This window comes from Plecotus auritus (assembly GCF_963455305.1).
Source record: "Plecotus auritus genome assembly, chromosome: 6".
NCBI classification, from domain to species: Eukaryota; Metazoa; Chordata; class Mammalia; order Chiroptera; family Vespertilionidae; genus Plecotus; species Plecotus auritus.
The window spans coordinates 86,774,309-86,835,256 of NC_137773.1; the positions used below are offsets into that span (position 1 = coordinate 86,774,309).

A 60,948-nucleotide genomic window follows, 5' to 3' on the forward strand; every position below is an offset into this window, starting at 1 on the left:
CAAATATATATATATATATATATATATATATATATATATATATATATGATTTAAAGATTATAATACTTTTTATAATTATCTTAAGATATCAATTAGATTTTAAACTGGTTATTATATTAAAAATTTTCAGTTGGGAATCACAGAATTAATCCTCTTTTTAATCAGACCAATAAGCAACTTATTTTGAATTCCTTATTATTTTCAGAGACAACACAACATTTTTTCAACTATTTTTATACTTTAGGCATTTAATTACTACAACTATATAATTTCTCCCAATTTAATTTGAATCTTGAACTTTTAGAGCTGGCAAGTCAAATATATTTAGCATTTCCTAGATTAATAACACTTTACATTTCTTTTTTAAAAAATATATTTTATTGATTTTTTTATTTCTTTATTGATTAAGGTATTACATATATGTCCTTATTCCCCCATTACCCCCCAACACTTTACATTTCTAAGAAAAATACAAGACATAATCAATTAATAGCTTCAATTCTGTCCTCTAGGTTTTTCTCATGAGACAAATTTGAACTTCAATTTCCATTTGCCAGTGGCTCTGGAAAATCAGGTTTGGTCCATTCGAATGTAAATTACCACATTTTTCAAAGATGGCTCCTGGTGGGAAACTGGTCTACCTGTCTGCTTGTTCTGCTGGGGGAAGCAAACCTGTAGCCATTCAAATGCAAATTAACACATTTTTTAAAAGATGGCTGCTGGCAGGAACTGGATTACCTGTTCCTCTGGGGGAAGGGTGTCTACCCCTTCCTCCATTAACAAAGGGCATACCCAGTTACATGGGCTACTTAGATTTTTTTTATAATTAACACATTATTTCAACAATTTATTTGAGATTCTAGAGTCAATTCTAATTATTTTAAAGCATTTACTTTGGATAAATTTCTATGACAGAGGCAATTTTACTCATTTTCTTGAAGGTCTTAAAAGTCAACTTTGACCGAGGTTCATTAGCATTTTAAAAACTACTCTTTATTATGGAAATGAGAATCCTGTTGCTGGAACTAGCTTGAATTTTTTTTCGAGAAGACTCTTTCGCCATTTTTCTTAGGAAAAAGAACCAGTTCTGGGTTTCTCATTTTCTATAGCTTTTTGCAGAGAGATTCCAGCTTAAAACCCTATCTAATATGTCCAAAAAGTGGACAGTTGCACGCATTTGTTTTTAAGCTGGGCTTCTCTCCCCACGAGCACAGAAATTCCAGACACATTTCTAAATTTTTAAGACTTTTTCATGGCGAGAAAGGAAACTTTAAATTAGCATACTGGGAGTGGGCTTCCATATTGGATCGCCACGTGTCTCTCCCTTTCCCCACATCCTGCTTACTTTGGGGGAAGTTTCAATAACAGATCTGGCCAAATTTCTTTTCATGCTTAAAAGATAAAGATAGATTTCACATTTTTTCTTTCTTTTTTGATTTCCGAAGTAATAACTAGCGCCCAATTTGGCCAATATTTGCATTTCCCTGTGAGTTCTTTTATAATTTTTAAACAAGGCCTTAAGTAATCTCATTGCGGGAGAGCGGATAGCCCTACCCTCTCCTGCCACCTTTGACTTTCTCTGCACCAGAGGCGGTTTCAGCAGTGGAGTTCACTTCTCATTACGGATTTTAGATTCCAAATACAAACTAAGATTTTAATTTGAACAAGAAACCACATTATTTTATAAACTAATTCTTCCCCATTAGCCTGGTTGAAAAAGACGTTCCCACCCTACTTACAGATCCGGTTTCTGTAGCTGGCTGTGGGCTTTGGGTGCGGTGCATTTCCCTTACCTTTTTCTCGGTGAATTTTTTTCCACACCTTTTCTCGGTGTATTTTTTCTCCTCCCTTCACTCTAGGTGAAAAATATCATCTCCTCCAGATGCCCCACATTGGGCACCAGTTGCAGGAACCCCTTTCACTTCCCGTGTGGTTCAGTGTTCAGGTTCAGGGTTTGGGTTGTGGAGGAGGTCGCTCACAAATGAAAGAGACTAGAAAAGTATTAATTTGGGAATATTGGGGGCCAGACGGGAGCCCACCTCTAGGGGGAGGACTACACACCGCTCTGGCCTTGCTACCCCTTTTATTAAGGTTTGGGATCCACCCATAGAGGCAGGCAATTCCAGTAATAGCCAATCAGCAAGGATTTACATAAGATTGGCAGGTGGAAGTTTCTTCAGCTATCATTGTCTCAATTAGACAGTGAGTGGTTAGCCCAGGGGAGGGCAAACTTTTTGACTCGAGGGCCACAATGGGTTCTGAAACTGGACCGGAGGGCCGGAACAAAAGCATGGATGGAGTGTTTGTGTGAACTAATATAAATTCAAAGTAAACATCATTACATAAAAGGGTACGGTCTTTTTTTTTTTTAATTTCAATAGTTTTATTCATTTCAAACATTTTAACAAGAAGAATGTAAACACTAATTATTATAATTTGAAACTTCAAAAAATGGAGGAATCATAGCACAATAACATACCTTATATTGAAGATGCAAAGGCAAAATAAAATTGCCTAACAAAGGAAAGGTACAAAAGCCTTTCAAATTAAACTTAAATATAATAAAATAATTTAAAACTAAAACAAATAGAAAAGAGCAAAATGTGTAAACAGTAAATGCGGTTAGTGGCCATGGTAGCGTTACTGATACCGCATCCGTATCAGCAAAAAAATGCAGCCGCAGCATGGCTAGTGTGACATGTCCTCTGTGTGTCTTTTTCCCTGCTGCGCGCATCCGCAGTGGGAAAAACAACTGCAGTGGATACAAGCCCTAAAAGCTGAAAGTCTTTGTTGTTTTATTAACAAGTCATTGTGATGTACAGAATGTGGGAACAGGAAAAAATTGTGTTTGAGTAGAGCTCTTAATCTTACCTCAGAAAGGCTCTGATACTGTGCTCTCCAGGGGCGTGTCTCCCTACATCACCACGATAACGCGTCTACGCATTCCCAGGGTGATGTTGGGGGACACGTCCGCTGGCATTACAAGGAGCCTCTGGAAGATTGAGAGGTTGTTCCTTCTACTGAATGGGCGGATATAAATCCGCCCACTCAGAAGAAGGAGCTGCGGCCGTGTTTCCCGACGTTGCCATGTTAACACTGTTGCTGGTGAAGGTGCGGAGGGGAGAGCAAGAGAACCCTCCGCTCTTTTGGTTCCGCGGGCCGGATAGAACAGCCGAATGGGCTGGATCCGGCCCGTGGGCTGTAGTTTGCCCACGGCTGGGTTAGCCTTTCAGAGCTTCCAAGGTTAACCAGCCTTCCTGGTTCCTTGTCCACACCTCTCTGCTAGTAAAGGCAATGGGCGGTTTCCGACAGGCATTTATCAAGGTGATTACTTAGAAAGAAACGCGGGAGCCGGCTGGGTTAGGTTTCCTTTCTGTTCTGGTGCATATTCTAAGCTGATCCAATGGTTTAATTTGCCCTGAGGCTAAGTCAGTGGATATAAAATATCAAGTTGCTAGCATTCCTTTCCTGAGTCAAATTATAGCAAATAGAATGGGCAGGAGAGCTGGAATTTTCAAACATAAAGATGAGGAGGCAACTAAGAGTCACCAGGCAAGTGACCAAAATCTACACTAGGAAAGAGACAGCACGAACTCCACAACAGCAGAAAAGAACCAACCCCTGAAGAAACGGAGTTAACAGAACAAAAGACTCCCAAGCAAGTTTAAGTCCTCTTCCTAGAAAGATTTTATTTTAGAATAAATGATATTTAAATACGCCAATAATAAAACCTATGAAGACACTCAGGTTGAGTGAAACTCTTTGTTATCAAACTTTCAGAGAGATAATGAAAGTTTAAAGATGAAATACCATTGCTCATTAATATTCCAAGACACGAAGGTGCAAAGGAATTGACTTACCGGGGTGAGATTAGAGAATACTTTTAAAAATTCACTTATTTATTTATTCAACAAATGTTTGTTGAAGGATTTTCTTAAAATAAAATGTTATTGATTTCAGAGAGGAAGAGAGAGGGAGAGGGAGAGAGAAACATCAATGATGAGAGAGAATCATGGATCAGCTGCCTCCTGCATGCCCTACACTGGGAATTGAGCCTGAAACCCAGGCATGTGTCCTGACCAGGAATTGAACCCTGACCTCCAGGTTCATAGGTCAATACTCAACCACTGAGCCATGCCAGCCGGGCTGTTGAAAGTTTTTAATGTATCAGTACTTCCTCTCTTCCCCCCACCAAAAAAAAATACTTCCTCCCCCCAGGTCCCTAGCCCACACATCAGAAGGAGGAATTGCTTGCTGGTGATCAGAGAAAATTTGTTCTGGTCAGCATTGTCTATCTAGGTAAGTATTTTTATTCCTAATATAATGAATGCTTTCTTCTTTTTTGCTTTATTATCACTTTTTATTTTCCAATTACAGTTGAATTTCAATATTATTTTATATTAGTTTTAGCATAGTGATTATACTTTTATATAACTTATGAAGTGATCACCCCAATAATTCTAGTAACCACCTGGCACCAAACATAATTATTACAATACTAGAGGCCTGATGCACGAAATCCATACAAGGGCCTTGGCCCCAGCCCCTGCCGCTGTCTCTGCTGTGTCCCCTGCCCACTGCAGCTTTGTCCGGTCTAAGTATTTTAGTTTATTATTATAGATTATTGACTATATTCCCTATGCTGTACTTTACATCTCTATGACTATTTTCCAACTACCAATTTGTATTTCTTAATTCCTTCACCTTTTTCACCAAGCTTCCCAACTTTCCCTCCCACAGCAACTATCAGTCTGTTCTCTGTATCTATGAATCTCTTTCTATTTTGTTTGTTTTGTTCTTTAGATTTCACATATAAGTGAAATCGTATGGTATTTGTCTTTCTCTGTCTGATTTATTTCACTTAGCATAGTACCCTCTAGGTCCATCCATGCTGTCACAAAGATTTTATTTTTTAAGGCTGAGTAATATTCCATTGTGCTTCCTCTTCTTTTTTTAAAAAAATTCTTTATTGTTTAAAGTATTACATATGTCTCCATTTCTCCCCATTGACCTCTCCCTGGCTGTTCCCACCCCCTCCCAGCACATGCCCTCACCCCCCCCCCCCACTGTCTGTGTTCATTGATTATGCTTATATGCATGTATACAAACCCTTTGGTTGTTCTCTTACCCGCCCCTCCCCTGCCTTCCCTCTGAGGTTGGACAGTCTGTTCGATGCTTTTATGTCTCTGGATCTATTTTTGTTCATCAGTTTATGTTGTTCATTATATTCCACAAATGAGTGAGATCATGTGATATTTATCTTTCTCCGACTGGCTTATTTCGCTAAGCATAATGCTCTCCATGCTGTTGCAAATGGTAAGAGTTCCTTCTTTTTTACAGTAGCATAGTATTCCGTTGTGTAGATGTAACACAGCTTTTTAATCCTATAATCTGCTGATGGGCACTTAGGCTGTTTCCAAATCTTAGCTATTGTAAATTGTGCTGCTATGAACATAGGGGTGCATATATCCTTTCTGATTGGTGTTTCTGATTTCTTGGGATATATTCCTAGAAGTGGGATTATTGGGTCAAATGGGAGTTCCATTTTTAATTTTTTGAGAAAACTCCATACTGTTTTCCACAGTGGCTGCACCAGTCTGCATTCCCACCAGCAGTGTACAAGGGTTCTTTTTTCTCCACATCCCGCCAGCATTTGTCATTTGTTGATTTGTTGATAATAGCCATTCTGACAGGTGTGAGATGGTACCTCATTGTTGTTTTGATTTGCATCTCTCAGATGATTAGTGATTTTGAGCATCCTATCTAATAAAAGAGTAATATGCAAATTGACCATACCTCTGCTACACCCACAAGCCAAGCCCACCAGCCAATCAGGAGTGAGTATGCATATTAACCCAACCAAGATGGCTGCGGCCATGGAGTGAGCAGGAGGCTTGGGTTTCCCCGGCAATGGAGGAAGCCAAGCTCCCACAGCCCTGAACTCTGCTCAAGGTTATGAAGTTTCAATTATACAAGATAAATAAATCCCAACAAAAATGGCAGCAGCCACAGAGCTGGAGAGAGCAGGAGGCTTGGGTTTCCCCCAGTGATGGAGGAAGCCAAGCTCCAGCAGCTCTGGCCTCTGCTCAAGGCTACAAAGTTTCAATTACAGAAGATAAATAAATCCCAGATACCAGGGCCTCCACTTGGGTCACCGGGGGGCGTGGTCGGCCTGCAAACCACCACAGGCCCCTCACCCAGGCCGCCCCACGCCCCAAGGGAACCCCCACCCTGATCCGGGACACCCTTCAGTACAGACCAGCCGGCCTGCACCCGTGCACCAGGCCTCTATCCTATCTTCTAAAAGAGTAATATGCAAATTGACCATCACTCCAACACACAAGATGGCTCCCCCATGTAGTCAAAGATGGCTGCCCCCATGTGGACACAAGATGGCCACCACAAGATGGCCAGCAGGGAAGGGCAGTTGGGAGGGACCAGGCCTGCAAGGGAGGGCAGTTGTGGGTGATCAGGCCTGCAGGGGAGGGCAGTTAGGGGTGACCAGGCCGGCGGAGGAGGGAAGTTGGGGGTGACCGGGTCTGCAGGGGAGAGCAGTTGGGGGGTACCAGACCTGCAGGGGAGGGCAGTTAGGCATCAATCAGGCTGGCAGGGGTGGGCAAACTTTTTGACTCGAGGGCCACAATGGTTCTTAAACTGGACCGGAGGGCCGGAACAAAAGCATGGATGGAGTGTTTGTGTGAACTAATATAAATTCAAAGTAAAGGAGTGGAGGGAAGAGCAAGAGAACCCTCTGCTCTTTTGGCTCCACGGGCCGGATAGAACAGCTGAATGGGCCAAATCCAGCCCGCGGGCCGTAGTTTGCCCACGGCTGGGTTAGGGGGTGATCAGACTGGCAGGCAGAAGTGGTTAGGGGCAATCAGGAAGGCAGGCAGGCGAGCAGTTGGGAGCCAGCAGTCCTGGATTGTGAGAGGGATGTCTGGGCAGTCAGACATCCCTTGAGGGGTCCCAGATTGGAGAGGGTACAGGCTGGGCTGAGGGACACCCCCCACCCCCATGCACGAATTTCGTGCACTGGGCTTCTAGTGTTTTCATATGTCTCTTGGCCTTCTGTATGTCTACTTTTAAAAAGTGTCTATTTAGGTCCTTTGCCCGTTTTTTGATTGGATTGTTTATCTTCCTTTTGTTAAGTTGTATGAGTTTCCTATAAATTTTGGAGATTAAACCCTTATTGGATGTAACATTGGCAAATATGATCTCCCATGCAGTGGGCTGTCTTGTTGTTTTGTTGATGGCTTCTTTTGCTGTGCAGAAGCTTTTTATTTTGATTTGGTCCCATTTGCTTATTTTCTTCTTAGTTTCCATTGTCCTAAGATGTGCTACCTTTGATTGATTGATTGATTGATTGATTGATTGATTTTAAAGAGAGGGAGGGGGGACAGAGAGACCTCGGTTTGTTTTCCACTTATTTAATTTATGCATTCATTGGTTGCTTCTTAATGTTCCCTTCCCTTCGACCAAAAATTGAACCCACAACCTTGACATATCCAGACAATGCTGTAACCAACTAAGCTACCTGGCCATGGCTTGTATTACTTCTTATTTATTTTATTATTATTTTATTATTATTATGTTTATTGATTTTAGAGAGAGAAGAAGGGAAGAGGGAGTGAGAGACAGAAACATCTATCAGAGAGAAACATTGATGAGAAACACTGATGGGCTGCCTTCTACACACCCCCTATTGGTAACTGAGCCTGTAGCCATTTTACCTCCAATCTTATTGATGGGCACGTAGGTTGCTTCCATATCTTGGCTACTGTAAATAATGCTGCAATGAACATAGAAATTCATATATCTTTTCAAATTAGTGTTTTGGGTATTTTTGGGTATATACTGAGAAGTGGAATTCATGGGTCATAATCTAGTTCTACTTTCAATATTTTGAGGAAATTCCATACAGTAAAACCTCAATATAATGAACTAATTCAGGCAAGGGGGTGTCTGTTAAAGCTGAAAATCCATTATATAACAAAGTAGGTTTTCTGAATGTATATATTAAAAAGTTGACAAGTTAGTTAGTTTACCTGTTTTTACTTATGTAGACACATTTGTGTAATTAAAATTAAGTATGTCCGAAAATAAATTAACAGAAATTATTATTATACTAGAGGCCCGATGCATGAAATTCATGCAAGGGGCTCGGCCCTTGCAGCCCCAGCTTTGTCTGGAAGGTCGTTTGGCTGTCTGGTCTAATTAGCATGGTATGCTTTTATTATTATAGATGTATTACTGTAATTTTAAATTTATACTGATAGATCTAGTAAATATGTGCATTTACCAGTCACTGAGAGTAAACAAACGCACCGGGCTAGGGCATGGCTTAGCGCGAGGGAGAACATCCAAGGGCTCTCCTTAAAACTGCTGCAGAAGCCCTAACTGTGTTGCTCAGTGGTTTGAACATTGGCTGAAGGGTCTCAGCTTTGATTCCAGGTGAAGGCACATACCTGGGTTGCAGGTTCAATCCCCAACCTGGGTCAGTGCGAATGTGGGAGGCACCCAGTTGATGTGTCTGTCTCACATTGATGTTTCTCTCTCTCTCTCTCTTCCCTCTCTCTCTCTCTGTTTCTCTCTCTGTCTCTCCCCTTCCCTCCCTCCCTTCCACTCTTTCTAAAAAAAGAATTAATGAAAATAATATCCTTGGGGAAGGACTAACAACAACAACAACAACAACAAAACTGCTGCAGAAAGTCACTCTAAGCAACTACAGAACCAATTACCACCAGTGATGTGATGCAGTGTGATAACATGCAAATCATTCCCTGAACATTGTTTATGAGCGATTTAAATATGTAGACTGTCTATATATATAAAAGCCTAATATGCAAAGTGTCCCCTGGGGAGTTCAATCGCTTGCTATGATGTGCACTGACCACCAGGAGGTGGCACGGAATGAACAAAGGCCCCCGCTGGCAGCCAGCAGCCGCTAGGAACCCTACCCATGCACAAATTTTGTGCACTGGGCCTCTAGTAGTTATATATCTGTAATATTTATTTATGCTGGTAAAATTACTACAGTGTTTTTTTCCAACTATGGCCTATTTGCTAAATTTTGTTAAAAATAGCAGTGAATTAATAACAAAAAACCTGTTAATTTAATTATAATAAAATCTTGGTTAAAAGCTTTTTAAAATTAACAGGGTGTTAATTTTCACATATTGACATATGGAGCAGAAATTTTGTCCGTTAAATCAAGGTCTGCAAAATCTCGGTTTACTGTACTGTATTCCACAGTGGCTGCACTAATTTGCAATCCCACAACAGTACACGAGGGTTCAATTTTCTCCACATCCTCGCCAACACTTGTCATTGGTTGATTTATTGATGATAGCCATTCTGACAGGTGTGAGGTTAGAGCTCATTGTGGTTTTAATTTGCATTTTTCTGATGATTAGTGACATTGAGCATCTTTTCATATGTCTATTGGCCATCTATAGGGCCTTTTTGGGGAAATGTCTATTTAGGTCCTCAGCCCATTTTAAAATTGGATTGTGTGTTTTTTGTGTATGTTAAGTTGTCTGAATTCTTTATAAATGTTGGATATTAACCCACTATTGGATGCATCATTGGCTAATACCTTCTACCATTTTGGTTTTGTTGATGATTTCCTTTGCTGTGCAAAAACTTTTATTTTAAAATGTATTTATTTTTAAATTATTTAAAAAACTAATTCTTTAATGTTGAAAGTATTACATATGTCCTCCTCTTCCCCACATTGATTGCCTCCAGCCTGCCCCCCGCCCACTGCCCCAGGCCTTCAGCACCCTATTATCTGTGTCCATGGTTTATGCATATATGCATACAAGGTCTTTGGTTGATTTATTTTATTTTTTCTTTTCCTTGCCCAAGGAGATATATCAGAAAAAAATATTACTAAGAGCAATGTAAGATAATTTACTGTCTATATTTTCTTCTAGGAGTTCTATGGTTTTGGGTCTTACATTTTAAGTTTTCAATCCATTTTGAGTTTATTCTTGTATATGGTATAAGAAAGATGTCTAGTTTCATTTTTTACACGTATCTGTTTAATTTTTCAAAACCATTTATTGAATATACTGTCTTTACTGTATTGCATATTCTTGCCTCCATTGTCATAGATTAATTGACCAAATAGGCATAGGTTTATTTGTGGGCTCTCTATTCTGTCCCATTGATCTATGTGTCTCTTTTTATGCCAGTACCATGCTGTTTTTGTTTTTTTTTAAAAATATATTTTATTGATTTTTTACAGAGAGGAAGGAAGAGGGATAGATAGTCAGAAACATCGATGAGAGAGAAACATCGATCAGCTGCCTCTTGCACACCTCCTACTGGGGATGTGCCCGCAACCAAGTTACATGCCCTTGACCGGAATCGAACCTGGGACCTTTCAGTCCGCAGGCTGACGCTCTATCCACTGAGCCAAACCGGTTTTGACCATGCTGTTTTGATTACTATAGCCTTGTAATATGGTTTGATATCAGGTAGTGTCATACCTCCAACTTGGTTCTTTGTCAAGATTGCTGTGGCTATTTGGAGTCTTTTGTGGTTCCATATAAATTTTAGGATTATTTGTTCTAGTTCTGTGAAAAATGCCCTTGGTATTTTGATAGAGAATACATTGAATCTATAAGTTGCTTTGGGCAGTATGAACATTTTAGAAATATTTTCTTCTTAAGATGAAATAATTTGTCCTTTCAAGATAAACTTTACCCTTTATGATACTAATATATAATATGTTATACTAGTGGCCCAATGCACGAATGAAGATTCGTGCAAGAATGGGCCTTCGTTCCCCTGGCTGCCAGCACCACCTTCGCTCTGGCAGGAGCAGCCTTTCTGATCCGGCCCGGAGCTGCCTTTCTGCCTTCCCATGCTGCCCACAGGCCCGGAGCAGCTGGGGTGGTGCAGAACGCCTGTGTCGTCACCATGGCGATGACCAGCTGCCCCGCCCCGTCCCCGCTGCTCAGTGCCTGTGTATACAAATTAGCCAGCCATCTTTGTTGGGTTAATTTGCATACTCACTCCTGATTGGCTGGTGGGTGTCATGAAGGTATGGTCAATTAGCATGTTACTCTTTTATTATACACACACACACACACACACTGAATGGCCAGATTATTATGATCTCTGAACGCATAATAATCTGGCCACTCAGTGTTTATCCTATATAATAAAAGGCTAATATGCAAATTGTCCCCTCGACCAGGAGTTCGACCAGCAGGCAGGCCGGCCAACCGCTCATGTCTCCTCCCCCTGGCCAGGCTGGCCGGGCCTCACCCATGCACGAATTCATGCACCGGGCCTCTAATATATATATTTATATATACTGAGTGGCCAGATTATTATGCGTTCAGAGATCATAATAATCTGGCCACTCAGCATATCAGTATATATATACAGGCTTGCTTTGATGGGACAGACCTGGAGAATGTGCCCTGACCCAGGACTAAGAGCTGAGGTTGCTGCCATTCACCATATTTGTTTAGATGGTGTTTTGAGAACCAACTCAAACCATATCTTTCCCTTCAGAAGGGCAGACAAAGCTATAAAAGTGGGGCTCAGCAGAAGCTAAATTGGCCTTTTCTTTCTGGTTCCCAGCTATTGCTTGCTGCTGATCCAGGAACTCATCCTTGATTTCCTGAACCTTTTCCCCTCCTCCTAGCCAATTGCAACTCCTCTTCATTTTTAGTGTTTGCCTTAAATGTCACTTCCTCAGGGACTCCTTTCATGACCCCTGCTGCCAATTAAGCAAGGTCTCCCTGTTATATAATCTTATAGTTCTCTGAGCTGATGCCTTTATAAATCTTTTCACAGCTACCTTTAAATTGATATATTTGGTAATAATTTGTTTGCTTCCCTCCCAGGGACTAGCTAGCTGTTCCCCAAAACTTGTCCCTTTTTATCTTGGGTACACACAGCTATTAGACTGTGTCTTCCTGGCCACATTTGCTGTAGGTTGGCTGAGTTCTAGTGAATGAGCTCTGAGAAGAAGTAATGTGCTCCACTTCCATAGCTGGCCCATAAAAACTCCTAAAAATGGTCCTATATTATCTTTCCTCTTCTGTGGGTGAGCCTGTTGATGAATGGTTGAACCACAGCATGGAATAAGCTTGGATCCTTGAGTCATTGCCTGGAGAAGGGCTTATTGACAAGCAGGAAACACCCAGTTTATATTTTACTAGTGGCCTGGTGCACGAAATTCGTGCATGGAGCGGGGAGTTCCCTCAGCCCAGCCTGCACCCTCTCCAATTGGGGATCCCTTGGGGGATGTCCGACTGCCAGTTTAGGCCTGATCTCGCAATCTGGGACCCCTGGTTCCTAACCGCTCACCTGCCTGCCTGCCTGATCGTCCCTAACTGCCCTCCCCTGACGGCCTGATCTTGCCCCTAACTGCCCTGCCCTGCTGGCCTGATCTCACCCCCAACTGCCCTCCCCTGCCGGCCAGATTGGTCAGTTTCTATGCCAGTCAGCGTCAAAAGCTCCGCCTCCTAGGCAGCCATTGGCTCCCCTCATTTCACCCAGATTTGGTTCTGATTGGTCAGTTTCTATGCCAGTCAGAGTCTCTGGGCCTATCTCTGGGCCTGATTAGAGAGGTGGGGCTGATCAGCATCCCCTGTGGAGGCCCCTAGAGAAACAGAGGCGTGGCTGCTGGTGAAGCCCAGAGAGAAAGAGAGAGGCAACAGCTGATCAACAGCTGCCACAGAGGCTGCGGATCAGACCCTGCCTCTCTCTCTGGGCCTCTCTCTGGGCCTGATCCACAGCCCCCTCGGCAGTCAGTGCTGGGTCACCACGGCAACCCAGCACTGACTGCAGGACTGACTTCTGGTGTTCTGTCAAGCCTTCAGTTGGCGGTTACGGACCCTGAGTTTTTATATATTAGGATGTGGGCAAGAAGTAAACTTCTATTGTGTTAAGTCACTGGGACTTTGGGGTCTATCTATTATAATGGTTAGAGTTATCTTAATACACTCTGTCCCTTAGGCTGGTGTTTGGTTCATTGAGTGTTCAGATATTCTCTTTAGATGAACTGTCCACCCTTCTCCTTCTCCTGGGAGGAAGACCTTCACTGATGGCCTGAAGATCCCTTCCTATCCCTGGCTCCCAGTTGGGTTTAGCTTGTGGCACTGAAAGGGGATGTACTAGTAGAGCAGGTGATGATTGAGGGCTGGGTTTTTATTTCCTTAGCTCCCTCTCTGCCGGTCACCTGATGTTAAGAAAAAATTATCTCCAACTTGGGAAGCAGCAGGAAGATGGCCTCATGACCTTTCAGCATTGCTTAATATGTGTGTCACTTGGGTTGTCTAGGAAGTGGATGCTAAGAAGTGTAAGAGAATTATTGAGAGAGAATGACTCACAAATGGAAATGGGAAGGAAGCAGGACTGGCAGAAAGAACCCCAGACTACAATGTAGCCAAGCCAATGTGGGACTCAATAGTGAAGCTGACTCACAAAGGAATCCCACATTGGTCAGAAGCCCTCGTGCCCTTGCTGTGGTCATTATGGCTGGGCTGCTGGGGAAGAGCCAGATGTGGGGCGGAGCCTGAAGGCGGTGACAGCTGGAAGTGCTCAGGGAGCTGCCTTGCGGCAGAATAGCAGGTTCTTTCTTAGAGAGATCTGAGTGGTGCATCTCGCCAGGCTTATTCAAAGTTTATTTAATCATCTTGAAGAATGTATCTTTTTAAAAAGTCACGAATTGAACTTTAATTTTCATGCAATACAATTCAGGGGTATTAGGTGTACAGTTTTTAAAAAAAGACTCTTTTTGCCCTGGCTGGTGGGATTCAGTGGTTAGAGCGTCAACCCACACATTGAAGGGTCGCAGGCTCCATTCTCAGTCAAGGGCATGTACCTGGGTTGCAGGTTTGATCCCCATCCCTGGTTGGGCACTTTTGGGAGGCAATCAATTGATGTGTCTCTCTCACATTGATCCTTATCTCTCTCTCTGCCCCTCTCTCTCCTCTCCTCCCTCCTACCCTCTCTGAAAATCAATGGAAAAAGTATCCTCAGGTGAGCATAAGCAAAAAAACATAAAAGTGGACTATTTTTTAGAGAATTTTAGGTTCATGGTAAAATTGAGCAGAAAGCATAGAGTTCCCAGGTACTCTCTGTCCCTCACACACACAGCCTCCCCACTATCCACATCCCTCATAATTGATGCACGTGCACTGACCCATCATTATCACCCAGAGTCCATTTGACATTAGGCTTCCCTTTTGGTGTTGGCCAAAAATATAATGCCACATGGTCATTGGTATGGAATCATACAGAATAGTTTCACACTCCCAAATCGTCCATGCTCCGCCTAAGCATTCTTCCCTTGCCCAGTGTCTTTTTTTTTTTTTAACAAAAAACTTTTTATTTAGTACTTGCACCTAAGCTTGCTATATATATTGAAAATGTACAAAGAATAACATTGCACTTTTTTTTGTTAAATCCAAGTCAAAGACATTCATTAATAAGGAATCATTTAATGAGAATATTACAGGAATTTTTCTAAGCCATCTGATCAGAACTGTCTCTGAATAGTACCGTACTTTGGAAGGTATTGGCATATATTTGAAAGAAACTCAGAAATTTTCAAAATAAGCCCCAATTAAAAAACAACAACTACCTATATTCAAGCTAAAACTACATAGAACTTTCCTTTCCAGAAACAATAATCCACGAAGCCTGGCAGTTTGAAAAGTAAGGTCCCGAACAAGCGACAGTAAAAAATAAGTGTATACAGCCCTAGCTGGTTTGGCTCAGTGGATAGAGTGTCGGCCTGTGGACTGAAGGGTCCCAGGTTTGATTCTGGTCAAGGGCACATGCTCGGGTGTGGGCTTGATACCCAATGAAGGGCATGCATGAGGCAGGCAATGAATGATTCTCTCTCATCATTGATGTTTCTCTCTCTCTCTCCCTCTCCCTCTCCCTTTCCCTTCCTCTCTGGAAAGAAAAAAATATATATAAACAAAAACCTACAAAAAAAAAAGTGTATACTTAACTTCTACCCCCTCAAAGCAGAGTCTACTCTCAATTCCTCAGCCTTGAAAAGAAGGTGAAGAATAGTCTGGGAGCAACTTTGGGCAGGGGGTTGATAAACAAAGCTCAAGCAGTTGAACATGGAGATCTCGCAAAAGAATTTCAGGTAACCTGACCAAGTGATCAAAATCTGTCTTTAATACAAAGATGAAGAGGCTCCTGGACCAGCCCCAAGCTCTCCTGCCCTATGTTCCCAAGCAAACCCTAGGGATCCTGCTCCATGGGAGACTTTCAGTGTCTGGGAGCTCTTTGTGTGAATGAGGTGAGCATAGACTCCATGTGGGCATTTTATTTATTTTATTATTTATTTTAAAACTAGAGGCCTGGTGCACAAAATTCATGCATGGGGGGGGGGTTCCCCTCAGCCCAGCCTGCACCCTCTCCAATCTAGGACCTCCCTCTCACAATCCTGGACTGTTGGCTCCTAATTGCTCACTTGCCTGCCTGCCTGGGCGCCCCTAACTGCCTCTGCCCTGATGGCCTGATCACCCCTAACTGCCCCCCACTGCTGGCCAGGTTGCCCCCAACTGCTCCCCCTGCCAGCCTGGTCTCCCCTAACTGTCCCCCTCTGCTGGCCTAGTCGCCCCTAACTGCCCCCCCCCGCCAGCCTAGTCGCCCCTCGCTGCCCCACCTGCCAGCCTAATTGCCCCCAACTGCCCCCCCTGCCAGTCTGGCCGCCCCCAACTGCACCCTCCCCTGCCAGCCTGGTTGCCTCTTACTGCCCCCCCTGCTGGCCCGGTTGCCCCTAACTGCCCCCTGCCAGCCTGGTTGCCCCAACTTCCCCCCCTGCAGCCTGGTCGCCCCTCATGGCCCCCCCCACTGGCCTGGTCGCCCCACACAGCCTGCTGTTCAGTCGTTTGGTCATCCCTCACTAACCCCCCTGCCAGCCTGGTTGTAGGCAGCCATCTTGTGAGGGTGTGAGGGTTAATTTGCATATTACCTCTTTATTATATAGGATTGTTTTATGATATATCTATGTAATAAAAGCCTAAGTGACCATTAGGTGGAACAAGCAGAATTACCGGTTGCTATGATGTGCACTAACCACCAGGGGGCAGACGCTCAACACAGGAGCTGCCCCCTGGTGGTCAGTGTGCTCCCACAGGGGGAGCACCGCTCAGCCAGAAGCCACGCTCACAGCTGGCGAGTGCAGCGGCAGTGGTGGGAGCCTCTCCTGCCTCTGCCACAGTGCTAAGGAGCAGCAAGCCGAGTGGTAAGGAGCACTGAGCAGGCGGGTGGTAAGGAGCAAGGGATTTCGGACAGTGAGAGGGATGTCTGACTGCTCAGCAGTCAGCCATCCCCTGAGGGGTACTTAGCACTGCTGGAGAGGCAGGAGAAGGGGGCTTCTGTCTGAGTGATTCTCCCCCTGTGGGAGCGCAGTGACCACCAGGGGGAAGCTCCTGCATTGAGCGTCTGTCCCCTCGTGGTCAGTGTGCATCATAGTGACCGTCGATTTACATATTAGGGTTTTATTATATAGGACTAGAGGCCCAGTGCATGAAATTCATGCACTGGTAGGGTCCCTAGTAGCTGCTGGCTGTCAGCTGGGGCCTCATTCCCTTCCCCTGGCTGGCCCCGCCCCCTTGTTGAACTCCTGGAAGAACTCCCAGCGGAGGGGACAATTTGCATACTATGCTTTTATTATATAGCAGACGTCCTCAAACTACGGCCCGCAGGCCACATGCGGCCTGCCGAGGACATTTATCCAGCCCGCCGGGTGCCGCTGCCTGTCCTGCTTAGCAGCCGACTCGTCCCGGGCCCGCAGTGCGCATAGGAATTTGTTTATAGTTTTTTTTTAAACTATAGTCCAGCCTTCCAGCGGTCTGAGGGATAGTGAACTGGCCCCCTGTTTTAAAAGTTTGAGGACCCCTGTTATATAGGATTGTTGTAAGTGATACATATGTACCCCTTTTCTACCATTGACCTCTTCTAAACCTCGCTACCCCCACTCCCTGCCCCAGGCCTTCACCACCATATTGTCTGTGTCCATGGGCTAGGCATATATGCATACAAGTTCTTTGGTTGATCTCTTCCCACTCATCTACCCTTCCATCCTCCCCTCTGAGATTCTGTAGTCTGTTCCATGCTTCTATGTCCCTGGATCCATTTTGTTCATCAGTGTATTTTGTTCTTTAGATTCCACATATGAGTGAGATCATGTGATACTTGTCTTTCTCTGACTGGTTTATTTCGCTTAGCATAATACTCTCCAGGTCCCTCCATGCTGTCTCAAAGGGTAAGAGATCTTTCTATTTTACTGCTGCATAGTATTCCATGGTGTAAATGTACCACAGTTTTTTTTATCCACTCCTCTACTGATGGGCACTTGGGCTGTTTCCAGATCTTAGCTATTGTAAATTGTGCTGCTATGAATACAGGGATACATACATTCTTTCTGATTGGTTGGTGTTTTGGATTTCTTAAGATATATTCCTAGAAGTGGGATCACTGGGTCAAATGGCAGTTCCATATTTAATTGTTTTCCATAGTGGCTGCACCAGTCTGAATTCCCACCAGCAGTGTACTAAGTTTCCCTTTCTCCACATCCTCACCAGCACTTGTCATTGGTTGATTTGTTGATGGTAGCCATTGTGATAGGTGTGAGGTGATGCCTCATTGTTGTTTAATTTGCATCTCTCTGATGATTGGTGCCTTTGAGCATTTTTTTCATGTGTCTCTTGGCCAGCTGTATGTCCCCTTTGGAGAAGTCTCTATTTAGATCCTTTGTCCATTTTTTACTTGGATTGTTTGTCTTCCTTTTGTTAAGTTGTATGGATTCATTATGTATTTTGTATATGAACCCTTTATCAGATGTATCATTGCCAAATATGTTCTTCCATACTGTGGGCTTTCTTTTCATTTTCTTTTTTTAAATATATATATTTTTATTGATATCAGAGAGGAAGGGAGAGGGAGAGAGAGATAGAAACATCAATGATGAGAGAGAATCATTGATTGGCTGCCTCCTGCATGCCCCTGACTGGGGATTGAGCCTGCAACCTGGGCATGTGCCGTGACCAAGAATTGAACTGTGACCAAGAATTGAACCATGACCTTCTGGTTCATAGGTTGACACTCAACCATTGAGCCATGTCAGCTGGACCTTCCAGAAACTTTTCATTTTGATGTAGTCCCATTTGTTTATTTTCTCCTTAGTTTCCTTTGCCTTAGGACCCTGGTCGGCAAACTGCGGCTTGCGAGCCACTTGCGGCTCTTTGGCCCCTTGAGTTTTTAGCAAAGGCCAGCTTAGGAGTACCCTAATTAAGTTAATAACAATATACCTACCTATATAGTTTAAGTTTAAAAAATTTGGCTCCCAAAAGAAATATCAGTCGTTGTACTGTTGATATTTGGCTCTGTTGACTAATGAGTTTGCCGACCACTGCTAGGAGATGTATTGGTAAACATATTGCTATGAGAGGTCTCTAAGATTTTGCCACAGCAACTTTGAAAAAAAGGTTTCTTCTAGGATTTTTATGGTTTCCTGACTTACATTTAAGTCTTTGATCCATTTTTTTTGTTTATTCTTGTGTATGGTGTAAGTTGGCAGTCTAGTTTCATTTTTTTGCATATATCTGTCCAATTTTCCCAGCACCATTTTTTGAAGAGACTGTCTTGACTCCATTGTATGCTCTTGCCTCATTTGTCAAATATTAATTGAGCATAATATCTTGGGTTGATTTCTGGGATATCTGTTCTGTTCCATTTATCTATATGCCTGTTTTTGTGCCAGTACCAGGCTGTTTTGATTATAATGGATTTGTAGCATAACTTGATATTTGATATTGTGATCGCTCCAACTTTGTTCCTCTTTTTCAAGGTTGCTGTGGCTATTTGGGGCCTTTTTGGGTTCCATAAAATTTTTGGAGTACTTTTTCTGTATCTGTGAAGTATGCCATTGGTAATTTAATAGGGATTGCATTGAATTTATAGATTGATTTGGATATTATGGACATTTTTGTGATGTTAATTCTCCCAATCCATGAATATGGTATATTTTCCCACTTGTTTATATCTTCTACTGTTTCTTTTTTCAATGTTCTGTAGTTTTCTGAGTACAAGTCCTTTACTTCCTTGGGTAAGTTTATTCCTAATTATCTTAATTTTTTTGTTATTGCAATGGTAAATGGATTGTTTGTTTAGTTTCTCTTCCTGAGAATTCATTATTTGTGTATAAAAATACCATCAATTTTTGGGTGTTAATTTTGATCCTTCTACATTGCCAAATTCCTTTAGTAAATCTAGTAGTTTTTTTGGTGAAGTCCTTAGGATTTTCTATGTGCAATATCATGTCATCTATGAATAATGAGAGTTTTACTTCCCCCTTTCCAATTTGGATTCCTTTTATTTCTTCTTGTCTGATCGATGTGGCTAGGACTTCCAGTACTATGTTGAATAAGAGTGGTGAAAGTGGACATCCCTATTTTGTTCCTTTTCTTAGGGGAAATGGTTTTAGTTTTTGCCCATTGAGTATAATGTTTGCTGTATGTTTGTCATATATGACCTTTTTTATGTTGAGATATGCTCTCTCTATCCCCAGTTTGCTGAGAGTTTTTATCAAAAATGGGTGTTGGATTTTGTTGAATGCTTTTTTTTCATCTATTGATATAATCATGTGATTTTTATCTTTCAATTTGTTTACGTGATGTAGCATGTTTATTGATTTGAGAAAATTGTACCAACTTTGCATTCTTGGAATAAATCCCACTTCGTCATGGTGTATGGTCTTTTTAATATATTGCTGGATCCGATTTGCTAATATTTTATTGAGGATTTTAGCATCTATGTTCATTAGGAATATTGGCCTCTAATTCTCTTTCTTTGTAGTGTCTTTATCTGATTTTGGAATTAGGATAATGCTGGCCTCATAAAAAGAGCTTGGAAGTGCTCCTTCCTCTTGGATTTTTTGGAATAGTTTGAGGAGTATAGGTGTTAGTTCTTCGAATGTTTGGTAAAACTTCCCTGTGAAGACATCCAGACCCAGGCTTTTGTTTGCTGGAAGTTTTTTAATTACTGCTTCTATTTCTTCAGTTGTTATTGGCCTATTCAGGTTTTCTGATTCTTCCTGATTTAGTTTTGGGAGATTGTATTTTTCTAGGAATTTGTCCATTTCATGCACCTTGTCCAGCTTGTTGGCAGTATTTTCTTACAATTCTTTTTGTTTCTGTGGTGTCAGTTGTTACTTCTCCATTTTTGTTTCTGATTTTATTTATTTGAGTCCTTTCTCTTTGTGTCTTGATGAGTCTGACTAATGGTTCATCAATCTTGTTTATCTTTTCAAAGAACCAGCTCTTGGTTTCATTGATTATTTAAAAAAATAATTCTTTATTGTTGAAAGACTTTTTTAAAGTCTTTATGTCACTTATTTTGCTCTAATCTTTATTATTTCCTTACTTCTACTTACTCTGGCCTTTTCTTGTTGTTCTCTTTCTAATTCTTTAAGTTATAGGGTTAAATTGTTTATTTTTCTTTCTTTCTTATTTTTTGAGATGGGCCTGTAGTGCTATGGACTTCCCTCTCAAGACTACTTTTGCTGTGTTCCAGAGATTTTTGGTTGTTGTGTGTTCATTTTCATTTGTTTCCAGGAATTTTTTTTTTTATTTCTTTCTTGATCTAATTGGTAACCCATTCATTGTTTGATAACATGCTATTTAGCCTCCAGGTGTTTGAATGTTTTTGAGTGTTTTTACTGTAGTTAATTTCTAATTTCATTCCACTGTGATCTGAGAAGATGCTTGATATGATTTCAATCTTCTTGAACTTGTAGAGACTTGTTTTGTGTCATAACATGTGGTCTAACTTTGTTAATGACTCATGTGCAATGGAAAAGAATGTATATTTTGCAGCTTTGAGGTGAAATACTCTATAAATGTCCATTAAATCCATCTGAGCCAGTGTGTCATTTAGAGTCAATTTTCTTGTTAAATTTTTTATCTTGAATATTTACCTAGTGAAGTCAGTGGGTTGTTAAAGTCCCTTACTATGACTGTATTGTTGTTGATCTTTCCCTTAAAGTCCTGTAGAAGATTTAAAAATATATATTTAGGTACTTCTATATTGGGTGCATACGTGTTTACCAAGGTTATATCCTCTTGTTGGATCCACCCCTTCATTATTATGCAGTGACCTTTGTTGTCTCTTGTGATGGCCTTCATGTTGAAGTCTATTTTGTCATATATGAGTATTGCTACTCCAGCTTTTTTTTTTTCATTTCCATTTACATAGAAAAAATTTTTTTATTCTTTCACTCTCATCCTGTATGAGTCTTTTGTTCTAAGGTGGGTCTCTGGTAGACAGTAAATTTGAGCCATGTTTTTGTATCCATTCAGCTACCCTACATCTTTTTATTAGAGCATTTAATCCATTTACATTTAAGGTTGTTATTAATAGGTACTTATTTACTTCCATTTTAATTCTGTATCTTATGGTTCTCTCTATTTCTGCTTCTCATTATAGCAGTACCTTTAGCATTTCTTCCAGTGCTGGTTTGGTAGTGATAAACTCCTTCAGCCTTTTTTGATCTGGAAAGCTCTTTATTTCACCATCTATTTTGAATGCAAGCCTTGCTGGATATAGTAATCTTGGTTTCAGATTTCTGCTTTTCATTACTTAAATGCTTCATGCTATTTTCTTCTGGCCTGTAGATATTCTGATGAAAAATCAGCTGACAGCCTTATGGGAGCTTTTTTGTAGATAACAGTTTGCTTTCCTGTTACTGCTTTTAAGATTCTCTTGTTGTCTTTAATTTTTGGCATTTTAATTATGATGTGTCTGGGAATGGGCCTATTTAGGTTCTTCATGCTTAGGATTCTCTATGCCTTCTGCACTTGTGTTTTTTCTTTCACCAGAAGTTAAGGTTAGGGTTAGTGTTAGGTACTTCACCAGGTAAGGGAAGTTTTCTTCCTTATTTCTTCAGACACATTTTCTATCCCTTCTCACTGTCTTCTCCTTCTGATCGCCCACAACTGCCCTCCCTTGCAGGCCTGGTCCCTCCCAACTGTCCTCCCCTGCAGGTCTGATTGCCCCCAACTGCCCTCCCTTGCAGGCCTGGTCCCTCCCAACTGCCCTCCCTTCTGGCCTGATTGCCCACAACTGCCCTCCCCTGCTGGCCATCTTGTGGTGGCCATCTTGTGTGCACATAGGGGCACCAATCTTTGACCACATGGGGGCGGCCATCTTGTATGTTTGAGTGATGGTCAACTTGCATATTACCTCTTTATTATGTAGGATTGTTACACTTCATGTTGTCCCATAGCTCTCTTAAGCTGTCCTGTTTTTTTCTTTTTGGTTCTCTGAGTGATTTTTTTCTACCCTGTCTTTTGATTCACTGATTTGATCCTCAGCTTTCCCTAATCTGTTGTGTATTCCTTCCAATGTGTTCATTATTAGTGATATGTCATTTTTTATTTCTGACTGGTCTTTTTCATAGTCACTATATCTTTTCTTATGCTGTTGAACATCTTTGCCATCATTATTCTGAACTCTATATCAGATAAATTTTTAATCTCCATTTCTTGTAGCTCTTCTGCTGGAGAATTCTCTTGTTCTTTCATTTGAGGGTTATTTTTTTGCCTCCCCATTTTGGTTTCTTGTTTGGGTTTGTGTCTATGTATTTGGTAGATCTGCTAGGACTCCCAATCTTTAGGGGAGAAAAATGTAAGATGTTGTTTCTGACTGGCCTTGAGCCCCAATTTTGGAGCTACCTACAATCCACAGCTTGTGGCTCTCTCTGCTAGGGCTGGGTGCCTTTGGAAATGACCAAGTTGTGCACCAGGCTCTGCTTTTCCTAGCCTTGGGCCCAGAAGGAGATCAGGCATAGACTCAAAGCCTCCAGAGATCTACCTCTGCCTGTAGTCTGATTGTTATTCTCAGTCTTAATTTGCTTAAGGCTATACACCATAGGGTGGGGAGAGAGGTGTTGACACAGGATGGAGTAACTATCTTTCATCTAGGCAAAAACTGCCTGGATAGCAAAGATCCATGGAGAAAGATGTCCTCCACAGTGTGAAGGAATGACTCAGTGCAGGAAACCGGGGTGGCTCCAACTCCAGAGCCCCCAACCCTGGACTCTCCTCCCACAGCTCCAGTTCACTCTGCCCTCCCTCTGCCAGAGCCCAAGGTGTGTGACTGCACAGGAAATTTTGTTTGTTGGCCCTTTAAGAGTGTGCCTGCATTTCCAGCCCTCTCTCTGACAAACAGCAACCCTGCTGCTTTTCACAGGCAGATATTCTGTGAGCTCCTTTATCAGTTTTGGTTCTCTGGGCTGAGGAGCTCAGCTTGGGGCTTAGACCCCAGAGTTCTCAGTGGGAACCCCCCCACAGCTGAGTTATCTCTCCAAACCTGTCTGTGGGAACCTGGCCAGTTATTTCTACACTTCCTACCAGCCTCTTTGTGGTCTCTATTTTCTGTCCTTGGTTATAACGGTTTTCTCCATCTAGTCTTTAGTTGATTTTCAGGGTGTTTTAGTTGTATTTCCAGTTTATTCCTGGGAAAGTGTCAGTGTATCTTCCACTTATTTCGCTGCTATTTTTAATCCCCCTGGAGGTACATTTTGAAGAAAAAAGAAAGTGGGCTCTAAAGCTAGTTATTCCTAAAAGTTGTAAAAAGTTTTGTAAGAGTTATAGAAAGTTCTGTGAAGGGAAACTAAGACAGGGAAGTTAAAACAAGGCCAAATAATGTAGGCAATTCACAGCCATTATCTTTCCCAATCAAGGACATCAGAGCAAATAGTTTAAAAATCTTCCTAACAAAAAAACACTGAAAAGGAGGGCGAAGGGAGAAATGAAATGAAATGAAAAGAAAAGAAATGAAAAAAATTTCACTCCCTAGTAGAGAAGTCAGCAGTCTCAAGACTTGGCAAGGTAAAGTTGCCAGGTGCTCTTCATGATTTGTGGAAAAGCCATGTTAACGTAAAAAAACCATTGAAACCTGTAAAGAATTTTTGTGAGTTTATTTGAGACAAACTGTCAACATATGCCGGGAAGCAGAACCTCAACGAATGGAGATAATGCTCCGGAGAATGGCGGGTTACATTTGTATTTATACATTGCCATCAAAAGAGGGACATAGGTGAAATTCATTGGTGATAGATTAAGGAAGTGGGATAAAGCAAAGCTGGGAAAACCCCTGGGATTGGATAAAAAGTGAAATGATGGACACATACTTAGGTGGGTGAAGGAACAATTAACATGATAATGAAGGAATTTGTGGTATCTGTCCTGGTGCCCACCACATTTGGTTGTGCCCCAGGGGCTCCAGAAAAAGGGAAGTTACAAGTTATCCAGACATTTCAAGGTTATGTTATCATTGATGCAAAAAGACAGATAGGCTCAGTTAAGGTAAAGGTTGACCTTGTTAGTGAAGATACTGGCCTAGGATGTAACTGCCCACCATAACTGCATTTAGTTAAAGTTTAATTTCAGACCATCCTTTGTGGTTACTTTAGGTCTCTGAGTTTGCAAGACTGCCATGCAGGCCTCCCCCGAGCTTGTCAGGTCAGCATGTGGCCCCTTTCATCCACAGCCACAATAAAACAAAAGGGGACCTTAAGAATTAATCTTGCCTGGCCAGCATGGCTCAGTGGTTGAGTGTTGACCTATGAACTGGGAGGTCATGGTTCGATTCCCGGTCGTGGCACATGCCTAGATTGCAGGCTTGATCACCAGCTAATCAATGATTCTCTCTCATCACTGATGTTCCTCTCTCTCTCAAATCAATAAAAATATATATTAAAAAGAAGAATTAATCTGTACCAAAATAGCCAGCAGAGGAATTTTAGGACCTATGGACAGGAGGGTGTATGACATCACAGAGCCCACTCAGCCTACTCTTCATATTAGCTGAGAGCCTGTCTGTACTTTGTAAGCTGGATGTATAGGTTCATTTGCTTTACTTTTTAAAGAAAGGTACATACTTTAATAAATTGGCTTTTCAAAATACAGTCAAGGTCTCTCATATAAATTCATTTATATGAGAAGACAAGGATCGAGATTGGGAACAGCCCTCTCCCACTGACTCAGGGGGCTGTCTGATAACACCTCTCTGGTATCGGTGAGAAGTGCCTATAACAGCGGTCGCCAACCTTTCAGACCTCATGGACCACCAGTGGTCCAAGGATCACCAGTTGGCGACCGCTGGCCTATAACATTTAGCAGTCTGCAGCCATCTAGAAAATCCTATCTTTCCTAAACCAAGGACATTTAAGAGTAAATGATTTGCATTATTCCTCTCCAACCAGAGGGTAAATAGCTAAAATCATCCTACTCAGGGAGATAGATAGCAGAAATCCAACTAGTGTCATTTACTGACCACACCCAAGGACAATTGAAGGTAAACCCCTGAATAATACATTTAATTAGATAAATGAATCTAAAGTAAGCTAATACGGAATTTGTTTAATCCTTTTCCAGTGTATTAAAAAGGAAAAAGTCAAGAGCAGCTAGGCTGGGGACAGGGTGGGGGTGGGGAAGCGCTCAGTTGGAGGCCCTGGTGTGTGCCCCTGCAGGTTTCGGGCCAGAGATGGGAAAGATGAATCTTACTAAAAGGAAACAGGAAGAATGGGCAGGAGAAAGGAAAGAGTTCCTTCAAGAGCCTGGTAGCAGAGCTGGGTTTGGAACTCAGCCCTGAGGGCATTCTATAGCAGGGAGTCAGCGACATCCGACATCGGCTATGGGAAGCCAGACGATACGCCTGGGATGGTGGAGACCAAGGACCTGGCGCAGCTGCAGCAGCTCAACCTGGAGCTTCTGAGGCAGCTGTGGGATGCGCAGGATGCCATGCCGTGGTTGGTGGCCAAGGCAGCCTCAGACTCCTTCAATGGCCCAGCGAACCTCCTCCCCACGGGATGCCAACCAAGGTGACTCCTGCGACATGTCCTCTCCTGGCGGGGCCAGCTCGAGGGGTGATCTCTCTCCCACCTGTCAAGGAGCCCCTGTGCCCACTGAGGCCCTGGATGGCACCGTTGCTGGCCACCTCAGACTCGAATGACTCAGAGCAATCAGCAGAGCTGGAGGCACAGGCCCCGAGGTCCATCCAGGATCAACAAAGAAAGCTGCCCAAGCTAAGAGTGACCTCCAACAAGGAGTCTCCAGTGCCTGAGAGGAGCTGGCGCCTCAGACCCTACCTGGGCTCTGACTGGATTGCAGGGTCTCTGGACAACAGCTTGCCCATCAGCAGCAAGCCCGAGGCCTTCTTCTGGAAGCTGCAGGAGTTCCGGAAACCTACAAGGAGGAGTGTATTCACAGTGAGCCCGAACCCCAGTTCCCATGCCAGCGGGAGAGCAACAGTGCCTGGGAAGACCACGAATGTGTGTACTGTTACCGCGTCAACCGGCGTCTGTTCCTGGTTACTTCGGACCCTGGCACCCCGTGCCACCTGTGCAGGACACCCTGGGACCAGCGGGACCCCAAGACACTGGCAGACCCAGCACAGGTCCGGGCGAGCATCCCACAGTCCATCCTGAACCCACCCCACCGCTACCGCATCCACAGGCAGAAGAGCTTCAAGGCCTCTGACACACTGGCCCTGCCCTGGCACTGTCTGCTGGGCTGGGACATTCTCCCTCCAAAATCCAAGGAAAGCTCTGGTCCCCAGAGCCTGGACCTCTGGTCCTGTGTCACCTCCGAGGCCCAGCACCAGAAGCTGTTGGCTGGCCCTTCCCACTGGCCCAGCCAGTGCGGGTCCCGTTCCCCACCCCTATCTGGTCAGAACCCCAGGTGCCCCAGCCCCGCCCGTGCATCCTGGTTGAAGACCTGAGGACTGGCCACTTGGAGGACAGTGCTCCTGCCATCACCTCTAGCCTCTTCCCTCTGGCAGGGGTGCCCATGAGAGGGGAGCCTTGCCCTGCCTCAGCTAGAGGTGGACTTAGGCCCCACCCTCCTAGGTGGGGCTGGTGGGTAGGACCCAGGCCTGTCTCCTTCCTGGGCTCAGAAGGGCTGACGGGTGGGAGGTAAGGGCATTCTGTCTGGTGTGTTTGGAAATAAAGCCCAGTGCTGTCTGCACCTCCAGAAAAAAAAGAAAAAGAAAAAGAAAAAGTCTTTTATATATACTGTCTTAGTCAAATAAGCTTGACAACCTTCCCAGGTTTTGAATTTTAAGAAACTTTTCTTGACATAGAATTGGCTTTAAGTCATTCTAATAGGTCCGGTTTGCCCTACAGAAACATTACAATCACTGGGTCACTCTCTGCATCAGACCAGTGTTTGTTCCTCTTTCGCTGAGGGAAATTTACATAGGCAGTGCAGAAAATCGCCTCAGTAAGTGTGATCATCCGGCAGACACATGTGGTCATGCATATGTGAGCACAAACAATACAGGAGGCCTCTTTGGTAAGCATGATTAGTCTCACAAGCACTTACATATGGTCACGCATATGTGCGCACAAGCAGTAGAGTCTTCAATCAGATAGGATCACCCTGGTAAGCACATGTAGCAGGCAATCTTCATCTTGCCCTACATCTTATGAGGGCCCAAACAAGATGGCACTGGCTGCTTCTTTGTTCATTTTGCCTTTTCAGATGGGGTATTCCTCATCTACCACCAAGATCAGCACCCCCCTAGATTGCATACTGAGGAACTGGGATTCATTTGATCCACAAACCCTGAAGAGAAAGTGCATGATCTTCTTTTGTACTCAAGCTTTGCCTCAATATAAGCTTGCAGATACAGAGACATGGCCCCCCAGAGGGAAGTATGGACTATAATACCATCTTGCCATTCGATCTTTTCTGTATGAGGGAAGGGAAGTGGTCTGAGGTCCCATATGTTCAGGCCTTCTTTGCCTTAAGAGACAATCATAAATTGTGTCAGCAGTACAAAATCAATCCCTGGTTCCAGACAGCATTGACCCAAAGTGGTACCAGAGAGTCAGAAATCCCTAAGGAGTTGACAGGGCTTAGTGGCCCACCAAATGCACCTGAGCTATCTTGTCCTCCTTATCCAGGATCCCTGGAAGGACCAGTCCCACCTAGACCCAAGGGGACTTGGCCACCCAGGTCCCTGGCTATCCTTTGCCCTCTCCAGGCAGTGTCAGGGGGAGAGTTTGGATCTACCTTGGTCCAGGTATCGTTTTCCCTACAGGACTTAAGACAAATTAAGATAGATTTAGGAAAGTTTTTCAGATGACCCTGACAAGTGCATAGATGTTTTTCAGGAACTGAAACAAACCTTTGATTTATCGGTGAAGGATGTAATGCTTCTTTTGAGTCATACACTCTTGGGATCAAAGAAGTGGTCAGTCCCTGTAGATACAACTCAGCAGTTTGGGGATGAATACATCTTAACAAATGCCAGTGGGCTCCCCCATGATCAGATTGATCACTACCATATTGTCTGGAAAGACCTTAAATGGCTTGCTGATGAGCTAGCAGATTAGAATAGAAAACATTTCCAGGTTTGTGAGATTCAAAACTTAATGAGGTGCCACTCCAAGACCTTGAACGACTCTAAATTGTCAACTACAGACCAAGGGAAGGATGATAATCCCTTGGTCTTCATGGACAGACTCAAGGAGGCACTGACAAAATACAACTCTATGTACCCAGACTCTTTTAAGAACCAACTTATTTTTTATTATTATTTCCTTTTTATTGATTTATTGTCATACACTGGTTAACAAGATTATACAGGTTTCAAGTGCACAATTCCACAATATATTATCTGTATACTGTATTGTTTGTTCACCACCTCAAGTCAAGTTTCTAAGTTTCTGTCCATCCCCATTTATCCCCCATATGCCCTCCTCTACTTACCCCACAGCCCCCTCCCTTGGCAATCACCCCACTGTTGTCTGCATCCATGAGTGTTTTGTTTTTCTCTCTCTCTCTCTTTTTTTTTTTGCTTAATTTTTCCACTTCCCCACCCAATCACCTGACTCTTACTAGTAAATGCTGTTAGCCTGCTCTCTATGAGTCTATCTCTATTTTGCTTGTTAGTTCAGTTTGTTCATTAGAGTCCACATATGAGTGAGAATCATATGGTATTTGTCTTTCTCAACTGGCTCATTTCACTTAGCATAATGGAGAGCCAACTTATTAAAAGACAAATTTGTCACTCAGGTGGCACCACACATTAGGAGGAAATTACAAAAATGGGCAATTGGCCCTGAGAGTACCTTAGACAAACTCCTGACAGCAGTCATTTCAGTCTTTGACTGAGGTGGGCGGGGGGCAGGAGCCAGGAGGGACCAGGTGGCCCCGGAGGCTGCTACGCGTGATCCGAGAGCCATGGACTGCGCAGCCCTCCACAGCCTGTGGCGTTCTCAGTGTGCAATTTATCACCTTCAGAGCTGCTTCTGGACCAAGAGGAGGCCCAGGAGAGGAAGGCCAAGGGAAGGGAGAAAGCCACAGCCTTGGTTGTGACGCTGCAAGATGCTGTCATCAGTCGGAGTCTCAGGGGATATGGGTTACTTGCTAAAACTGTGGCCAGCAGGGGCATGTCCAGAGGAACTGCCTATGGGGAAACAGGAAGCCACCCCCTCAGCTCCTACCTGCAAGGGGACTCACTGGAAGTCAGACTGTCCAAAGGGGCACAGGCCTCCACGGGCTGATCTGGCATCTCAGATGGTCCAGCAGCAGGACTGACGGGTCCTGGGGCCTTCCTAACTGGCTCCAACATGGGCTGTCGTCTCCACCAGGAGCCCTGGGTAAGCCTGACTGTTGAGGGCAAGGAAATTAATTTCCTCCTTGACACTAGAGCCACCTTCTCACATGCCTTCCTGATTATACCAGAAAGCCCAACTCCCCTATTGGGGCGAGACATCTTGGCTCATTTTGGTACCACCATATACATGGCACCAGAACAAGTACTCTACCTGCCATTAGTAGAAACTAAAATGAACCCCAAAGTGTAGGCTGCCCCAGGTAAAGTTAGCAGAGTGGTTAGGGCCACCTCCACTCAGATACATCTCAGGGATTCAGCTTCCTTCCCATTTCAGAAACAGTATCCCTCAAACCAGAGGCAAGGAAGGGATTACTATAATAGACAATTTGAAGGCCCAAGGCCTGGTAAAACCTTGTAACAGCCCATGTAACACTCTATTCTGGTGTTCAGAAGCCCAATGAGGAATAGAGGTTTGTCCAAGACCTCTGATTAATAAATAAGTCAGTTATCCCTATACATCCTGTGGTTCTTACTCCTTATACTTTATTGGTCCAAATTCTAAGAGATACTAAATGGTTTACTGTATTAGATTTCAAAGATGCCTTCTTTTTGCATTTGGAGATCCCTCAAATCAGTCCACTCAATTGGCCTGGACTATTTTACCCCAGGGCTTTAGAGATAGTCCCCACTTCTTTGGTCAAGCCTTAACTCAGGATTTATATCAGTATGACTACCCCCAGACCAAAGTATTCAGAGGTCACTAGATTCATGGGCTCACATGGAATAGCCCTAGACTACATTCTTGCCAGGCAGGGTGACATATGTACTATTGCCAATGCTTTCTTTCTTTTTTTTTTTTTTTATCAAGACATTTTATATATTTATTTTTTATTTTTTTAAATAAATCTTTAATCAGATTATTACAATTGTTTCTCCTTTTTCCCCCCATAGCTCCCCTCCACCCAGTTCCCACCCCACCTTCTGCCCTTACCTCCCCCCGCCACTGTCCTCATCCATAGGTGTATGATTTTTGTCCAGTCTCTTCCTGAACCCCCCTTCCCCCATTCCCCCTGAGAATTATCAGTCCACTCCCTTTCTATGCCCCTGATTCTATTATATTCACCAGATTATTCTGTTCCTCAGGTTTTTAATTCACTTGATTTTTAGGTTCACTTGTTGATAGATATGTATTTGTTGTTCATAATTTTTATCTTTACTTTTTTCTTCTTCCTCTTCTTTAAGAATACCTTTCAGCATTTCATATAATACTGGTTTGGTGGTGATGAACTCCTTTAGCTTTTTCTTATCTGTGAAGCTCTTTATCTGCCCTTCAATTCTGAATGATAGCTTTGCTTGGTAGAGTAATCTTGGTTGTAGGTTCTTGCTATTCATCACATTGAAAATTTCTTGCCACTCCTGTCTGGCCTGCATAGTTTCTGTTGAGAAATCAGCTGACAGTCGTATGGGTGCTCCCTTGTAGGTAATTAACTGTTTTTCTCTTGCTGCTTTTAATATTCTCTCTTTGTCTTTTGCTCTTGGCATTTTAATTATGATGTGTCTTGGTGTGGTCCTCTTTGGATTCCTTTTATTTGGGGTTCTGTGCGCTTCCTGGACTTGTAAGTCTATTTCTTTCACCAGGTGGGGGAAGTTTTCGGTCATTATTTCTTCAAATAGGTTTTCAGTATCTTGCTCTCTCTCTTCTTCTGGCACCCCCATAATTCTGATGTTGGTACGCTTGAAGTTGTCCCAGAGTCTTCTTACACTATCTTCAACTTTTTGGATATTTTTTTTTCTTTTTGCTTTTTCGGTTGAGTGTTTTTTGCTTCTTTGTATTTCAATTCTTTGACTTGATTCTTGTGTTCCTCTAGTCTGTTTTTGGGTTTCTGTATAATATTTTTTTATTTCAGTCAGTGTATGTTTAATTTCTAGTTGGTCCTTTTTCATATCTTCGAGGGTCTCGTTATATTTATCGGCCTTTTCTAGGATATTCTTGAAAAGCCTTATAACCGTGGTTTTGAATTCTATATCCAGTCGTTTGTTTTCCTCCATTTCTTTCGTTTGTGATCTGTTTCTTTGACGCCGCATTTTCACTGCTTCCCTGAGTTGGTAGGGTAAATTTGTGTGCTAGGTTTCCTATATGGCCCAGTGGGTCGGCCTCCCCAGTTAATCTGAGGTGGACACTCTTGGTGCACCCCTTTGAGGACTGTGTGTACAGCCTTGTTGTAATTAAGTCTTGATTGTTGTTGGTATCACTGGGAGGAATTGACCTCCAGGCCAGTTGGCTGTAAGGATCAGCTACGTCTACGCTGGGAGAAGTTCAGTGCTGGAGACAGCCTTATAGGATTAGACTTGCCAAATTGCAAAAGCCTCTGTGCTCAGCTTGGATGGGGTGGAGTCTCAGGGCGGAGCAGACAGTCTTGTCTTCCTGTCAGCCTTGCCCTTGCGCGCACGCGTAGACCTCTGCCTTCCCCAGCTCCCGAGTCTCCGCCCGAGAGTCCAGACTCCCCCCATAAGAGCGTGGGTCCCCAGGGGCTCGCCCGGAACTGGGGTTCAGTGCAGTCAGAACTGAGGTTCAGTGCTGTCGGGGGCTTCCTTCCCCCTTCCGCCAGAGAAAGTCAGCCAGGCTCTCAGCCGCCCTTCCTCTCTGCGCGCACAAAGACCCTTTGCCGTACCTCCAATTCTCTGTGAGCTTTTCTCTTTCCTTCTAGTTGTAGAATTTTCACTCAGCCAGCTTTCCTGTGGTTCTGGATGGTGTCCGTTCTGTCTTTTAGTTGTAGTTTTTAAATTGTTGTGCGAGGCAGCAGTTTAGGTGCTTACCTATGCCACCATCTTGGTTTCTCCGCCAATACTTTCTACTGTATATATATTAATAACTTTTGAAATAGATACTAGAACATAGGATATTCTTAAACAGGCTGTGAAGGTAAGGGAACAAGCATTATGTTCTCTATCTCCTAAAATTTAGGCCCAAATCCATAGTATATGTCCCTCATTAACCTCATGGCTTTTCCCCCTTTTAGGACCGCTGGCCTGCATGTTCCTAGGATTATTGTTTGGCCCTTGTATACTCAATTGTCTAACTCAATTTATACTCTCTCATCTAGAATCCATCAAAGTACAAATGGTCATGGAAATGGAACCCCAAATGACAGCTCCATCTTCCATGATCCCTTAGATCATCTGCCTCTGATGGAAGGCCCCCCCCCCCCATGCATCATCCCTCTTCAGCTGGAAGCATCCAGAGCAGTCATTGCCCCCATTCCCAACAGCAGTTGGGGGGTCTTCAAATCAGAGTGGGGAATAAGGAGATAGAAGAGCTAGGTAGTCAGGGATGGGACCATGGGGGGAGGAAGTAGAACCAGGGAACCCAGCTGGTAGGAGTTACTAAGACAACACAGCTGGGCAGGGAAAGAAGAGCCCTTGGGAGACCTGAGCTTTAAAAATGTATGGGTATTGCTAAGACAGGCAACTTGCATATAATTAATCACAAGTCAGTGGGCATGTAACCAATCCCAAGGATGTTACTAAGGCAGGATTATTTGAAAGAACCAATCAGAAGCTAGCAAGCATATATCTACCTCTAGACCAGTGGTTCTCAACCTTCCTAATGCCGCAACCCTTTAATACAGTTCCTCATGTTGTGGTGACCCCCAACCATAAAATTATTTTCGTTGCTACTTCATAACTGTAATTTTGCTACTGTTATGAATTGTAATGTAAATATCTGTGTTTTCCGATGGTCTTAAGTGACCCCTGTGAAAGGGTCTTTCGGCCCCCAAAGGGGTTGCGACCCACAGGTTGAGAACCGCTGCACAAAGAGAAACACTCTCTCTTTCCTCTTCTCTGTCTGGTGTGCTGGGTTCCTGGCTCCTATTGCAGGGGATATTCTCCCCTGTGCTCACATGGATTGTAGCCATGTAGCCCTTCACACATAGACTAATGGACTTTAATTAGCTTGGATGCTGAACTACAGCCAGCTGCAACATGGAACAGAAGCTCTGGACATTGGCCTGTTTTTGGAGTCCCAGCTGCACCTTTTCCAGGACTGGCTTCTCTCAATAAACTTTGCTTCGACTAACCACTTTCGTCCATGAATTCATTCATCAGTTTTGCAAGATAATGAACTCGGACCTGACCACCACATTTTGGTTTCAGCACCATACATATAACATCATCTAAGTAGAAAATGCACCTGTGTTCAAATGAGCTATTTTCAATTTTATTAGAGTCCAGACATTGTAAAATTACATGTGAACATGTAGATTCTTTCCAGGAGAAAAGACAAAGATTATGGGATGGCCTTTCTTAAACTACTGTTTTTTTTTTTGGGGGGGGGGGGAGAGTAACAGTTTGGCTGAGATCTAATTCATATTTACAAGCCACTTAATATGTACAACTCAGTGGTTTTTACTGTTTTCACAGTTATACAACCACAATAGATTTTAGAGCATTTTATTGCCTCTCCAACAATATCCTGTGCTCTTTAGCTGTCACCTCCTCATTCTCTCTTCCTCCCTGGCCCTGGTAACTACTAATCTACTTTTTGTACCCATAGATTTGTCTATTTTGGATATCTCATTTGTGTGTCTGGCTTCTCTCACTGAGCATCATGTTTTCAAGGTCCATTCACGCTGGAGCCTGTGTTGTGCTTCTTTCCTTCTTATGCTTGAATAATATTCTATTGTATGAATGTAGCACAGTTTCTTTCAGAGCTCATCAGTTAATGGAGATTTGGGTTGTTTCCTCCTTTGAGCTATTATGAATAGTACTGCTACATATATTCATGTACAAGCATTAATCAGTTTTGTATCTATTAGCAAATTTATTTTAGGGTTTCTTTGACTGACTGTATAAATTGTGTCCCTTGAATTTGAACCTGCCTTACCAAATCCTTTATTAATGAACAGAATAAAATCTTTGACACGTGTTCATTTCATAATTGTATGACTATCATGGTTTTCACTTTTTGAAAATTGTACCTGAACACTTCACTGAATGCCACAGGTCCTCTCCTGTAGCCCTTTGCTACAATGAGAACAAAAACTGGGGTCTGGTAATTGCTTCCTCCCCTAACCCATGCAGGTTGTGACTAGTCCTAGGGATCCACACCATTCCTGGAAGGTTCCCATAACCTGGCCAGACTGTTGAACATTGTACTTTGTCTACACATGGTGGAGGTGCTATTTGTTTCCTGTCTGGATCTGATTGATACTGTAGAGAACAGTTTTGTTTGTTTATTTGTTATGGTGTTTTGCCTTTGTCTTACTTATTTCACTTAGCATAATATTCTCTAAGACCCTCCATGTTGTTGCAAATGGCAAGATTTCATGGCTGGGTAACACTCCATTGTATATATATAGCACATCTTCTTTATATTCAGTTGTCTATGAATGAGCATCTACATTGCTTCCATATCATGGCTACTATAAGTAATGCTTTAATGAACATAGTGGTGCATAGGTATTTTTTAAATTAGTATTTTTATTTTCTTCTGATAAATACCCAGATTTGCTGGGTCATATGGCAGCTCTATTTTTAATTTGAAACTATTTTAAAAATCTATATATATAAAAGGCTAAGTGTCCTTCCAACTGTCCAACTGGTAGCTATGACACACAGTGACCACAAGGGGGCAGGTGCTCAACATAGGAGCTACTATGATGTGCACTGGCCAGCACCACCACTGGCAAACCAACACTCGGTTTCCCCCAAGTGGGACACAGGTCCCGCCACCACCCTGGAGCGACACCCCACCAAATTGCAGCCAACGCTGCCAAGACCCCATGGCACAAAATGCAGCCCACAGTCCACCCCAGCCCAGAAACAGTTGCTGTGGGTGCTGGGTAATGATGTCATGTAGCAATGCTGACTTCCTCTCCCTAGAGACTAGCCCCTTTGGAGTTTCCTCAGCCCAGGAACCTGACTTGCTTTATAGCCAAGTGCAAACATTTTACACTTTAACCAAATGTCTGTGAAGTGTTTTCATGTGCATCATCTCATTTGATCCTCACAGAAGTCCTGGAGTAGGTAGATAGGAGACTCAGTAGAATCCTATTTTCTTTTCATTAGCCGGAAAACAGAGATTTAGAAAGTTTAGAAATGTGACCCGACTGAAAAAAAGTAAGAAATGGTGGACCTTGAAAATAACTTCAGGTTTTCTCACTGCGCAAAATATAGTCAAACACTACTACAGTTGAATATTTCACCCTTTGTTCTCCCTGCATGATCTACAATAATAATCTGCTTCGTGTTGATATTTATTGCTGTATTGCTGACAATTACCTGAAAGAGAAGTTGGGGAGCTTCCCTGGGCTGGAAAAAGTTTAGCTAAATCAGAAAGCAGATCTAATTAAGCAAGTTTATTCTATACTAGTGGCCCAGTGCATGAAATTCGTACACAGAGGTGGGGGGTGTGTTCCTCAGCCTGGTCCACACCCTCTCCAATCTGGGACCCCTCGGTGGATGTCCAACTGCCACAGGGATTGGGTCTAAACTGGCAGTTGGATATCCCTCTCACAATCCAGGACCGCTCGCCTGCCAGCCTGATTGCCCCCTAACTTCTCCCTTGACAGCCTGATTGACACCTAACTGCTCCTCTGCTGGCCTGATTGCCCCCAACTACCCTCCCCTGCTGGCTTGATCACCCCCAAGGATTTTATTAGTATAGACTAGAGGCCTGGTGCATGAAATTCGTGCACAGGGTGTGTGTTCTTCAGCCCAGCCTGCACCCTCTCCAATCTGGGACCCCTCGAGGGATGTCTGACTGCCCAGTTAGGCCCAATCCCAGTAGGATCGGGCCAAAACGGGCAGTCGTACATCCCTTTCACAATCCAGGACTGCTAGCTCCCAACTGCTCGCCTGCCTGCCTTCCTGATTGCCCCTAACCGCTTCTGCCTGCCAGCCTGATCACCCCCTAACCACTCCCCTGCCACCCTTATTGATACCTAACTGCTCCCCTGCCAGCCTGTTTGCCCTTAACTGCCCTCCCCTGCCAGCCTGGTCCTCCCCCAACTGCCCTCCCCTGCAGGCCCGGTTGCTCCCAACTTCCCTCCTCTGCCAACCTGGTCACCCCTAACTGCCTTCCCCTGCTGGCTTGATCGCCCCCAACTGCCCTCCCCTGCTGGCCATCTTGTGGTGGCCATCTTGTGTCCACAGGGGGTAGCCATCTTGTGTTGGAGTGATGGTCAATTTGCATATTACTCTTTTATTAGATAGGATATGACCCTTCACAGAAAATTTCACTAACCCTGCTTTACAATAAGGGCTTGACGATTGAATTGTTGGGGCCAGACACCAAGATTTCCTTTCTTTGAATTGTGGAGGGAATAATTATCTTGTCTTTAAGTTGCCCTGAAATTCAAATGAGATAATGACTTAGAAAAGTATAAAAGCACAATATAAAGACAACTGTCTTTTTCATGTACTGAAAAGACAATAAAGTGGTAAAATGAAAAAGACTATTTTTATTCTCCCCTTCCTTCCTTTACAGCCTGTATTTAAGCTCTGAAATTTATAAAAATTTCACTCCTATTTTCATTTCTTTACATTCAATATTATTTATTTTATTTTATTTTATTTTTTTATATTTCAGATATGTTTTATTTCTTCAAATTTGTTATCAGGAGTGACTGAAATAAAAAATATAATTGAGTCCCACCATCCTCATGGAAATGGCTTTAAGAGAAAACTGGTCAGATGAATATTATTGCTTCCCATTTTCAATCAGTAAATAGTTACCACTGATAAACAGACAACTAAAAGTCTGTCAAGAATGCTCAAGATATGTTACATAATGCTCAAGATATGTTCACAGGGTCTGGGGGAGGGAAGACTAGGAAATAATTTATGTGAACTTCTTGATTTCATCATACAAGACAAGCACAAAAGCACCACCCATGCCTCTGAGAACATTGGACCATGCACCCTTGAAAAAAGCTTTGCCTCCATCACGAGCAATCTTCCTCCAGCAGTCGAGTGTGCCTGTGTACATGATATCAGTTCCTTTGAGCCCTGATTGCATCATCATGCGGTGACGAACAGTGTCAAATGGATAGGAAGTCAACCCAGCCACAGCTGTGACGGACTGTGCGATCATCTAGCTGATGAAGATGTGAGTATTCTTGGGATCTGGAAGCATTCCCTTTGCAGTATCATAGACACCGAAGTAGGCAGCTCGGTAGATGATAATACCCTGTACCGACACATTAAAGCCTTGGTATAGGCCTCTAAGCACATCAGATTTGTAGATCTTAACCAGGCAGTCACCGAGGCCTTTGAATTCCCTTTCAGCTCCAGCTTTGCCCACATCAGCTGCTAGACGGGTACGGGCAAAATCAAGAGGATACACAAAACACAAGGAGGTAGCCCCAGCGGCACCACCTGATGCCAGATTCCCTGCAAAGTATCGCCAAAACTGGGGTCTCTTGTCCACACAACCCAGGAAGATTTGCTTGTATTTATCTTTGAAGGCAAAGTTGAGAGCCTGGGTGGGGAAGTATCTGATGACATTGGCCAGGTTACCACGCCAGAAGGACAGGGCTCCTTGCTCCTTGGGGATACGGACCACACAGTCTATAATGCCCTTGTATTGCTTATCTGCAGTGATTTGCTTGCTGGCATGCTGCACCTGCAGCAGCAGCTTGACCCGCTCAATGGGTGCTACCGCTGTCTTGGAGATGGTTGCGGCCACTCCACCTGCCAGGAAGTCCTTGGCAAAGGACACGGCGGCATCTGTCATGTTGAAAAGAAGAAGCGGGCGACTACAGGCCTGGTACCGTAACCGGCTGAACTTCGGGGCTCTAGCAACATTCAATATTATTTTGTATTAGTTCAGGTTTTATATTAGTTACAGAATAGTGGTTAGCCAGGGGTGGGCAAACTTTTTGACTCGAGGGCAACAATGGGTTCTTAAACTGGACCGGAGGGCCGGAACAAAAGCATGGATGGAGTGTTTGTGTGAACTAATATAAATTCAAAGTAAAGGAACGGAGGGGAGAGCAAGAGAACCGGATAGAACAGCCGGATCCGGCCCGCGGGCCGTAGTTTGCCCAAGGCTGCCTCAGAGCCATGCTCTCTGCCCTTCCTAAGGGGCAGCCCCCCGGGCAAACAGAAAAAACCTTCCTGTCAGGCTTCCGAGCCTCTTTCTCAAGCACCTCTTCATCGCGGATGCTCCACATTCTTTCCTCTCCCCGGTCCCCTGCTCCCATTCTTTACTGCCCCCCCTTCTCTGGAGCAGGTGGTAGGCTTCACACTCATGGAGCAGGCATGTGGCAGGATGGGCATGGGCTTGCTTTTGGGCCAAGGCGGGAGCAGGAGTCGTTGACTCTGAGGTGGGAAGGCCGCCTGCGCGAGGCCCGGTTAGCGGGTTAGCGCCGGGAGCTTCTCTGAATCGTGTCAGCCAGTCAGGTCCCTGCAGAGCAGTGCCCTTCAACCCCCGCCTCAGGGCTGTGGGTCCTTGCCCCTCCACCCGGGTGGCCGTCCTTCCATGCCCCTTGATCCCCGGCCGGGCCCACCCACATCTTGGGGCCACTGCAGAACCTCTCTCTCTGCAGGCCAGGCAGATCCCTGCCCGCCGGCCCCCTGCCCCGGCCGGAGTCCCCTCCGGTGCACCCTGCCTTGCCAGGTTTTTGCCTTTGATTTATGGCATTGATGACAGCACACTCCTAGCAAGCCTGGTACCCAGAGGGGCACAGGGTCATTTCTTTGCCCAGAATGTTAGAGGTTGCAGTAGCATTTGCAGATGTTGCCCAGAGCCTGCTGGTGAAGGCAGTGCCTGTGTGGGGTGTCCTCATAGAGGGACAGTGTGGCACTGCTCTGGAACCCTTCGCCAAAGCCTTGGTGCTCGCCCTGGAGCTGCTCCTCAGGCAGCCCTGCAGTCGGGCCTTGCGCCTCTGCTAGGTCTCCACCCTCACCTGGGTCATCTCCTTTCTTCCACATTGGGCCTTCACCCATCCCTCTCTCCTGCAGTGCTTGTGCTCCAGGCCCGAAAGAAAAGGACCAAGACCAAGAAGGACAAAGCTCAAAGGAAGTGAGTCTTAAATCCCCACATTTCATTTTCTGGATTTCCTCCCGCACCTCCTCTCTGTGTCACATCTTGAACAGGCACCCTGCGGCCCAGCCACATGGCCTCTGGGCAGCCTGGTAGAGTCAGTCTCCATGAAGCTGTAGATCTGTGGCCAGAGGCCTGGCCTGGGTCTCAGCAACCCCATGCCTGCGATAGTTCAGGGACCCTGCGGGTGGGGCTTGGCGCCGCTGCCCTCACCTCCTCGGCCAGCGGTGGTCCTGGGAGGCTGCGGGCTTGGCGCCCATCCCCTGGCCACTTGGCGCCTGTGTATGCAAATTCACCTTCCATCTTTGTTGGGTTAATTTGCATACTCACTCCTGATTGGCTGGTGGGTGCTGCGAAGGTATGGTTAATTTGCATCTTTCTCTTTTATTAGTGTAGATATATAAAAGGCTAAGTCGACTTGCGCATGCGTGATACATATAAAACTCTTGCTGACGCCAATCGCACACATGTGTTTTGATCTGTCATCGTTGATTGTGAATTTGGTTGACACTTCTATTATAGGGAAAGGACAAATAGCGATATTAAAATATTTCTTCAAATTAATTTCCTTTTGATGTCCACGAATCTGTGTACCGGGACACTGGTAAAAACATAATAGTTGTCGAAAAGGTTACTTATAAACTTTATCTCACTTATTTAATTCACCTGTTCTTAGCAATCATGTTTAGATTACTTGTGAACATTTCATGTGAAAAATGAATAAGGAAATTTGATTCCAAAGTGGAGTCAGGGAAGCCATGGAGGGAGAGCTCCCATGCCTGTACCATTCACCTCAATTTTCATAGTCAGCAGGAAGGAAGAAGATTCCTACATACCTCAGTACAATAGACCTTCCACCACTTGCAACCAACAAAAAGCTGCTCTTGTTCTCCTCCAATGACTTTTTTTTTTTTTTAAAAAATACATTTTTATTGATTTCAGAAAAGAAGGGAGATGGAGAGAAAGATAGAAACATCAATGATGAGAGATAATCATTGATCAGCTGCCTCCTGCATGCCCCACATTGGGGATCGAGCCCGCAACCCTGGCATGTGCCCTGACTGGGAATCGAACCCTGACCTCCTAGTTCATAGGTCGATGCTCAACCACTGAGCCACACCAGCTGGGCATCCTCCAATGACTTTTTGTTCTAAACAACCCTCCTCAATTTTCTCCCCAAATCCAAAAAACTGACCTTCTCTTTGTCTCCTTAGACTTGCTATAGTCCATCGTAGTCTGCTTATCTTGAACTGTAATTCCTCTGCCATTCCTGAATGAACATATTTTGCTTTTCTTAAATACAATTGCTTTTTGCCCAGTTTAAGGTTAATATTACTTGATTATTAGAACTGGAATCCAAAGAAGACCCCCAAATCATTCCGAGGCTGCTGAGCAAACAGGTGCTGGTACCTACAGAGCAAATCGAGCCCACCCAAAACTTCTTTCAGTCCATGACAGTTATGACCCCTTAATTTGCCCTGTAAGTAATTTTGCCAGAATCCCAAATGCCATTGCATGCCTAAACTGTCCTGTAGGTTCCTCTTATAAGTTTAGAAAACTAATTCCACATATCACTGTCTTTTGCTTCAATTTAACCCAACATTGGAATGGGAAATCAAGACCCATCTCAGACACACACACACACACACACACACACACACACACACACTAGAGGCCCAGTGCATGAAATTCGTGCAGGGGGGGTGTCCCTCAGCCCAGCCTGCACCCTCTCCAATCTGGGACCCCTCGAGGGATGTCCGACTGCCCGTTTAGGCCTGATCCTACTGGAATCAGGCCTAAATGGGCAGTCGGACATCCCTCTCACAATCCAGGACTGCTAGCTCCCAACTGCTCACCTGCCTGCCTTCCTGATTGCCCCTAACTGCTTCTGCCTGCCAGCCTGATCACCCCCTAACCACTCCTCTGCCACCCTTATTGATGTCTAACTGCTCCCCTGCCAGCCTGTTTGCCCCTAACTGCCCTCCCCTGCAGGCCTGGTCACCCCTAACTGCCCTCCCCTGCAAGCCTGGTCCCCCTCAACTGCCCTTCCCTGCAGGCCTGGTCGCCCCCAACTTCCCTCCTCTGCCAGCCTGGTCACCCCTAACTGCCCTCCCCTGCAGGCTTGATCGCCCCCAATTGCCCTCCCTTGCAGGCCTGGTCCCTCCCAACTGCCCTCCTCTGCTAGCCTTATTGCCCACAACTGCCCTCCCTTGCAGGCCTGGTCCCTCCCAACTGCCCTCCCCTGCTGGCCATCTTGTGGTGGCCATCTTGTGTCCACATGGGGGCAGGCATCTTTGACCACATGGGGGCAGCCATCTTTGTGTGTTGGAGTGATGGTCAATTTGCATATTACTCTTTTATTAGATAGGAGATATATATATATATATATATATATATATATATATATATATATATATATATATATTATAAGCAGCCAACATAAATGAGACCATTTGGACCATTTGCTGGCTTGCTGTCAGACTCACATATCTGGGTAATCTTTTGATATGTAATAATACAATGTTTGAGCCTTGGCTGAATATTGAGGGAGCCCTATATTCACCCTCTGGCTACTCTTTTAATAAGTTTTTATTGATTTTAGAGAGAGAGGAAGGGAGAGAGAGGTTAGAAACATTGATGAAAGAGAGAGAACTCTCAGGAAAAACATGATTCTATCTCCTATCCCCTGGGAAGGGCATTTTCCCCTCCTGTGCTAATGAACATATGCACAGAAATCTCTCTTTGACATTAGGAGACATTGCTGATTCCACTGCCAATGCAATGGCTGCCCAATAAAGATCACTCGACTTCTTAGCCAAAATGTGTCTAGACAGCAGAATAGCTCTTATTTGCTTGCTGAACAAGGAGGTGTATGCAAACACTACTTGTTGCATTTTTAAAAATATATTTTTATTGATTTCAGAGAGTAAGGAAGAGGGAGAGAGAGATAGAAACATCAATGATGAGAGAGAATTATGGATTGGCTGCCTCCTGCATGCCCCACACTGGGGATTGAGCTCACAACCCAGGCATGCCCCCTGACCTGGAATAGAACCGTGACCTCCTAGTTCATAGGTCAGTACTCAACCTCTGAGCCATGCCGGCTGGGCTATTTGTTGCATTTGGATAAAGTCCTCTGGGGAAGTAGAAACTCAACTACGTAAATTTAACAATCCCATTGGTTATGATAAAAATTATGACAGAGACTTGAAGCTGGACATCTTGTCAGGTGGGTCTATGGGAGGAGCTAGAGCTTAGGGGAGGAGTTCTCGCACTGTGTTATGGGAACTGCACGGGAAGAACTCTGTGCTGACAACAAAGCTCTATGGCTGTAACCTGAACTTCCTTCTTTAAGTACTTCTCCATCTTTGTCCAGTTCATTGTGTGCATGTGACCCACCATGTCTTCGCACACACTAGACTACAATCCTCCCACCCCAGTGAATCCTTTTTGGTGATGGAATACCTAGTTGATTCTGTTTTTCAGTAGACAGTTACAAAAAATTTCACCTGATTCTCCATAGTCCTTTGATTTGCTGAGTTAGCAACCTTCAGATCTTGGTTTAGAATGAATCATCATACAAACTGGATTTGTCATATTGCTTTTAATTTTTTTAAATATAATTTTTTTATTTATTTCAGAGAGGAAGGGAGAGGGAGAAAGAGATAGGAACATCAATGAGAGAGAATCATTGATTAGCTGCCTCCTGCGTGGCCTCCACTGGGGATTGAGCCTGTAACACAGGCATGTGCCCCAACATGGAATTGAACTATGACCTCCTGGTTCATAGGTCAACACTCATCCACTGAGCCACACCAGATTGGCATATTGCTTTTAATTTTATTTTGCATAATCATTTAAAAATTTTACTTATTATATTTGAGGCTCTGCAGACATGATACAAAAGTAGAGTGGCCCTAGCCAGTTTGGCTCAGTGGATAGAGTGTCGGCCTGCGGACCAAAGGGACCTGAGTTCAATTTCCGTCAAGGGTATGTACGTATGTACCTCAGTTGCAGGTTCCTCCCCAGCCCAAGCCATGCAGGAAGCAACCAATCAATGTGTTTCTCTTGCTTCATTCTTTCTGTGTTTCCCTCTCTCTTCCACTCTCTCTCTCTAAAACAAACAAACAAACAAACAAATAAATAAAATAAATAAATGGGAAAAGTATCCTTGGGTGAGGATTAAAAAAAAAAATTTTAAAAATAGAGTGATGATAGCCCAGTGCTTCAAAATGACTTTCAATGCTTACACTTAGACAAAATACAAACTTAAACTAGAAAATTCCCGAGAGCCCCTTCTTCTACCTTCCTTGTTGCTCAAATGTGGCCGCTATGGTTGCCAATCACCCCCTGCCCTCTCCTTGAGGGGCATGATTCTTGGGAAAGGTCCTTCCTGGCTCTGAGGGACACAGAAAGGAAGAAAAGCAGTTGATTAATAAATAAATAAATAAATAATCAGACACTGATCAGGGATGTTTTCAAAGAAAGGTCTTGATATGAAGGGGGAAATGTGAAAATACCATCTATCTCAATTTGCAGAGCAGGAAGAAAGACATTCATTCGTGGTTTATTTAAAACAAAACAAAACAAAACAAAAACCCCAACTGCCACCTGTAGTCAATGAAAAGCTGCTGCTCTTGTTCTCCTGCAACATGCTTTTTCTCAAAACAACCGTTAGAACAAAAACCAATAGAATAAAACTGACTTTGGGCAAGCACCAAATATGATGGGATGTTTCCTGTGTTAGTTTCAGCCTGTATTTGAGTCTGAGAGTCCAGATGACATCTTTCGAAAGAAAGCCGAACTGTGTCTGGGCTTGCCCCTGGAAGGATGGGGCACCACGTGTTTGTATAATGCAGAGGCCTTACAGTATAGAGTTAGTGCTAAGGAAAGGAAGAATCATGCAACCACGTTTATATTTTTATTATAAATCATATTTAATAGTGTATTAAACAATTAACGGAAAAAAAAGAGTGTTAGATCCCTGAAGGGGGAATGCAGGAGGCCAGAGGGATGAGGGACTATGAATTTATTCAATCATCCCCACACCAGGGGGCTGAGCCTGGATGGCTCCAGCACCCAGTGATGGGAGTCAGATGTTTTTAAAGGACTTCTTCCTGCCTACCCAGAGGAAAATGGAATGTAGTCACCACAAGTGAAATGTGGTCTTCAGAAAAAGAAATGTCCTTAGTGAAATGACCTGAAAATCCAGTTCCTGGGGGAGGGGTATCATTTCAATTGCTTGAGAACAATTTTTTCCAAAAATCTAAGTGAGGAGGAATAGCAGTCAGGGGTGCACCCACTGAACCCCAAAAAATGTCTCATCAGAATTTTGGGATGGTAGCAGCGGCAGAGTGAGGTTGGTGCAGAGAGTGTCCCCGTGGGCCAGGTATGTCAGGCGCTGGGAGGAGACAGTGCAGCTGAGGTGGAAGTTGAGACGAAGCAGGCTAATGCTGCGCACAGCTGGGGAGCAGATGCCCACCGCCAGGATGGCCCTGCGGGACACAGTGTTCTTCACGGAGGAGGAGCAGTTGGTTAGTGTCACCTGGATGTGCAGCCTATAGATGCCATCACGCTGGACACGCAGCTGCCCGTTGTCCAGCTGTGGTCCATGCAGGAAGGAGCGGCCCAGTGCTGGGCCCCCCTGCCAGTGCAGCCTGGGGTCCTGCCGCAGTCCTGGAGGCAGAGGGTTGGGGGTGGAAGGATGGCAGTTTAGGGATAATGAGGGCTGTCGACTGACTGTCCAAAATTTTTATGTTGACACCTAATCCTCAAGGTTATGATTTTAGGAGGTGGGGCCTTTGGGAGTGATTAGGTCATGAGGATACAGCCTTCCTGAATGGGCCCTTATTGATGGATGAATGGATTAAAACATCATACACACACACACACACAAATATTATTATGCCATAAAAGAGAAGGAAATCCTGTCATTGAGACAACATGGATGGACCTTGAAGGCATTATGCTAAATAAAACGAGCCAGACAGAGAAAGACAAGTATCATACGACTTCACTTATACATGGAATCTAAAAATAAACAAACAAACAAAAACCCAATGAACTCATAAATTGGTGGTTGCCAGAGGTGGGAGTGCAAAATGAGGGAAGGTAGTTAAAAGGTGCAAACTTCCAATTATAAAAATGTCCTGGGGATCTTATTACAGCATGGCAACTATGTACATATCCTGTATAATAAAAGCCTAATATGCTAAGTATCCGGTTGTCCGTTCAACCAAAGTGTAATATGCTAATGATATGCTAAGGCCGCTCAACTGCACGCTATGACGTGCACTGACCACCAGGAGACAGACGCTCCAACTGGTAGGTTAGCTTGCTGCTGGGGTCCAGCTGATCGGGACTGAGCAAGACAGGCCGGACATGCCCTGAAGCTCTTCCATGGTCCCTCCCCAGCTGGTCAACCTCCCAAGTCCCTTCCTGGCCCTGATTATGCACTGGTGGGGTCCCTCAGCCTGGCCTGCACCCTCTTGCAATCCAGGATCCCTCAGATGATGTCAGAGAGCCGGTTTCGGCCCGATCCCACAGACCAGGCTGAGGGACCCCACTGGTGCATGAATTTGTGCACCGGATCTCTAGTTTTTATACAATAATACTGTATTGTATATTTAAAAATTGCTAAATTTGGCTCAGTGGATAGAGCATTGGCCTGTGGACTGAAGGGTCCCAGATTCAATTCCGGTCAAGGGCATGTACCTTGGTTGCAGGCACATTATCAGTGGGGGGTGTTCGGGAAGCAGCTGATCGATGTTTCTCTCTCATCCATGTTTCTAGCTCTCTATCCCTCTCCCTTCCTCTCTGTAAAAAATCAATAAAATATATTTTAAAAAGAATTGCTAAAAGAGTAGATCTTAAAAGTTCTCATCACAAGAAAAACAATTGCTAACTATGTGAGGTGATGGATGTTAACTAGACTTACTGAGGTGATCATATCACAACATTTACAAATATCGCATCATTATGGTGTACACTCGGAACTAATATGTTACATGTCAATGATATCTGATTTAGATAGAGACCCCAGAGTCCACCAGGTGAGGGAGGACATGGCTAAGTGTGTGGTGTGCTCTTATCACAGCCTGGACAGCAAATGGCCTGAATGAAAAGGAACAGGGATCCCTGCACTGCAAAATGGAATGAATACAGCCCTCAAAACGCTGGGGACGGCAGGATAAGGGGTGCAGAGAGGGTGTGAGGAAACCACCTAACAACTCCCTTGCTCATCTCCTGATCCCGCCACTTGATTTTTCTTTGAAACATCCTACATGTGCTTTCCTTGGCACGCTCCATCCTTTTCTGGAGTAGAAGAAAAGGCAGGGCTTTTTTTTTTGTCTCTTCTCTTCCTTATGGTGGCACCTAGAACAGTGCCTGGCTCACAGCAGGTGCTCAGCTGTTTGTGGAACGAAGGAAGGAATGTTAGCAATTGCTGTTAGTGGGTTTTAGTTGTTTTGGGAAGATAAAATGTGAAGGACAGAGGGAAAGAGCAAGGTAGCACACACCCAGGATCACACTGTCCCATCTCTCTCTTTCTCTTTATTCTTTCTTTCTCGTTCTCATTCTTTTTCTTCCTCTCCCTTTCTATTTCTTATTTCTCTCACCCCTATTTTCTTTCTTTCCCTTTCTCTTGGTCTGGTTCCTCCCTCCCTCCCTCCCTCCCTCCCTCCCTCCCTCCTTCCCTCCCTCCTTCCCTCCCTTCCTTCCTTCCTTCCTTCTTCTCTCTCTCCCTTTCTTTCTCATTTTCTCTTTCTCTCTCTTTCACACACGCACGCATGCACTCACACCGAGACACACTCACACTTTACCCTGTTCTCCTGTGTGGTTCAGCTGGAGCTCAGCTACGTCCCACTGGAAGAAAAGAGAAAACAGGGCAATCAGAGCCCCTCTCTGCACTGCCCAGCCTGCTCTTTCCCCTTTATCTCAAGGGCTGACTTGTGAATTTTATAAACACACACACACACACACAACCCCGTAAAGAGGAAGTATGTGAGAATCAGCCTGGAGCACAAGAAACAAACCTTCAAGAACTTGAGTTTCCTGGACATAATGCGAGAGGGGGTGGGATGCATAGCTACCTCTCTCCACTGCAGAGCCCCCTGCCCAGCCCCCGAGGCCATCTCTGTGGCGGGCATCCTGGGCTCTTAGGTGAACAGGTGGGGTTCCTCCTGTCATTGCCTGCCCCCGACCCCAACCATCCCTTCCAGCTTTGTGAAGCCCCCAGCAGCCTCTGAGTCAGCCTGCTGGGGGAACACCAAAGCCAGTGATTCATTGTCTGCGACAGGTCCCATGTACCTTTCCCAGATGCAGCCAGCCATCGTGAGATCCCCACACGGGATTTACCTCCTGCAGGACCGGGCGGAGCCCAGACCCCTGGGCAGCCTTGCCTGTCCGCCTTACATCCCTGCTTCAGTCTCTACCTCCTGCTGTCTCTTCCCAACCAGATTTCTTTTCCTCGCTGATTTGAGCCATCATTCTGGCTTTGTCTTTTTGTTGTTGTTGGTAATCTTTCTGTCAGTCTGCTCTCCAGCTGGTTCCCCCGCCTCTGATTCTCTCCAGGGTTGCCCATCTGCCCTCCACACCCCGACAAGCCAAGCCGGGGGCCACCTGGAGGTCCCCGAGCTCCCCAGAAAATTCACTGGTGCGAATCTCTTTCATTCTCGATTTACCTCAGATGGCTGGAGTAGGTGCTGCTGCGCCGGGTGCTGGCAGCAGAGGACATAGATTACCAGGCCAAGGAGAGAGAGCGGCAAAGACAGCGGCAAAGCCACCCGCAGAACAGGCGCCATGAGCAGGTGGCACAGCCGGCGGGCATAACCCTCCTCCGCCATCTCCATGGTGGGCTTCTGCCTGCGTGGTGCCTCACTCAGGGGGAAATGAACTTCAGCACTGGAAGCTCTGAGGCCCGGGCCTGCCACAACTTGCCAAGGGCTCACCACGCCCCACTGTGGGGAAGCCCCAGCCAAGGGGCAGGACTTGAGCTCTCCCAGTGCAGGGAACTTCCCGCCGCTTCTGAAGCCCCCTTGGACCAGGGAGTTGCCTGTTTTCCATCTTCCCATGCTCACTCTCCATGGTTACCTTCCACTCACTCCCTCACTCAACACACCTCCACTGGAGTATCTACTATAGACCAGATTCTGTGCTGGGCACTGGGGCACAGCAAGCACCCAGATAGTGGGGGTTGAGGAGGGGATCCCCAAACAGCCACGTGTTACTCTCCATCTTCCCAGCCTCCCTGGCACACAGTGGGGCCACACCTGATGGGACCATATGGCTCACCTGCCCAAAAGGAAGAGAGTAGAAGGAGATGAATTGTCCCTTCCTGTCTTGATCTTATAAACACCCCACATGACCCTTCAGTTTTCTCTTCCCCTTGGTCCTTGGAGTCCACCTGTTCTTGTTAATCCTCACCCGAGGATATATATTTTTAAAAAAATATTTTTATTGATTTCAGAGAGGAAGGGAGAAGGAGAGAGAGATAGAAACATCAATGATGAAAGAGAATCATTGATTGGCTACCTCCTGCATGCCCCCTACTAGGGATCATATGCCCTGACTGGGAATTGAACCATGACCTCCTGGTTCATAGGTTGATGCTCAACCACTGAGCCATGCTGGCCAGGCATCAAGGATATGTTTTCTATTAATTTTTATAGAGAGTGGAAAGGAGGGAGAGAAAGAGGGAGGGAGAGAGAGGGAGTGTGTGTGTGTGTGTATGTGTGTGTGTGTGTGTGTGTGAGAGAGAGAGAGAGAGAGAGAGAGAGAGAGAGAGAGAGAGAGAGGTATCGATGTGAGAGAGACACATTATTGCCTCCCAAATGCGCTGCAGGCAGATGGAACCTGCAACCCAGGTACATGCCCTTGACCAGGAATTGAACCTTTGGTGCATGGGTCAACGTTCTAACCATTGAGCAACACTGGCCAGGGCAAGTCAACCTGTTTTTGATGGCTGTCGTGTGTTGAATAGTGCCTGCCTCTTCCAATTTGTGTCTCTCCAGAACCTTGGTGTGTGATTTCATTTGGCAATGAGGTCTTTGCAGGTGTAATTAGGCCAAGATGAGGTCATAATGTGTTGGAAGCTGCCCATTGCCTTCACTAGCAGAAAGAGGTGGACAAGGAACCCAGAAGGCTGGTCAACCTTGAGGCTCTGGCAAGGGTCAGAGTCATACACCCACTGTCTAGTTGAGACAAAGGGAGCTGAAGCAACTTCCACCTTTCAGTCTTATGTAAATCCTTGCTGATGGGCTATCATCGAGCTATTATTGGAATTGCCTACCTAAGGGGTATAGGTGGACCCCAAACCTGAATAAAAGGGATTGCAAGGCCAGAGCAAAGCAGTGTCCTCTGTTGGGCTTCCGCCTGGCCCCCAATTTCCAAATTAATATTTTCTTGTCTAGTCTCTTTTATTTGTGTGTAGCCTCTCCCAGAGCCCGAACCCTGAACCTGAATCCTGAACCACGTGGGACGTGGGGGGTACACTAACAACTGGCAGCCCAAAGTGGGGCACTTGCAACTGGCCCCTTCGACGTGGGACCTCTGGAGGGATGATTTCGCCTAGAGTGAAGAAAGGGAGATTTCACCGAAAAGGTGGGGAAGAATTCACCGTATATGTGAGAGAAATTCACCATATGCAAAGCCCGCTATCAGCTGCAGAAGTCGTGATCTGTAAGTAGGGTGGGAACGTCTTTTTTCAGCCAGGCTAATGGGGCAGAATTAGGTTATAAAGTAAACTTTATTATAGACTTTTGGTTTGCATGCTTAAGGAAAGTGGTTTCTTGTTCAAATTAAAATCTTAATTTGTATTTGGAATCTAAAATCTGTAATAAGAAATGAAACCCCACTGCTGAAACTGCCTCTGGTGCGGAGAAATTCAAAGGTGGCAGGAGAGGGCAGGGCTATCCGCTCTCCTGCAATGAGATTACTTAAAGTTTTGTTTAAAAATTATAGAAGAACTTGCTGGAAAATGCAAAATTTGGCAAAAGTCACCTTAAGTGCTAATAATTACTTCGGAAAGTGAAAAAGGAAAAAATTTAAGATCTGTCTTTATCCATTAAGCATGAAAAGATATGTGGCCAGATCTGTTACTGAGAATCTTCCCCCAAAGCAAGCAGGATGTGGGGGAAGGGAGACACGTGGCAAGCCAATATGGACGCCCACTCTCCCAGTATGCTAATATAAAGTCTCTTTCCTCACCATGAAAAAGTTTTAAAAAATTTAGAAATGTGTCTGGGATTTCTGTGCACGTATAAGGAGAGAAGCCTGGCTTAGAAACAAATGCACGCAACTGTCTGATTTTGGACATTTATAGAGTGTTTTAGCTGAGCTTGACTCTTTGCCATGTTACAGTATCAAATACAAAAGGTTCTTCCCTCAGAAAGATGGCGGATTTGACCCAGGGAAAAAAATACAGGCTGACTTCCCAAGGCAATCTCTAAAAGAAAAAAAAGTGGCTCTTTTAAAATTTCCCGCCCAGGAAAGTAACCAGCAGGAAGTAACCAGCAGGAAGTAGATAGCAAGTTTGCATATGAATAGCTACAGGTTTGCTTCTTGACTTCCCCAGCAGAAAAATTATGGTCGTTTTAAAAGTCAAGCAGCCAGGCCTGTCCCCTGGAAACTTAAAAACTTTGAAGTTTACTAAATCAAATGATAAAAACTTATATCTAAATATATTGAAATGATATAATACTGAAATATTGATCTGAGTATGCCTCGCAGGAAGTCTAGAGGATATAATTTAATCTGTTAATTGAATATGCCTTGTATTTTATTTGAAATATATCCTTGAAATACACACGTTAGAGGAGAAACCAAGATGGCGGCATAGGTAAACACCTAAACTGCTGCCTCGCACAACAATTTCAAAACTACAACTAAAAGACAGAACGGACACCATCCAGAACCACAGGAAGGCTGGATGAGTGGAAATTCTACAACTAGAAGGAAAGAGAAAAGCACACTGAGACTCAGAGGAGCTGCAGAAGGCAGAGGTACCGAGGTGTGCATGCGGAGAGGGCTGGCAACTGAGTGCGCAGCTGGCTTTCTCAACCGGGAGGGAGACAAAAGTTCCCAATGGCTCTGAACTCCAGTTCCAGGTGATACTCTGGGGACCCAGACTCATACGGGGAGAAACTGGACTGTCTGGCAGCGGGCGAAACTCGAGGGCGGCTTTCTCTCAGAGGTGCTTGCAGCGATTACCATGGGACACTGAGACCCAGGGGCCTCTTAGGGCAGGGCTGACGGGAATCCATTGCTGTCTGCTCCGCCCTGAGACTCCGCCCCATCCAAGCTGAGCACAGAGGTTTTTTTTTTTTTTTTTTTTTTTTTTTTTAAAAATATATTTTATTGATTTTTTACAGAGAGGAAGGGAGAGAGATAGAGAGTTAGAAACATCGATGAGAGAGAAACATCGATCAGCTGCCTCCTGCACACCCCCCACTGGGGACATGCCCGCAACCAAGGTACATGCCCTTGACCGGAATCGAACCTGGGACCTTTCAGTCCGCAGGCCGACGCTCTATCCACTGAGCCAAACCGGTTTTGGCGAGCACAGAGGTTTTTGCAAGTCTTGTTCATAAGGGTGTCTCCAGCACAGAAGTTCTCCCAGTGTAGACACAGCTGATCCTCACAGCCAAATGGCCTGGAGGTCAATTCCTCCCAGTGATACCAACAACAATCAAGGCTTAACTACAACAAGACTGTGCACAAAGCCCACAAAGGGGTGCACCAAGAGTGTCCACCTCAGGTAACTGGGGAGGCTGAGCCACTGGGCCCCTAGAGGACACCTAGCACACAAAGCCACTCTGTCAACTCAGGGAATCAGCCAAAATGTGGAGACAAAGAAACAGATCATAAATGAAAGAAATGGAGGAAAGCAAAAGACTGGATATAGAGTTCAAAACCACGGTTATAAGGTTTTTCAAGAATTTCCTAGAAAAGGCTGATAAATTTAGCGAGACCCTCGAGGATATGAAAAAGGACCAACTAGAAATTAAGCATACACTGACTGAAATAAAAAATAATATACAGAGATCCAACAGCAGACTAGAGGATCGCAAGAATCAAGTCAAAGATTTGAAATACAAAGAAGCAAAAAACACCCAACAGGAAAAGCAAAAAGAAAAAAGAATCCAAAAATATGAGGACAGTGTAAGAAGCCTCTGGGACAACTTCAAGCGTACCAACATCCGAATTATGGGGGTGCCAGAAGAAGAGAGAGAGCAAGATACTGAAAACCTATTTGAAGAAATAATGACAGGAAACTTCTTCCACCTGGTGAGAGAAATAGACTTACAAGTCCAGGAAGTGCAGAGAACCCCAAACAAAAGAAATCCAAAGAGGACCACACGAAGACACATCATAATTTAAATGCCAAGAGCAAAAGACAAAGAGAGAATATTAAAAGCAGCAAGAGAAAAACAGTTACCTACAAGGGAGCACCCATATGACTAGCAGCTGATTTCTCAACAGAAACTATACCTTATTTTGGATTGATTTAAATTGGCTAATTGAAATAAGTGAATATTTAAGAAAACTTAATTGTACTGGACAAAAAACTGTTCCTGAAATATTACCTAAAATTTTTATTGATAGTTCATCTTTTTTTTTAAATTTTTTTAAAAAATAAATCTTTATTCAGATTATTACAATTATTTCTCCTTTTTCCCCCCATAGCTCCCCTCCACCCATTTCCCACCCCACCTTCTGCCCTTACCTCCCCCCCACTGTCCTCATCCATAGGTGTATGATTTTTGTCCATTCTCTTCATGAACCCCCCATACCCCTTTCCCCCTGAGAATTATCAGTCCACTCCCTTTCTATGCCCCTGATTCTATTATATTCACCAGATTATTCTGTTCCTCAGGTTTTTAATTCACTTGATTTTTAGGTTCGCTTGTTGATAGATATGTATTTGTTGTTCATAATTTTTCTCTTTACTTTTTTCTTCTTCCTCTTCTTTAAGAATACCTTTCAGCATTTCATATAATACTGGTTTGGTGGTGATGAACTCCTTCAGCTTTTTCTTATCTGTGAAGCTCTTTATCTGCCCTTCAATTCTGAATGATAGCTTTGCTTGGTAGAGTAATCTTGGTTGTAGGTTCTTGCTATTCATCACATTGAAAATTTCTTGCCACTCCCGTCTGGCCTGCATAGTTTCTGTTGAGAAGTCAGCTGACAGTCGTATGGGTGCTCCCTTGTAGGTAATTAACTGTTTTTCTCTTGCTGCTTTTAATATTCTCTCTTTGTCTTTTGCTCTTGGCATTTTAATTATGATGTGTCTTGGTGTGGTCCTCTTTGGATTCCTTTTGTTTGGGGTTCTGTGGGCTTCCTGGACTTGTAAGTCTATTTCTTTCACCAAGTGGGGGAAGTTTTCGGTCATTATTTCTTCAAATAGGTTTTCAGTATCTTGCTCTCTCTCTTCTTCTGGCACCCCCATAATTCTGATGTTGGTACGCTTGAAGTTGTCCCAGAGTCTTCTTACATTATCTTCAACTTTTTGGATTATTTTTTTTGCTTTTTGCTTTTTCGGTTGAGTGTTTTTTGCTTCTTTGTATTTCAATTCTTTGACTTGATTCTTGGGTTCCTCTATTCTGTTTCTGGGTCTCTGTATAATATTTTTTATTTCAGTCAGTGTATGTTTAATTTCTAGTTGGTCCTTTTTCATATCTTCGAGGGTCTCGTTATATTTATCGGCCTTTTCTAGGATATTCTTAAAAAGTCTTATAACCGTGGTTTTGAATTCTATATCCAGTCGTTTGTTTTCCTCCATTTCTTTCGTTTGTGATCTGATTCTTTGACCCCGCATTTTCACTGATTCCCTGAGTTGGTAAGGTAGATATTTGTGCTAGGTTTCCAATATGGCCCAGTGGGTCTGCTTCCCCAGTTAACCTGAGGTGGACACTCTTGGTGCACCCCTTTGTGGACTGTGTGTACAGCCTTGTTGTAATTAAGTCTTTATTGTTGTTGGTATCACTGGGAAGAATTGACCTCCGGGCCAGTTGGCTGTAAGGATCAGCTGTGTCTATGCTGGGAGAAGTTCGGTGCTGGAGACAGCCTTATAGGATTAGACTTGCCAAATTGCAATAGCCTCTGTGCTCAGCTTGGATGGGGTGGAGTCTCAGTTTTGGCTTCCTGTCAGCCTTGCCCTTGCGCGCATGTGCGCTTTCAGTCCTCCGCCTTCCCCAACTTGAGTCTCTGCCTGAGAGTCCAGACTCCCCCCACAAGAGCGTGGGTCCCCAGGGGCTCGCCTGGAACTGGGGTTCACTGCAGTGAGAACTGGGGCTCAGTGCCGTCAGGAGCCTCTGACTCCCTTTCACTAGGGAAAGCCTGTGGCAACTTCCGCAGCCTTTGTGCGCACTGGCAAGCGCGCGTGCGCGCTTTCAGTCCTCCGCCTTCCCCGGCTCCCGAGTCTCCGCCCGAGTCCAGACTCCCCCCACAAGAGCATGGGTCCCCAGGGGCTCGCCTGGAACTGGGGTTCACTGCAGTCAGAACTGGGACTCAGTGCAGTCAGGATCCCTCTGACTCCCTTCCACTAGGGAAAGCCTGTGGCAACCTCCGCAGCCTTTGTGCGCACTGGCCCGCGTGCGCCTTCAGATTTCTGCCTTTCCCAGCTCGAGTCTCCACCCGAGAGTCCAGACTCCCCCCGTAAGAGCGTGGGTCCCCAGGGGTTCGCCCGGAACTGGGGTTCAGTGCAGTCAGAACTGGGGTTCAGTGCGGTCGGAGGCTTCCTTCCCCCTTCCGCCAGAGAAAGTCAGCCAGGCTCTCAGCCGCCCTTCCTCTCTGCGCGCACAAAGCCCCTTTGCCGTACCTCCAATTCTCTGTGAGCTTTCCTCTTTCCTTCTAGTTGTAGAATTTTCACTCAGCCAGCTTTCCTGTGGTTCTGGATGGCGTCCGTTCTGTCTTTTAGTTGTAGTTTTGAAATTGTTGTGCGAGGCAGCAGTTTAGGTGCTTACCTATGCCGCCATCTTGGTTTCTCCGATAGTTCATCTTATAGTAAGCTTGCTTAACATGCAACGAATCCAAAGCAGTAATATTTCTGTGCAAAAAATTAAAATTTATCAAGACTGCATTGTAAAATTTCTAAAAGCCTCCTAATATTTAAATCCAAAGAAGGGGGGATAGTAGAATAATATCCTGTAAGAAATAATATCCTGTAAGTAAATTACATCAAAAAAATTTTTACTTTGAAAATTATATTTTCATTTATAATGCTAATTATAATTATAAGTTTTCATGTATAATGCTAATGACACCATGTAACCATGGTGTCAAAATGAGCCATGGTGTCAAAAGGAAAATTGTTTGGGCAAAAATGAAAAAGGATCCCAAGTCAAATTTATAGAAAAGATTGCTTTATTAACCTTTAGTCGAGAATATGTTTGTATATTTCCAGAAAACTCCAAGCCCATGTGGATTCCTGCAACAACGGATCCCAGAGAGAAGCTGACCAGACTGCTCCAGCAACGAAGACAAGAGGAGAAACAGTCCAGAGATGGAAGGTGCTGAAGATGCCTTGCCATACTAGCAGTCAGCATTTATGCATCGCTGCAGGTCGCCCAGGACCAAGCCAGAGAAGGTCGGACCTGCATTGCCACCGTTTGCCCACCACCCAGAACTGAAATATCATTGCTGGCATGTACACATAAGGAACTGTTGGACATTGAAATTGGGACTCAAAGAACTGTTGGCCCAGAAAGAAACTTACTACAGACTGATTCATTTGCCTTTCAGCATAACCACTATTGCTTGTCTCATTTTTGTTCTCATATGTGTATTTCTATTCTGTAGATGCAGAATGAAGAGTCTTAAAAGGACTCGAACCCTTTGGATATTTCTCTTGCATTCACCTTGCAAGATTTACTAAGGAAAAGAAACGGGGGAGATGTTGGAAGCTGCCCATTGCCTTCACAAGCAGAAAGAGGTGGACAAGGAACCGGAAGGCTGGTCAACCTTGAGGCTCTGGCAAGGGTCAGAGCCATGCACCCACTGTCTAGTTGAGACAAAGGGAGCTGAAGCAACTTCCACCTTTCAGTCTTATGTAAATCCTTGCTGATGGGCTATCATCGAGCTATTATTGGAATTGCCTACCTAAGGGGTATAGGTGGATCCCAAACCTGAATAAAAGGGATCGCAAAGGCCAGAGCAAAGCGGAGTCCTCTGTTGGGCTTCCGCCTGGCCCCCAATTCCCAAATTAATATTTTCTTGTCTAGTCTCCTTCATTTGTGTGCGGCCTCCTCCAGAGCCCGAACCCTGAACCTGAATCCTGAACCACGTGGGACGTGGGGGGTACACTCGCAACTGGCAGCCCAATGTGGGGCACTCGCAACTGGCAGCCCAACGTGAGGCACTTGCAATAATGCATTAGGGTGGGTCCTAAACCCAATGACTGGTGTCTTTATAGGAAAAGAAGAGGATACACTGAGACCGAGGCAGATGGCCATGTGACATCGAGGCAGAGATTGGAGAGATGCATCTACAAGTCAAGTAATGCCAAGGATTGCATCTGCCAACAGAAGCTAAAAATAGAGCCATGATCAGCCAAGACTGATTTCCTTAAGATTTACCAGTACATAACTTAAAAATTAAACCATGAAGAAAAGATTAATATCCCTTAGAAAAACAAAACAAATATGGGCAGCCAGGTTATAAAAAGCAATGGAAATGCATTGGAACACAGTCTCATTCTTATTCAGAGAATTGGAAAGAGAATTGGAGGCTGTGATTTGAAATGGATCCATTTGGAGGTACAGTTTGGGGAAATCAATCAAGATACCAAAATATACATCACCTTCCACCCAGCAATTTTACTTCAAGTTTATTTTATCAGTGCACTTGCATGTTGTCACAAACACAGATGTCACAACATAAAAATTCAGTGTGGTGTAATCTGTAATAACAAAGATGGGAAAAAAAACCCCGAATCATTTGTTAATGAAGATGAAAGCTCTGGCCAAACAGCTAGCAGGTGTCTCCTTTTATGACACATTTGACAAGAACCACAGCCTGGGTTTTTCTCCGTTTTGCATGATAGGGTCGATGCCCCTGAGCAGCTCCATTGATCAATAGTTCTCTACACTGTGTAGTTCTGTGAAGGGTGGGGATTCTGAAACCAGAACTGGCTGAGCCTTCTATGCAAGGCTGCAGAGAAGAGATGAAGTGACCTTTTCTCTCCCCGATCAAAGATGATGTCCCGTCACCACTTCTGAGAAGTCAGGGATGCCCGGGGACAGTGCAGGGGAGGGAACCGAGGGGAGAAGCCCTGGAGAGCTATCTGAACACAGGAGGTAAGATCACCTTCCTCCTGAGGGAAGCCCCAAGCCCACAGTGTTTATTTTTGGCTGCCTTTTGCTCTGCCCAAGAGCCACTCAGAACCATTCACACCCACCCACGCTCCTGAAAAGTGAGAATAGCTTGAAGGTGCCAACTTGGCGCTCCTTCACTCCTCCTTTGTTGTGGATATTCCCACTGGCCAGAGAGCTATGCCCCTTGGTGTTCTCTTTTGCAGGGTTCTGAACCGGAAGGAGACAAAGGCCCCTTCGCTACAGCCCCTCTCCCTTAACTAATATCATGCCTCCCACTTCTTGGATTTCAGCCAGGAGAGGGGGCATCTGGACACCCCATTTTAGCATCAATTTCCCCTACCCCATCTCTATCTCCTCTCTAGGACTGGAAGAATTTGGATTTTCCCCATTTTTCCAGGGTAAGGGCTTGTAATGACTTAGAGGACGAAAGATTAGATTCTGAAGCCAGCCAACCTAGTAGGGTGAGGTGAGTGACACTCAGGTGCAAAAGCAAGGGGGTACCCCAAAACTCAGTGATCAAGTAAAATAATATTCTAGGGTAATATTTTTATTTATTTATTTACTAGAGGCCCGGTGCATGAAATTCATGCACGGGGGGTGGGGTGGGGGCAGATGTATCCCTCAGCCCAGCCCGCACCCTCTCCAATCTGGGACCCCTCGAGGGATGTCCGACTGCCTGAGATCAGGTCTAAACGGGCAGTTGGACATCCCTCTCACAATCCAGGACTGTTGGCTCCCAAGTGCTCGACTGCCTGCCTTCCTGATTGCTCCTAACTGCTTCTGCCTGCCAGCCTGATCACCCCCTAACCACTCCCCTGCCAGCCTTATTGATGCCTAACTGTTCCCCTGCCAGCCTGTTTGCCCCTAACTGCCCTCCCCTGCAGGCCTGGTCCCCCCCAACTGCTCTATTCTGCAGGCCCAGTCGCCCCCAACTTCCCTCCTCTGCCGACCTGGTCACCCCTAACTGCCCTCCCCTCCAGGCTTGATCACCCCCAACTGCCCTCCCCTGCAGGCCTGGTCCCCCCCAACTGCTCTATTCTGCAGGCCCAGTCGCCCCCAACTTCCCTCCTCTGCCGACCTGGTCACCCCTAACTGCCCTCCCCTCCAGGCTTGATCACCCCCAACTGCCCTCCCTTGCAGGCCTGGTTCCTCACAACTGCCCTCCTCTGCTAGCCTTATTGCCCACAACTGCCCTCCCTTGCAGGCCTGGTCCCTCCCAACTGCCCTTCCCTGCTGGCCATCTTGTGGTGGCCATCTTGTGTCCACATGGGGGCAGCCATCTTTGACCACATGGGGGCAGCCATCTTGTGTGTTGGAGTGATGGTCAATTTGCATATTACTCTTTTATTAGGTAGGATAGAGGCCTGGTGCATGGGTGAGGGCTGGCTGGTTTGCCCTGAAAGGTGTCCCGGATCATGGTGGGGGTTCCCTTGGGGTATGGGGCAGCCTTGGTGAGGGGCCTGTGGTGGTTTGCAGGCCAGCCACGCCCCCCGGTGACCCAAGCAGAGGCCCTAGTATCTGGGATTTATTTATCTTCTATAATTGAAACTTTGTAGCCTTGAGCGGAGCCAAGCCTCTTGCTTGCTCGGTGGCCGCAGCCATTTTTGTTGGGATTTATTTAACTTCTAAATTGAAACTTTGTAGCCTTGAGTGGAGGCCTGGGCCGGCCAGGGTGTGTGGAAAGCTCGGCTTCCTTCATTGCCGGGGAAACCCAAGCCTCCTGCTCGCTCTGTGGCTGCAGCCATCTTGGTTGGGTTAATTTGCCTACTCGATCCTGATTGGCTGGTGGGTGTGGCTTGTGGGTATAGCAGAGTGATGGTTAATTTGCATATTACTCTTTTATTAGATAGGATCCTCACTCAAGGATATTTTTCCATTGATTTTTAGGGAAAGTGAAAGAGAGAGGGAAAGACAGAGAGAAATATTGATGTGAGAGAAACATTGATTGGTTGCCACCTGCAGGAGCCCTGACCAGAAACTGGACCAGGGAGGAGCCTGCAACCAAGGTACGTTCTCCTGAATGGAATCGAACCCGGGACCCTTTGATCCACAGGCCAATGCTCTATCCACTGAGCCAAACCAGCTAATAATAGTGTAATATTTTAAAAAGTTGATAAATTATTGCCCCAAAATGTGCAGGATGAGCAAAATATCAAAATGGTTTTTCTCTTTTTTTAAACTAATTTTTTTTTCTTGTGATGAGAATATTTAAGATCTACTGTCTTAGTAACTTTCAAATATACAATACAGTGTTATCAACTAAGTCACCATGCTGTGCATTACCTCCCATGATCTATTTATTTTACAGCTGGAAGTTTGTACCTTTTGACCATCTTGACCCAAAATGTTTAAAGAATGGATCTGACCTTGCACTTGCATTGCTCACATCACTTTCTTTACCCTAATCCTGAACCTGGAGCCTAAATTTGAATTATGGCTCCATCACTTACCAGATGTATGACCTTGGGCAAGTTACTTAACCTCAGTTCCCTGGAGGTAATAATGTTAATTATCTCATAGAATTGCTATAAAAATTAAAAGAGTTAATATTCAGCCCTGGCCAGTGTGGTTCAGTAGTTAGAGCACCAGCTTGTGCATCAAAGGGTCTTGGGTTTGATTACTGGTTAAGGGCATATTTGTGGGTTGCAGGTTCAATTCCTAGTCCCAGTGGGGGCAGTCTTTCTCTCTCTCTCTCTCTCTCTCTCTCTCTCTCTCTCTCTCTCTCTCTCTCTCTCTTTCTTTCCCCTCCTTCCTCCCTCTCTCTAAAAATCAGTGGAAAAGGCCTATCTCAAAAAACAAGAAAAACTGGTAATAAATTAACCCTACAACTTAAAGAATTATAAAGAGGGCAACAAGAAAAGCCCAGAGAAAGCAGATGGAAGGAAATAATAAAGATCAGAGTGGAAATAAACAACATAAAGACAAAAAACCCCCAAAAAACAAAAACCAAACAAAACAATAAAACAA

At 44.6% G+C, this 60,948-nt stretch overlaps 2 protein-coding genes and 1 pseudogene across 3 annotated transcripts; 1 reads left to right on the forward strand and 2 right to left on the reverse strand.

The window, feature by feature from the left end:
- Positions 1 to 25,718: 25,718 nt before the first annotated feature.
- On the forward strand, positions 25,719 to 26,850 carry LOC308251714 (migration and invasion-inhibitory protein-like; annotated as a pseudogene). Its single transcript has 2 exons — positions 25,719 to 26,738; positions 26,839 to 26,850. The product of its transcript is annotated as a migration and invasion-inhibitory protein-like (transcript).
- A 10,615-nt stretch (positions 26,851 to 37,465) lies between these two features.
- LOC308250967 (ADP/ATP translocase 2-like) lies at positions 37,466 to 38,406 on the reverse strand (the record flags this gene model as incomplete). The annotated part of the gene is given in 2 exon segments (XM_080673950.1): positions 37,466 to 37,717; positions 37,721 to 38,406. Coding segments are annotated over 2 exon segments (891 nt in total). The 5' UTR covers positions 38,360 to 38,406.
- A 6,551-nt stretch (positions 38,407 to 44,957) lies between these two features.
- Positions 44,958 to 48,519, reverse strand: CD70 (CD70 molecule; the record flags this gene model as incomplete). The annotated part of the gene is made up of 3 exons (XM_080674399.1): positions 44,958 to 45,346; positions 47,491 to 47,533; positions 48,352 to 48,519. 3 exons carry the CDS (start codon positions 48,517 to 48,519, stop codon positions 44,958 to 44,960), a joined length of 600 nt encoding a protein of 199 aa, XP_080530525.1.
- Positions 48,520 to 60,948: the final 12,429 nt, after the last annotated feature.